General features: G+C 43.7%; 1 protein-coding gene across 1 annotated transcript; it reads right to left on the bottom strand.

Moving 5' to 3' along the window:
• Positions 1-7,001: 7,001 nt before the first annotated feature.
• Positions 7,002-43,094, bottom strand: LOC128446227 (ankyrin repeat domain-containing protein 50). The gene is made up of 4 exons (XM_053429224.1): positions 42,851-43,094; positions 40,390-41,545; positions 27,232-27,464; positions 7,002-12,587 (listed from the first exon to the last, which is right to left on the bottom strand). The coding sequence occupies exons 2-4, from the start codon at positions 40,905-40,907 to the stop codon at positions 9,055-9,057; spliced, it is 4,284 nt and encodes a 1,427-aa protein (XP_053285199.1). The 5' UTR covers positions 40,908-41,545; positions 42,851-43,094; the 3' UTR covers positions 7,002-9,054.
• Between the last annotated feature and the right edge of the window lie 28,995 nt (positions 43,095-72,089).

The raw sequence follows: 72,089 nt of genomic DNA on the forward strand, positions 1-72,089 counted from the left end.
GCTTTAATGTGCAAAACACCACTGAGCAGCGTCCATCGGTGATATCTCGTGGCATCCTTCTCCTCTCCACACTTTTCCCCCTTTAGTCTGCCTCAGTGAAACTCAGAGAATGTTTCTTCTTCACTGTTCTCCATCTGTCCCCGGGCCCCGTTACACCCAGGACTTAGATTCGGTCGACAAACGGTGAGTGTGCAGCAGCAGCAGCAGCAGCAGCAGAGTCGTGTCCTGAGATGAACTCTGCAGCAGCCGTGGTGAGGGGGGCGGCTCGCTGCTGACGGAGGAGAGGAACAGAGGGAGAAGGCAAAAAAGCACGGGAGGGCAAAAACAAAAAAGAGACAAAGAGGGAAACGCATCGGAGAAGACAGACGTGACAAAGAAGAGTGAGAGGGAAAAAGCTAAACGTAGAAAAAGAATTCCACGGTGGCAATAAAACACCAGTGAGGGAGGACGGAGCTATAAAAGAAACAGCTTCGGGAAAAACAAGGAGAGCGATGAGAAAAACAGGACAGTGAGTGAACATGTTACAAAAAGAGGATGAAAGCCACGAAAACAGGGGGACAGGAGAAAAGCAAGAAGCGAAAACAGACGGAGGATGAAGAATGAGAGAACGGAGAGAGCACGGAATAGGAAGGAAAAAAAAGCCAGGAGGAATGACAGAGCAGGAAAGGGAGATAAATCAAAATGAAGCGATGGAGGTGGGGAGATAAAAAAATAGAGTGAAAAAGTAAAACGATGGGAGGATAAGAGCGACTGAGAGCAGGTGAGGTGTAATGAACAGAAAGAAAAAGGAAAGAGACGAGAACCTTTGCCAAAACTGTAAAGTTTCCTCAACTCCCGGCGATAATAGCTCTGCATAATAATCCGATTTAGCAGCTCAGTACCAATAAAACACCCAGGTGGCGCTGAGCGTTCCCAGCCTGATGGGCAGAGGGAAATCTGCTTTTCATTAGCTTCTGTTTCTGCTGCAGCGTTCAGGTGGAGGAGAACCAAGGAAGGAAGAGGGAGGTCGTGGGTTCGGAGGGCGACACTGATCGTTGCTGTCCTTAGTCAAGATTCCTTTAATGGTCCCTTTCTATTGGTTCTTGCCCTGTTACACATCTAGAGCGTTCGATTCCCAGCTGCTTCGGACAGATTCCACCATCACACGTCTGTCATTCCTGTCGAGGTCGAACCATGAAACTCCAGAAGGGGCCGAGTGGATGATTACATGCTTCGTGGGTTGGGATAATTCTCTGACCTCTCGGGGCTCATGAACCCTTTCCCCTCTTCTCCAAGCTGGATCGTCTTCACCCTGTAAACAAAGATATATTTTTTTTATTTCCTCCATAGAGCTGACATTGTGTAGATACAAGATTTGCATGTGAGAGTGGCTGATGGAGAGAGAGAGAGAGCAGGGAGCCATGAAATACCGAACTCTCTGATTTACAGGCAGCTGCAGTTTTTTCCTTAAACCCGAATATCTGGGTCCGTGCAGCTACAGGCCTTTCATTGTATTAAGCCCTGGTCCATTTATTATCCTTGGCTTCAGCCGTAATGATTAATGATGCGTAGAATGACGGTGCACTATATGGTCAGCTCACCCACACTCACAGGACCGGTGGTGCTTCGGTGTCTTGTCTCCCCCAGAGACAGACGTCGTGGCTGCAGATTGTCGCCGGGAGTTTTAATTACCCCCGCTCGGCGTTTAGTGAAAGTGGAACACCTGTGTGCACGAGCTTCAAAGACGACAGGGCAGGTTTTCCACAGAGAGTCGATGAAAGCTTTTCATCCACGCTCCTTGATGAGAGACTGTAGGGATTATGTAAACAGGCTACAAAGAGGAGGACAGGACGTATAATCTCTCCTGCTCCGGCTTTGTTGGCCATGAGTCGCTGCATTGTTGTCGAGCATAAACTGCTTTGAAAGCCGTCTCCTTCTTCTTTCATAAGCACGAGGCTTTTCCACAAATTTTGATTCAACTTTTGATGTTGATGCTGCACAGGCAACAGATAGCAGGATCTAATTCTAAATATAAAAAATAAAAAAAATCGTCTTAATTCCTTCTTTTGTCGAATTTGCTTTCACCGAAGAGCTTTTGATGGATGTCGGAGCTCTGAGGGAAAACAGATGAGCACAAGCAGGTCTTCTGAGCCAGGTTTTAAACGCTTAGTTGCTCAGAGGCCAATGAATAAACTGCTTCCCCACCTGCTGCACCTCACTGACACAGACCTGGACAAGAATGGCCTTGTTCAGCTCCGGGTTTGAACAGTTGCCAGTGACGGGTATAAAACTTGCTTGTCACAACAACATCTGAAACCGTCTCTCTGCGTGTTGGCACAACGTGAATCCAGCGTTTTATAGGAGCCATAACTCAGATTGATTTTGTCCCAAAGCACAAAGTGATCATCATGCATCTGCAGGGGATTGATGGGGTTCGAGATCAATATCAGAGGCTGAATACTTCAGGGGAATCGGAGCGTTCTGGCTTTTAGGCTCACGCTCCGTTGTTGTCAATAAAACTCAAGTTTCAAAAGTATCCTCGGTTCTGTGAATAATGATCTGATGTCGATAATAAGATGAAGTGGAGGTAAACAAACTTGTAAAAATCTATCAGTTGAGATACTGAGGGTTATATGGATATCATCAGCCAGTCAATAGAAGATGTGTGAGATGTTAAACTCTATTCTAATCTCACATGGTTTATGTATGTGAAAAAAAGTTACTGATCGATTTCATCATCTTTATTCTGTCAAGGCTTTGATGAGATTCTCACAAAGAGAAACTAAACACTGTAAGAAGTGCAGAACAAAATCCTGGTTGCAGATTCGTTGAAATATCCGTTTTTTAAAACCCTGAAGGTCCCCTTGTGAACTACCTGTACTTTCATCTGTCCAGTAAAGGTGAAAATACCGACAACCGTAATGGCATAAGAGGATTTTCTAGTTCTTAAGAGGAAGTGGTGAATGGTTATTGGTCATAAAAATATAGTAAAAGAAAGTTTTAAAACTAAGTCCTTGGTCCGCCCTTAAATGTAATCTGTTCTTTCAAGGCCCAGGATGGTTTTGTAGTTTTTTTGAATTTTCAATCTGGCCTTTTCGTTATGAAAGTATTTCCTGACACTGATATTTCACTTCCTGGTATTTGTAGACCAACAGTAGGATTGTTGCCAGAATTGCATCTGTTAACGAACCGGTTTTTAACAAACCTCTGTTGTATGAGCTTCATTTTATCACTGAAGACTCAAAACAAAACTTATTATGAAGTAATATTGTTTTTCCTTTAAATACAACTGTGATCGTTGCACTAAGGTCAAAAAACAGGTTAGCAAACACTTTCAAATATTAATGAAACATCTGCATCTGTTGATTTATTTGAGACCCTCAGAAATCCTGTGTAACTTTAATAACAGCTGAGGCTCGATGCACAATTTCTCTACAAGGTCATTGGACGTTCAAATACATCATGTATTTCCATTCAATGATTAAATTGCAGTCATTTCCTTTTCTGAATTGTCGTGTAATTGCTCTGAGTTTGGAGACAAAAAGGAAACATTCACCTTTTTCCATTTCCCAGTTCGAACCTGGCTCCTTCACTGGCAGCTCTGGTCAAATCTAATTTGAAACCCGGTAGGATGAAGGGCTCTGCATGGCTGCACTTGTGTCATTATAAAAATGGATGGACAGATTTAAATACCCCTTTGTAGACTTTCTGCATGAGGCTGCCACTTGGCTGCCTCCTCACCGAATCACTGCTGGCACTGATCCGCAGAGGTTGACTATTTATGCTTGTGCGGATGCCAGATTTCCCGGAACAGCAATTAACATTTGAAGAATAAAAACGCTCTGACAAGATGTTCTCTTAAACAGTCTCACTCATGCACACTGGGGAGAGTGGGTCGATTTTGCAAATGTATATTCTAATATTTTTGTACAGGGATTTGTTTCAAAAGCAGATGGATGAGTTCATTCTCAAGAAAGAAACATGCATTAATTCTGTGGAGCTCTTTTTCAGAATATTAAGCCTTTGTGCAGTGTGCATTTTTTAAAGATTAATCAGCAAATAATAAAATAACAATCTAAAGCTTTCATTGATCAGAAAATCATTCCCCAACATTCTCAATTATAGAATAATTATTCATACAGAGTTTTAAATGTATTTTTCAAGGTATCCTGCATCCTATAAGGAAAGGATGTTATTATGAAGTCAGAAAATTACATTACATAGTGTAGTAATCCATTCAATTTGGCAACCAATAGGATTAGAGACACATTTGACAGCTTATTTTGATCAACCAATCATTCATCGTTATAAAATGTAATTATTACACCTTTAGAAAGTTGCCCTTCTGCTTCTCATGTACTTTGTGCTCATTCATTCTTCAAAGAGTCGTTTTTTGAGAACATTACGATCTGTAAGGTCTCACGCTGCAGTTGTGATAATCACAGGCCGATAAAAAATGTGTCTGTGTCTCGTGACACCAGCTGCACCGGGATCAGCTAAACACAGCGAGTGTGATCACAGGGACGGCTGGAAACAGGACACAGGGATGCATAGCTCTGCCAAACTGCAGAGAGATGTTTCCAGTGTTTGCATTCTTGTGAAGTGCTTCTTCCCAACTCAGGCTGGGAAAGTGTTCCACACGGGGACACGTTTTCTGATTTGATAATTACTCTGCTCCATCGCGGAGGCATGTGCAAACAGGTTTTCAGTACAATAGCTGATTTTAGTTCCTGCTCTCATGAAGGAAAGAAACAATCTGCTGCAGTGAACGTCTGGAGTTAAACCCCCGAACGCACAAAGGAACAGAAACGACCGAGTCCAACGTTTGGGTCCCAACCGTCGCTGTGTTGTGTTTGTTGCATGGGAGCTTGTTAGCACCGTATCCAAAACAAGGGGCCCGGCTGGAGAAGAACCAGATGTGGCCACTGGCAGCTGGTTCCCCCGAGCAGCTTCTCCAAAGCTTGGACAGTGCATAGGACATGACATCAGTACCAGATGGTCGAGCCATTAACACCCACCCTCTCAAAAACATGGAGACACGCTGAGGGTCCAAATGTCTGAATCCCACTTCAGCTGTTCTGAGGCACATTATTCACAAAACGCTGGGTGGTGACGATCGAGCTGAATTATTTACTGTAACAACATCATCCAATCCTCACTCTCGGGGCCAAGAGCGAATAATCGGATATATTTTGCACGGATATTTTCCTCTTCGTTTATAAAATGAATCTCCAACCACAAAGTCTTTATTTTACAAAATAACTCCGTCCAGACAAGAACACGAAAACAACTACAAACGATTAAATAAAGATACTTGGCCAGTAGGGGGCGATACAGTCTACATTGATGACCTGTGAAATACCAGAGAGGAAGGCTGTGGTCCATAGTAATGGCTGCGATGCCCAGTTTAGCTGTAAACTAAACTAACCAAATGTAGAAATCAGTATAAAGCTGCCATTGTTGTTGTTGTTTCTGTTTTATTTCTTTGGTTTGTGTCACAAATGCTCCTTTTTACATGTACTTACATAGAAATGGGATTTTGAAAAGCCTCACATCTTTGTTTTTAGTAAAACTCTGTTCCTGCGTAGACAAGAGGAACAAGCACAGGAGCCTCTTCTGCAAAATATTCTTATTAGTGTGGACATCTGAAGTTCCATAATGCTTTTCATGGATTCTGAACTGAAATTGGCTTTTGAGGACGTACGAGTCCGAGGAACGAGCTTCTAGTGCCATCCATCATGGCTGCTGTTTAATCCGGGATCGCAGGGGGCTGGAGCCGGTCCCAGCTGACTTTGACCGAGAACCTATTATTACGTTAAGTGTAATTTTGAAAGATTGCAAAAGCATTTGTATCAAACTTAATCAAACCCTCTCCGTGCTTGATCTCCTGCAGCTCCTGTTGAACTGTGATGAACTGAGTGAACTGGTGGGATGGAGGGGGTGGGGGGGAGGGACTGGCACGCTCGCCTGCTCCACTCCAGCCTGTGTTGTGATTCCTGCAGTGTCCTGGTTTGGCCGTCCACCATCGAATGGCCAGCAGGGAGATAGGTATTAATAACACAGCCTGCGGTTTTGTAGCCTCGATACAAAGAAAAACCATAATTACCACATCGCAGTTGTGTCCCTCTGCCAGCCAATCAGGGTGCACGTCACAACCACGTCTGTCCACACTCACATGATAAAGTCCATGTGGTGAAAACTGAAAGGATGTAATTAAAGACTAAGCTTTGCTCTTCCTGCTCTGCCGTATATTAATATCAAATGTAATATAGTGTGTTTTACACTTAATCCATAAAATAATGTGTGAATTTTCATTTTTATCCCTTAAAACATACATCAGTAATAAGTAATAAGAACACCCATAAAATGACAGAAACCATCTCTAAGAAGAATTATTTGAATTGTTGGCTACTTTGACGTTTTAGTTTGGTTCATCCTACTGACATCTGGGAACCCATCACCAGGGGGCGACCAAGAGAATGTGGCATCACGTTAGGGGAGCTTCCATGTTTCTATACAGTGTATAATCTATAGAGTCACTTGTTTCATGGTGGTCACTCTAAATTACCAACTCAGTGCCCCCCCAGCTGTTTAATATAGATTCTACCTCCCTTTCTAAGGAACAGCACGGCCCAGAGAAGAGTTAATGCAGAACAGTGAGGTTGCCCTTTAACTTTATGGACATTAAATGTCATTGTTTCATCATTTTATCCAATAAAGTTGTTTGAAATATTGTCAAACCTATTAAATTCTTGACGTATGGCCACAGGTCAGTGTGATATTGACCTTTGACCACAATTTTTTTATCAGCAATCAGTTTATATGAGCTTTGAGTTTATGAGGATGTGGTGATTTGACTAAGAAAAAACTAAAAGAGAAAAAACACCATCAGACTAACTGCAGATGTTTCAAAATGTTAATTTAAATATCTTGAACCTCATAAAACATTAAACGACTTCATTCCTCAGATCTTATGTATTTGTTTACATCCTGTTTAGGAATAAATCTGCAAAAAGATGCTGTTCAGCAGTAAAGCAAATATGTTTATTAAGCACTTTAATATACATCAGAAAATTCCACTTCATATAATACAGGAATTCTTTTAAACTGAAAGTCGAATGTACATGGGAAGCTATTTACAATCCAATCACTGACAGTCAAACCAAAGATGACAGACAAAACACAGTCAAGACAAACAAGGGAACTGCTGAATAAGACTGTACAGTTTGTTTTCCAACACTGGTTCTAGACTCACTCCTGCCTTCAATCCTTCTATTGACCCTTCATGGCAAAACGTTTGAGCTACTGTGGTGCTGAAGAGCTGAGAGCTTTCACTAGGGCTTATAAGTGTTTGTGCATGCGATGGGTTCCTACTCCCCCCTGATCCCAGATCTTGGCGAAAAATAGCTCGCTGTTAAACGGTATGAAAAGCCTGCAAAAGAATATGACACAGCCTGTAAACGCTAACGCAGCTCCACAGAGTTCATGAGAAACAGATGTTCGAGTTCCCTCGGTGCCACGGCCGAGCGCCTCCCCCCCCCCCGCCTGCTCCCGCGGGGTTGAGTCCCGCTGAACTGATTTTCAGCTCCTCGCAGGCAGCAGGAGGCGGGACAGAGAACGCTGCTTCAACTTTGGCTTTTATTTAGTTTTTTACAGTTTTGCCTTTCAAACTCGTGTTAATCCCCCTGAAATATCCACAAGGAAATCGCTGAAGATGGATCACATGACAGTAAGAAAACAAAGCCAGGATTCTGTTTCTTGCATTGCAGTAGGTTAAACATGTAACTCGGACAAATGCAGACAAATGCATTTTTTTTTGTGTAGTCACTGCTGCGTTTAGCACCAAAGCTCTGTTAACGGTACACAATGGGTTATTTAAATATGTTTTATGCACACAAAAAAACATAACACACAAACTTAAAAAAAAAAAATCCCATAGGGATAAAATGAACTTTTTTTATCCTCGACATTTTCCTTGAATCTCTCTCGTAGATATTTGTGATAATACAGAAAACGCACAAAGCCGACACAATCTGGAGTCCAAAACAACCGCAGGCAACTTCTGAACACAGCACCATGGTAGAGCTAATGCAACACAAGCTGCAGCAAAAGTGGCTTTTTTCCAAAAATAAATATGCTTGTATATACTCATGAAGAGAAACTGCCATAGCTATCAATACATTACACACAACATAGGTTTAGCACACTGATCAAGGTTAACACAGATTATTTGGGGTCTCTAGAAAGGCAGACTATAAATGCGCTTAAGTTCATACTGTGACATCAGTTACTGTTGTGTCCTCTGGTTTGTGACAATGTACTCAGTGTTACATTGCTGTCAGTTTGAAAAAAAAACAAAAACAACAAATTAAACAGACAGAACAAACATGATGTAAAATAATAAAAACAAAAAATAAAAAAAGCATTGGATGTTTGTATCAAACAATTACTTTAAAACATGGATCGGATACAAAGTAAATAGAACAAATGCATGTCTGTCATTTTAGTCTTTTAAAAGTGCATACACTGTTTATTAAATAGCATTACATTAAATTAAAATGATAGTTTGCATGACTAAATGAAGAAGGCTGTAACAGATGTAGGCACGTCGAAGTATCAGTTCACATGAGCCTCAGGCAGCAATCAACAATCTTCCCTAGGTTGTATTTTTAGGTCGCCCTCTTATGAACAAAAGAAAAGATATGTAATTGTTTAATGCAGATGAAAACAGTTGCTTTGGCACAATCCCTCCAATGGTCTGCGTGACGAATGGCACTCAAGACATCTGCAACAGTATAGGAATGACTCGGTCAGTGTTTGGTTTGGGAGGAAAGTCTTCTCATCCGGATTGCGGCGTTCTTCATGCAAGTCTGATTAAATCCAACCAATGACGGCTCTGTTGAGTGCGATCCAGTAACAAATGAGCGTCTGTCATCAGCCTCTATTTCAGCCACTCTGAATGAAGCGTTACCTATGTGCCGTCTCCCTGACCTTGATTTCAACTTCGAGACAAATGCTTGATGTGATTCAATAAGCACTTATTGGAGGGCCATTTTGAAAAGTGTCTCTCACCAGCTATAATGGAGTCTCCTTTTTGTAGTTAAACCCAGGGTCCGATCCTTCAATCTGCAGTTTCAGGGCTTGTTTAAGGCTGAGCTCGGTTTCCCCGATGGGATAGTTCTCCAGAACATCCTGGTGGCCTCTGGTCTGTCCGGCCCGAGGAACTGAAACCCTACCCAGGAAAACCTGATTACTGTGTAGATGATAGTTGGGGTTGGTCATGATGCCGTTTCTCTTCCTTTCAGCAGAGCTCTGCTGCTGGATAAAGAGTTGATCCTGGTCCTGTCCCCTATCCTGCTGAATCGAACCACCGATCATGATCTTGCAGTGGGGATCCTTCACTGAAATGTTAGCTACCGACTTGTTGAGAGCGATCCTCTTGTCAAACTGCGTCATCTCGTACTCCAACACCTGACTTTGTGTCGAGCCACTGTTCTTGATTTTCTTCTTGTCTCCTCCTTTACTATTTGATGTCCCATTGCCGGTCTTACTTCCCTTTGTTGACTTGAGACCAGGCTTCAACTGAGACCAGTCGAAGTCATTGGATGGAGATGATGGCTGTTGACCAATGGACTTGGTCGTGGAGGAAGGGGACACAATGGACTGCCTGCTCCGGGTGCGAGGCAACGAGTGCTGCTGGATTTGTTCTGTGAACGTCAGCCCATGAAAACTGTCGATGGGCACGGTCTGTGCTGTGGCTGTGGAGGATGTGGTTCTCAGGGAGGAGTTCTTTGAGCTCTTAAGGGAATTATTCGACAAAGAGGATTTCTGTCTGTCTACAGTGGAATCGGGAGATTCTGATGGCGAACTGAAAGCATGGACGTTGTTGGGTATGCCTCGTCCAGACAAATGCATATCTCCTGCCCCAGTGCTGCCAGAACTGCTTGATTTAATGGTGAGGGACTGCATTTTACCAGTCACAGTCAATGGTGTTTTTTCCTCCATGGTGTGTACTGGGGATGGATTGGAGCCATTTAAAGTTGAGGCCCCGTACTTTTCCAGAAGTTTTGTGATCATCGAGTGGCCTCCTTTTGCTGCCACTCTCATTGCTGTGCGTCCAAACTGGTCAGCGTGGTTGGGCTCGGCACCATTTTCAAGAAGTATTTGCACAACATCGATGTGACCCTCCTGTGCAGCGATGCCCAGCGCTGTTGCTCCCTGGTTGCATGTATGATCCACGTGCGTCCCACTTTCTATCAGAAACTGTACGACTTTGGTGTGTCCTTGCCATGCAGCAGACTGGAGGGCTGATCGCTTCTCATTGTCACAGGCGTTCACATCACCGTGATAGTTAATCAGCAGCCTCACCATTTCAACATGCCCTTGCCAGCAGGAGACGTGGAGGGCTGTTCTGCCTTCAGTGTCACTAGCTTCCACATTTGCTCCATTTTCAAGGAAATACTCTGTCATGGCCAGCTGATTTTCAAGTGCCAGTATGTAGAGTGTCGGGCGTCCGTCTGCGTCTTTGTAATCTATGTCAGAACCGTGGCTCAGCAGCAGTTCAACTATGTCCCTGTGGCCTTCCAGTGCAGCCACCCTGAGAGAATTCCTCCCATCATATCCCTTCTGGTCGATGCACGACTTGTTTTCCAGAAGAATTTGCACACAGTCATAATGTCCCTCTTGTGCAGCTAATATCAGCGGTATTCTACCATCATTATCTACCTCTATACAACGAGCGCCTTGCTCAATAAGGGCATCGCACACTTGACGGTGGCCCTCAAACGAAGCCATGTGCAGTGGGGTCCAGCCTGCATCATCCCTGTGATTCTCATCCAGACCTCTGTCCAGCAGAGTTCTGACCACCTCCACGTTACCCTGAGCAGAAGCAATGCTCAGCACAGTCCTTCCCTCGCTGTCGATGCTGTCGACAGCTGCACCCCAGAAGAGTAAGGTGTTGACAACTGAGGCGTGGCCCATTGATGCAGCAGCAAGAAGAGGGGTGCGGCCATTGTTGTCAGTGTGATCTACATCGGCTCCACCTTCCAAAAGCAGATCTACTACATCGACGTGTCCTTCATAGCCAGCCACAAGGAGGGGGGTCATGCAGTCTTTGTCACAGTGGTCGACCTCTGCTCCCCTTTCGATCAGAAGGCTCACAACAGAAGCATGGCCTTTACTTGCAGGAACACAGAGAGCAGCGACGGAGAGGGCAGTCCTCCCATCCACATCTTCATGATTAACCTCGGCCCCGTGGTCTAAGAGGTGCTCAACAATCTCTCTGTGCCCCATGTAAGCTGCAGCAATGAGAGCTGTTCTTCCTTCATTGTCTGCTTTGTTGACCTCAGCTCCATGCTGAAGAAGATTCAACACTATATCCTCGTGACCTCCCCAAGCTGCAGCTCTCAGAGCAGTTCTTCCGTCGGCATCAGCACAGTCCACCTTGGCACCAGCGTAGAGCAGAGCAGACACAACCTCTGAATGTCCCCCCCAGGCTGCTGAGCGGAGAGCCGTCCATCCATCATGATCTGTGTGGTTGATGTTGGCCTCGCAACCAATTAGGCAGTTGACCACTTTGGTATGGCCCTGCCTTGCAGCAAGAGTAAGTGCCGTTTGTCCGTGGTTGTCTTCCAGCTCCATGTTTGCCCCTCTAGATATTAGCAAGTTGACCACATCAAGGTTTCCACTGTATGCAGCGTTGGCCAGCAGAGTTCTTCCACTGGAGTCACACTGGTTCACGGATGCCCCGTTGTCAAGTAATGTCCTTATTGAGTCCTCTCTCTCCAGGGCCTGTTGTACAATACAGGAGGCGTGATCGTCCTCATTGTTAACGTGAGCTCCAGCTTTGACCAGAAGTTGCAGAACTTCCTGTTCTCTTGGTATGGAGGTGGTCAGGGAGTCACTAGCAGGAGTTCCATTCCAAACCATCCAAAGAGCCAGATTGAACGGCTCAATCTGAAGATTGGAATTGACCAGGTGTAGAGCGAACTCCTGCACCTCGAGGGGTTTCAGCTGCTTTGCCCGGCAGGTGTAACTCATTGCCAACATCCTATGTCCCTCTGCTGCATTGCACAAGTACTTCTGGGTGCAATGCTTAACATCCAGTAGCCACTCTGCAAAACTGTAGTGAAAAAGGATTTTAGTCGACCCGAGGCCATTGACCAACAACTTGGAGAGAATGTCCATCTTTTTCTGAAACTCCTCCATAGTTAGTGTCATGTTTTTGGTCCACACCGCATGGTACAGCTCTTTGACTGTGAGGGGCCTGCAAGTGGCCAGGATGACATTGAGGATGGGTTGGACTTTGGCAAACTGTTTTCTGACGAAGAGTCTCTGACAGAGCCACAGGTAGAGGCCGTTGAGCGTCCCAGGGATGTCACGTATCTCACGAAGCATGATGAAACTCTCCACAACGCCGTCCAGCACCCGCTCCAGGTAGAGGAAGCAGCCGCTGCTCTTGATGTGAAGTTGGTTGAGCATCTCGGCCGTCTCCTTGGTGAGGTGTTGCCTCAGGGCCTCCTCCTGGTCTAGTCTGTGGAGGATGTACTGTTGCACATCCTTGACGATGTAGGCCTTGCGCAGGTCGTCAAGGCTGATTTTACGGAAACCTGGAAGAGAAGAAAAAGGACATTAGACAAGTGGTATAACAGATATCAAGAGGATGAAAAGGGCAATGCAAAAATAACTTGGTAGGATGGTGTTTATATTCTATATATACACACACACACACACACACACACACACAAAAAAGGTGGGAACAGTTGAAGGAGTCTAAGTTAATGATTAGTGTTACTTTCCCCACAGTCCCCCTTGAGTTATAATCCCGAGTCTGACCTTGAGATCATACCCAGTATTTATCCACTGATCTTGTACCTTTGGATAATTAGGTTAGGCCGACCTTTAATTTCCTAAGGCACGGGATAATTAACAGTAAAGCTGTGGTGTTAAAGAAAAGCCTTTCAGAGGAATTGAGAGCACGACCCCTCTGGCTGCTGGAAGCCGACAGGATCAGCAGGAGTTCGCTATCAATTCAGACCATAAAGCACGAAACCAAAACAAAAATCATTCCAATTAGCATTCTTTAATGTGTCTGGTGCAGAAGCAATTTCAGCGGTAATCACTTCAAACGTACTAGTGTCAGTATAGACGTGGTTGATGTGATGCATGCATAACTTTAAATTATGCTTGTGCCGATTCAAAGAAGAAATAAGAAAGTCTTCCCACTGAAGCTTGACTGCTCATTCAACCCATCCATTGGCTTTAGAGGTTATTAGAGCTTAATCAGCAGGAGCAAATCTGCAATAAGGGCTGTAAATGTACAAGATTTGAATCGTGGGAGAGCAAAGGGGACATAATTCCCACCCTTGTAGCCCATCAATGATCTGTATAACGTCTCTCCAGTGCCTCACTTATTATTGTCCCAAATGCTCCCTGCTCAGACCTTTAGAAATCCTTCATAGGAAAAAGCCCTGAAATGATCACAGTGGGTCTTAATGAACGATCTTTAATAGGAAATTCCTCCCAGTGCCGAGAAAAAAATGGCCCCTTAATGGCCTCGGCTAATGGGCATTAAGTGAACTGTCCTGCATGTTAAAACAATCTGCTCGTGGTCTGTGCAGCCAGAGGGCGAGGAGAGCATTTCTGCATACTTGTATTTACAGTTCCCATGGTTCTCAGGAGGTTACTGGGATAAGGAAAGAAAACATTATTGACATACAGTACTGCACAATTTGCAATGACTTACGGTCTTTCTACCACAGCTAATGCGTCTGAGCCAGTTTAATCTCGCTCTGTGAAAAGATCCACTTTATCCGCCAGGCTGAGCACAGACTCATTACGATTAACTTAAAAAAATTAGGTGATTAGGGTTTCGATTTTTAGGCTTCTTCATATTGACCGAGCATTTTATGTTCTCCCCTGGAAAGTGCTCTTACAGATTTTAATGAAAAGAATCAATTCAGCAAAAAATCCTCACTTATACACTTTCATCCCCAGCAGTGAAAAGTGATTGCTTTGATTATATAACACCACTTTTTACCCTGTACAAAACCTGAGTGTCCCCGCGCCCGAGGCAGGGCTTTATTCCCCCAGGCTGTGAAATCTTCTTCCACACAGGCCCAGTGGTGAGCGCACCTGGACGCCAGATAACCCCGATGAGTTGAACAACAGTTCCCATCGACGGTTTGGACGACAGCTCCCGGTAAACATAGGAGCAATTGGCTTTTCCTTTATCGTCTGCTTCTGAGTTTGTTTTAGATAAGCTCCCAACCCACTGAACAGCAGCTCGCAGTAATCTCCTCTTACTTTGTCCTTGAGGCCTTCGTTTGTATTTCAAACTGCGATAAAACTGTTGAAATGCAAACATTCACGCCGGAGATAGTGATGAGATGTATTCTGGTATCATTTCAAAACATGGCAGGAGGAGGGAAGCAGAGAAATCTGTTTCTGGATTAACTTTAATAAAACACACACTCTCTCTGGTTGGAATTCATAATAAGTACCAATTGCCAAAATGTTTTACGACAGAGCTGCTAACCCCCGGAGAAGTGGGGTTGGTGGGGGGGTAAATACTTAGGATTAATGACTATTATAATAGGGATCATATGGACGGACACATGTCGTACTGCAGTTCTACAATCTAAACCAGAACAAGCCTTGGATACATAGAAAAACAATAACCTCTTGAAAACAAATCAATACTCTGTTTATTCTGAATATTCACGGCTGCAGATTAATGTTTAACCAAAAAAAGAGGGGGAGGGGGGGGAAGCTGCACAAGCAGTTTTGGATTAATAAAGCTATAAAGTATTTCTCTCCTGCATCGTACAATACAATTGCCCAATCACTCCAGCAACTCGATGACCCTAACCCACTTTCAGCCTGTCATTGTTTTCGGAGGCCGTGTGGAGTTTTCCAACCCTCCACGCTCTTCTCTCCGGCTGCCTGACCCCCTGCACCAGCTCACACATTCCTCCAGTCAGATCCATGGGAAGCCAGCGAAGTAACTACACCAAAAATACTTAGGCTCTTCTATCTTTAAACATTAAAGATGCTCAATATTTCAAACCTTTGCTTTACAAATACCAACTCATAAATCATGACAGTAGCCTGGGAAGAGCCGTAATGGGTTGTTATGATTCTGGGAAAGGTTAACGTGGGGTTTCAGATCTAAAAGATGAAGGAGCCCTTGAAGGCACCACATGGTTCCTGATGTGTGTACCTGTTCCCTCTGTGCACACTATCTCCTCTGGCTCCAACTTCAAGCATTAAAGATCAAGTTTCAGCCTCTCGTGAGATCATCAGAGGACTTCTCCGTCTTTATCTCCTCTTTATCTCCAACGTTTTATTTTAAAAGCCAAACTAGCTGGTGAACATGCTTCACAAGCCTCCTTCCACTTTCATCTGTGATTTGTGAACGTTGTATTTGCACAATCACGAATCATCAGTGTCTTTGTCAACAAAGCGAAATCATATGAATATTTTATCACGCTGTCATGTTTAAAGAAAGACGTCTGAGGCCTGCTGTGATCTGTGTGCCTGTGTGTGTGCCTGTGTGTCTGTGTGTTTTTGTGCCTGTGCCTGTGTGTGTGTGTGTCTGTGTGTGTGTGTGTGTGTGTGTGTGTGTTTGTGCCTGTGCCTGTGTGTGTGTGTCTGTGTGTGTGTGTGTTTGTGTGTGTATTTCTGCTACTCTGACGTCACTGCCATCGTTCTCATACTCCTTCTTGACCAAATCCTTCTTTGGACATTCTGGGTTTGTTCCAGCTGGGACAGGAAACCCGCTCGCTGAGAAAGCGGGGGAAGAGGCCATTAGGGGGGGAAACAGGGATTTCAGTGGACTAAGAGGAAAAAGAAAATATTTTGACTCTTTTTTTAAAAGTGTGACATTCCTTCATCTGATTCACTCCGTTTACTGCGGGACTGAGAAAAACATCGAGATTCGTTGTGAATATTTTCTCGGGGGAACAAAAGGAAAAATGCTTCTGTGCTGTAGTTTATGATAAACAGTGTTTCCTACATTCCACGGTCGCTGACGCACCAATTATGAAGATACAGTCTGAGCTGGAGGTGGGAGGAGGAGGAGGAGGAGGCTGAGATGTGACTGCAGCCACATGAAATAAAGCAGATGCCTGGATTTCTGTTAAAACACATTTCTGTGAAAGAGAGAAAAGAAAAGAAGAAGTGAAGCTCCACTCACACTACGTTCCGTCTGAAAATGGCGTTTTCAAACTGAAACAATTTCCGTCCACACAAGCGTTTTGGATCTGGATCAGTTTTACTCCCTGTCGATACTAGTTGGTGTAGACAGGAAGCATTTGGTTGTGTGTAAATGAGCTAGGCTACAAGCAATTGTGAATAAGCATGTTGTGCATTTATTATCTTGCAGCTGTTAGCAAAGTCAGAAATGCTTGTAATTGATTATCCTTGTTGAATTCTACACAAGTCTGATGCCAGTTGTTTGTCTTCCGGAAGGGGGGTCATGTGACAGGGGCCTGACGAATCAACGAAGGCTACATCGTGATTGAAAGAACCAATCAACAGGAAGTGGGGAGTGTCTACGTCATTGTTTCCGAACATCTGTGTCTGCCCATCCAGACTGAAAAGCTGCTCCTCAGTTTTCAGAATAAAACTTCTGTTTCTCTGCAGCTCTAAAACTGTGGAGTCTTTAAGTCTCCAGGTAGAACAAGCTGAAGAAGAGAAGAAGCTTTTCTGAACCAGCACTTGGAGGAGGATGACCGACAGTTTCCACTTCATCAGCACACATCACTTTATACTTTATAAGGCCTGGATGTCAACCCTAACGTCATGGCATTGATTTCTGCCCAACTCGTGCAGATCCAACACTCAAACCACCGCATGGGGGAAAAGTCATCCGACCTGTACTTCATGACTGTGGTGTAACAGGAACTACTATTAAGCACTCCAGAAAAATGAAAGAACTCACGTTGGCTATAAATGTCCAGATGCTCTCCAAGAACAATTTTATTTCCTCCCACAGTTATGACGGCCTAGATTTTTGCGTTATTAGACAGGGTGGGGGGTGGGGGGGGTGGGTGTAGCTGTGTACCGTGAGGACGGTTCAGGGTCTGAACAAAGGCGACTGCTAAACAAGCAACAAATGACACATTCATCCGGGTGAGGGACGCAGCTCCTGAGCCCAGGCCTCGCAGACAGCTGCTGCTCGTTACAGAGCTGGAACCCGTCCACAGGAGACAGAGCCTCGCCTACAAAGAGGGACTGTTTGCCTCCTAGATTAATTTTTCAGATGACAAACGAGGCGTGCGTGCGTGCACATCGAGGAGAGAGAGGGGTCCGAGCTCATCAACCTGGACCTCGGGAATGGCGAGGTCTGAGATCTGGCACGTTCTTTGCCAGAGACACCATCTTAAGTCATCGGATCCATAAAGCAAACAGAAACCCAAGCCCTCGCTGCCCTCTCCTCGGGCCCTCCAGTAAACCCGCGCTCGACAAACGTCTGCTCGACAGCTGCAGTGTTCCCCGCTCCAAAACACACCAGCGCCAACCTCCTAAACACAAGTATGTGGACGAGAGGCAGCTCCAACGGTCTGCAAACAACAGCCTCTTGAAAAGAGTGCTGCTATTTAAGCCTTGAGAAACGCTGCTGAGGACCTTGTTTGGTTACACACACACTCTGATTTCTGCTCTGACAGACAAATAAAGACACAACTTTCTACTTCATCTGGGATAAATGTGGTTTATTCACAAGTGAGAGGAGACAAAGCAAAGCACGGAGGAGCTTCGACTCCAACAAGCCCCTAATTCAGCCGAGCAGAAGGAAATCACGTTGGATTAGTGACTACACTTTAACTGCTCTGTATTTTCACTGCCACGCTACACGAGCATCGGTGCAGACACTGGAATTATTACAGTTTAACAATTAATTTGTGTAGCGCTGGAGGCAGAGCACGTGAAACCACTCCTGCCCCAACACGCCTCTTGCTGAATTTCAAACAGGACGTGAGAGGGGTTTCCAGTCAAACCTGTCGCGGTGCAGCTGAGCAGGGCAGACGAGGTGGGGGGTGGGGCAAACAGGAATATACTTAACACACAGCAGCACGGCTCACTGGGAGAGGTGGAGTCTGAGGCTGCATCCACACACTGTGGTGTTAAGACTACATCTCTGCTGCTATACGTTTACATGGACACCAATATTCTGATTTTAATGTTATTAGGTCAACAGTCAGGAGGAGACGCTGCCGTGTGAACAGCATTTTCTGAATAAGATCAATATCTGAATAAGGAATAATCAAATTAAGACATGTGGAGTCTTAACAGGATTATATAGACATGTTTACATCTTAAGTATATTTACCAAAATACTAATTAGATGGTGTTTTGCAGCATTGCATATTAAACTACTTCAGGGTTGAGGTTTTGAAACTGGTGGAATAACATTGGATGTAATAGTGTAGTGGACATAATGATGATGTGAGTCATGATAAGACTATGCTTAGTAAAAGGAATATTCAACTAGCAATTCATGGAAACATAGTCATCGGAAAAATGATTTATTCTGAATAATCAGTCGTTGGAAGAGTGGAGAGTTTTCAAGCATCTACAATGTTTAGAAAGCTGCTCATTTGAAAACTATGACGTCCTGAAATAATTTTGTGATTGATTATTATCGGTAAACACAGTTGCACCTCGTCATCAGTCCGATAATTCACCTCTACTGTTTCTCGTTTGTTGTGTTTTCTCTGTGTAGAGCAGTAAATCCAGTTCCCTGAATGGTGGCGTGTGGTTCCAGGTGCGCTCGTGTGGTTTTGGGATTATCTCTGATACAAAGCTGAGGCTGATGGAGCCATCAAACCACCTGCATGGAGAAAAAGACCATCCATCTTATGAACAGTTGTGTGGAACACTGCCTGCACTGAGACGCTGAGGTTTCTGTTCCACCAGCAGCTGAAGGAAAATCTGACCGTGCCTCTGAATGACAGGAGCTCATTAGGACGGTGACAAGAGGCTGAATCATAAGGCAGCGCACCTGGTCACTCACAAGCCGCCTCTCTCCGAATTCCACAGCAGATAACTGGGAGAGAGAGATGTCACCGTATATCACCGAGCGTCTTCCTGCAGCTGCACGACCGACTGGAAATATCATCCCCGAGAAATAACACAGAGTTCAGCCAAGAATACACAGATCAAACCAGAGCAACAGTACATAAATGGTAGTAACTTTATCCAGACTGTGTATTCACTGGATGCTGACCTATATATTGTTTGGCTGATAATATGAAACACTCACAAACATAGCTGGTTTAAGTGTTGCAGATATTAAAACTGTTATTTGACAGAATAAATGGAAAATAAGGCAAACTGTAAGTTTACATTTTACAAAAACTCTATACATTAGGTTGTATTTGTGTTGGCCTGTTATTGAAAGTTATTTATATTCAAATTCATGTTTAAACTCATAAGGATCTAATAACGTCATCTTACGAATCTTTCCCAATTGTTTTATTCAGTCTCTAAATCAGTATTTTATCCATAACGCTAACCCTTACCCTTTTTTATTATGTTACCTTTATTATAAATCTTTTAAAAGCTAAATAGGATCCATGAAAAGCCATGCAAATTAAAAAAATGATTTACCCTCCAGTCACTAAAATAACCTGTTTCCTCCTGGAGAACTTTTCAGGTGTCACTAAGCTCTTGTTGTGCAGGGAGTTCCCACTCACTCAAATTTCCTCGATACCTTCCTGTGTTTTTGTCCATCATTACACTGGCTGACCTCCAGGTGACCTCATTTCTCCCTGCCGCCACATGTTTCCAGTCACCTGCACCAGAGGCCACTCGCTCTTGCATGTCAGTCGTGTTTTATTAGCCATCAAGTCAAACAAGCCATTATCTGAACGCGGTGCCAGGAAAGTCTGGAACCATTTTGGTTAAAAGATTTCTCAGTGAAACAGATTCGACACCAGGAGAGAACTCTGTGGAATCCAGTTACTTGCAAAGTCATCCCTGGCATGCAGGTCACCAGGCAGCTAAACTGTATTTACTCTCGAGACCTTTACCCTGAAGCAAAAACAGCCAGAAAACCTGCCAAAAATTCAATTTCAACTCAAGTTAAACTAAGACTTAATTAAAAACACCCTTCAATTAAAGCAGAAAACGACAAGTGAGGCTCTGTGCTACACCCCTGATGAAATAAAAGAATCTCGAGTCTATAAAAAATGTGGCAGGGGCATGCCGCATACCAAAGGGCATCACCTCGAGAGGGAAGAGGCCCGCCCGGATCGTCAGCCATGTTCAGAATCATGTTACTGCAGCGCAGCACCCAAGGTGTTGGAGATACAGACACGGCAGACCTGTAATTTGCCCCGGCTGTCAGACTGCATGACGGTGAATTACAGTATTCAGCGAGGATTATGGTCTTCAGCTCATCCAAAGTGAGGCTCAACATGCAGCCTCACAGACGACTACTCATAAATGAATATGGACATAAATCAGCTTGTCTGTGTAAGCCAATTTCAAGAAGGGGGGGTGGGGGTGGGGGGGGGGTAAGCTAATTAAATCTGCCGTCCTCGTGTTTGCCCGGGACTCGAGGAACAGAGACGATCTGAAGTGAAAAGTAAGAGGAGAGAACACAGGAGGCTTTTATTGTGTTTTGGTTGCAGCAGGCATCTGTCAATGTTCTCTTTGGTTTGGTGCAGAGCGATTTGGGCGCCCTGGTGAAAGGCTGCTGCCCGGACAAGATGTGTTGGAATTGGCTTTAAAGTCCTTCAGACCATTAAATAAAAGCTTTTACACTTTTCTGCTTTAAAACTGCCTCGGAGCTCCCCCTCCACTCTCAGTCCGCAAAATTGTTCTTGGCGCGTAACCTCTCATAAAACTCGCAATTTTTTTTATTTCACAGTCAAAGTCTCAGATTCGTCCGATGGGCACGTCAATGCCGCCGCAGCGTTTACTGGGGCAGTCTGTGAGCAGAGCCATCTTTGTCTCTCCTCAGGGAGCATTCCACAGCCCAGAAGAAATAAACCGTCCTCGCTGCTTTACGACTGTGTTTGTGTTGTGTGTCGGCCAGAAGAACCCGCGGTCGCACAACTGAGGTCTCACAATTTAGACCAAAAAGGAAAGTAGACACACGAGAAAAGCACATCCAGGGAGATGTTAAGAGTTCGGTTGATGCTTTTTTTCTTTTTGCACCAGCACGGCCTTGCCTTGTGTCAGATCCCCCCCGCACGCCTCGGGACACAGGGCTGCTCAGAGCGGCGGAGGAGCAGGGCGCACACGTTTCAAACAGGGCTGCTCTTTTTCGTTTTGTGATCATTGGTGGTAAATCAGCTCCGTCTCTTGACAGGGCGTCCAAAGAAAGCTCCATTCACGGTGGTGAGAGCGGAGCTGGGAGATGTGGTTCAGGGTCACGATGGGGGGGGGACTGCCCCTCTCCCCCATGACACAGAAACACAGGAAACAAAAACACACAGGCCCACTTCAGGGTCGCATGAGCTGCTTCAGGACGGTGTGGACACTCTGAGCATTTTCCAGAAGGGATTACGCAAATGTGTGAGTCAGTTGCTCCAGACATTTTCAAGCCAGCACCCGATTAAAAATCCGGAAAATACATAGCAACGAAAAACTGTGCACAAAAATGTCAGGATAAAAAAAAAGAGGAGCCGTCTACGTAGATGACGCTGAGGAGGATGATGACAGGATTTGAAAGATTTTCGGGATATAAGCGCCAATTAAAATATTCCGTTATCAAAAGATTATGATTTCTACAATGGAATCCATACATCAAGTCCTGCCTCCTGCTTGTATTCTCCATTGTTGTGAATTCAAAATCTTCTGCAACACAAATTTTTTGGAGATAAAGTCCAAAAACGATATTTGAGCTTTCTCCAAACTACCAAATTCTCTGGACATTATCCACAGTTTCATAAAAGTGTGCATTTCTACAGCTGTAAAAAACCTCCTATAGAACCTACGTGCCTCAGACTATACAACATGACCCACAGTTTAAACGCGAGCTTGTGCAAATGTGTCACCCGAGGAAGGAAATGAGTAAACCCTCCATCAGAACGCCTCACAGGGTGAGCGTCCTCTTGAAGTGGCCGCACGCTCCTGTAACATTCCTCACACCGAGCCAGGGAGTATAACTGTCTTAATTACAGCTGTGATTCATAACTAAGAGGGGCTTTTATGTGTGTGTGTGTGTGTGTATGTGTGTGTGGCTGCTTCACAAGTTGTTGGCGGGCTTCTGCCCTCGACTCCTGCCAAGTGCCCCTCGCGACCAAGCAGAGGAACTAAGAGCAAGAATTGGGAAGAAATGGAAATAATACTGTATTTCATGACAGTGGAAATCAATCTAATAGAAGTCGCTGTAACACGGCGGCGCTGGAATGTGGTTGTTCAAGGGAGCGATTATCTTTCACGGCTCCAGCAGAACACACCGAAACTATATTATTATAACCACTGGCACTGCAGAGCTCAGATCCAGACCTCCTCCATCCTCCATCCTCCCTCATCCCTCGCTCATGTCGGCTAAGTACGGCTTGCACAGGGGTTTTTGTTTTGTGTTTCCTTTTTAAACTGGGTTGTATCACTGTCATCTTCCTCCTCCTGTACTGACGGATTAGTAACGAGAAGCTTCCATGCGGGAGGAGAGATTTGAGAGGCAGTGATTCTCGCTCTGTTATCTCAGATCTGAACATATTTCTTTCTTCCGACTCCATGTGGTCGTTCTTCTGAAAGACGGTTCTACATAGATCCAGGAGGAAAAGAGAATGGATTTGATTAGAGATAAAGATTCTTATCGTCTCACTACACGCACTCAATTTCTGTTCTTTGAAATTTTTAATTAAATCCGTTATTTTCTTTAAAAATATCCTTTCGGAGGAATCTGCTTATTTACTGCAGGGATTTAGATCACGAGATTATTATCTATATCGAGAAACTGAGCTGGAACAAGCAGCCTGATCAGTTTAGATTGTGACTGGAAACCTCCCGACTGGGTCCAAAGGTAACAGCTTCTTTAAAGATCATTAATTATCACGTTAAGTCTCATTAAGCATTATTTTTTTTTCTATCTTGATTTCCGGATAGAGGGATAGAGGGACGAAGTGGAGACACTCTATGCTAACAACATTAGCTTCTCCATTTTATCAAGGCAGACATTTTCCACTACATTCTGCCTATCAGCACATTAAGCACATGCACGTCTATGAACTCGGGAATATATAGAAACAAATGTAAACAATGAATGTGAAATGGATGTCTTTCCTGCTATTCTGGATCAGAGGCTAAATACAAACTAAACCTACTGAGGCTCCAGGAATAAACAGTTTTCTAAACTCTGTTATCAAATATTTATACATGAGCATCATAAGATATATACTCGAGGATTTCTAGACGTATGCTCGAGAGAGAGAGACACGTTTACTGCTTGTGAAACTTTGACAGCCCTGCACCACGAATAATACTGTGCAGATGGTAGCCATTACAGTTCAGTGATAAAAAGATCACACACTAGGCTGGATCGAAGTGTAGGAGGGGATTATCATTAGTCAAATGAGCCTGTTATTATTTTTAATGCAACCATAAAAAAAAATTAAAAAAAGGCAAATTCTAATAACCTTCCAATAGATTTCTGCACAGATCCAGGAGCTGTTTCTGATTCAGCACAATGTAAATTAGGAATCTGGAGGAATTGTCACCTCTGTGCCTGTGAGAACATTATGAGAGGTTGAGGTATGAGTTGTCTAAAAGTGTCTGAGGCTGTTTCTATGTTAATCCCTGGTTCAGTCTCCCACCTCCACCGCCCCCCCCCCCCCTCCCCTCACCACGGCTCTGCCCCGCTGCCGGAGGCCTTGTTAAATTGGCACAGATTCTACCCGGCTCCAAACCAAAATCGCTGCCTAAGTGTTTCCACTCCGCTACCCCCATCTTGGTCGTACAGTAGCAGAGCACACAGAGGGGGGGGGGGGGGGGGAGCTGTAGGTCTGCTGTCACATGGGAGGGAAAGAAGCTGCAAAGTACAGAGCGCGTTTCAGTTTTTAGTACAAGTCGGTGCCTATTTACATCTCAGGAGTCAAGTCAAAGTGAAGGCACGCAGACTGAAGTGATATTTATATAAATATATAAAGTGAGTCAGCCAGAGGGACACGCTGCACAACTCTGGAACCGCTCCTCTCCAACAGAACGGCCTTTGTTTGTGAGGCCTGAGCCGAGCGGATGCGAGCGAGGCATTCTGCAGCCAGAACCCAGAATGCCTCCTCCTTCCTGCTTCGGTCTCAGAGGTGTCGAAAACTTCCCCAAGCACATTCCACTGCGAGTCGGACACGAGGAACAACAGAGGAGTGAGGAGAGAGGAATCCAGAGCGCCGCCGCCGCCGCCGTCCTCTCCGAAATCTGAAAACACGTCACAGCAGATTTCTGGCCCCGGCTTCTCCTCTGCAGCGTGACCCCCATTACTCAAACTTTATCGACAATATATTCACACCGCCGCAACGTTCCCATCACCGCAGACCAGAGTATACTGGGAAACCCTCACAACCTCCGCCCCAGACAAAACAGGCCGCTCGTATAAAATAGGAGTTGGCTCTGCAGCGAGCGTGAAAGTGGAGTGTATTGGCAGGTCACGGCCATCTCCGACTTGTAAACAATATGGAGGAGTATTTTTAGGGTGACACTTGGCCTCAATTTTAATCCTCTGAAGTCCTTCTGGTCTATTTTAGGTCCAGTGCTGCATGAATAAGCAGCGTCCACACTGCTGGGTTCATAATAAGGCGCACAAGCTAATCGAGGACACGGCAAGTGGGCGTGTGTGTGTTTGTGTGCAGGTCTACATCCGTTTGTGTGTTAAGGGGGGGGGGGGGGGGGGGGGAGAGAGACAGGTCTTGCAGAAGAATTTCCAGTGTTGAACCCAAAGCGGAAGGCTGGACCTAGACAAAACAGAGACGCTGCTAAAAGCATCAGAGGAGAGGAAGGCCACAGCTCATTGTGGCTCGGGAGCATCTCAATGCACAAACTCAATGGGGAAGCGATGAAAAGCTTAAAATACAGGAGATTCCGATCTAGAACAGCGTGTTTGTCCAGTTAAAAAGAGAGAAACCACGTTTGTCCTTCACCCCCTTTTAAAGCGGTGGTCGTCACATCTGATGTGCGAGTGTGGTTCTGTTCCCTCGGTTCAAACGGAGGTTTTCGGCTTTGAACGCCAAATTGTCGGCCAATTGGAATAAGAGCCTGACAAAAGCTTGGCCGTCATCAAAGGGCCAGTGGAATAAGGAGAAAGCAGAAATGAGAGCCAGTGGAACAGAAAGAAAGAAATGACAGAAGATAAGTGCAGCTTATCTGATTGTTCCAAGATGAAAATCCCTTCAAATCATATCAGAAGCTAAAAAGAACAGACGGCTCTTCAGCCACAAACAGGCAGAAACTTCCTATTAGCATTTACATCTGCAGCTTGCACGGTTATATATTCCCCCTGTCGAGGTTAGATGCACTCCTGCTGATTTAAAACTGTGGCTCGGGCCAGACACAGCACGAAGTACACACACAGACATACACACAAACACACACTGAGGATAAACCAGCAAATACGATTAAATGCAAATTCCCGGCAGAAGAAAGAGACAAAAATTAAATATAAAACGTCTTTTCTGTCAGTGGGCTGGAGGTTTTTTGGGAGGATGCTTCACACTGCGACTCTGATACCTGATCCAGGATCTCCTCTCACACGGGCTCTCACGTAGGAGCTTTGATCCTGGAGGAAAAGTGTGGGTGGGCATGTCTTTGCAATTACAGAGTGGGCAGCTCGCATCACAGCCGGTTTGTTTCGCATGAGGAACACAAAAGACTCCCAGAGTTCAGTCTTTTAAACTCGGGGCTCCACCCTCTCACTTCTAACACCAATCAACACCTTTCAGAGTTCACTTCAACCATAACTCTCTCGTCCACTGTGCTTGAACATTGTTGAGTTGAGGCGTGAATCAATCCGACTGGACGGTGATGCCAAACTGCTCCATAAAACTTCAATCAATGCACAAGTTGACACCCATTGTAAAACATGGCTCAGGTCTAAGAGAGCATCACATGGCTCATTAAACCCAAACACACCCACGTGCTCATCAATCAGGGAGGCAATTACCTCCATGATTAATTGTTTTGTCCATAAAATGGCCAAAAAAAAATTAAGAATCTTCGTGGCAAATTCCCAACTTTCTTTAAATCCCAGTCCGAAAATATTTACCTCAAAATAATACAAAATTTTAAAAGAAAGTCTCATAGAGCTCATGCCTCCTCTAAGGTTCAATGGTCGCCTTAAATTCAATTAAACAAACACTCATAGATATCAAGCTACTAACTAGCTCCATGAATTTTGACTGATATGTCGTATACATTTTATTTGAATCCCCAAAAGCAGTATCACCCCCAAAAATAAACATAATGGTTGAGCTTGAATACCAACCTGACAATCAAGTAACATGGGGAAGAAGGAATTTAAATCAAGATTAGATTTTAAACTCAGCACTTAAAGATTAGCACCTCATTTTATTGTCAAAATAATAGTAATACGATTATTTTGACTACTCTTATACGGCTGTAGAAGTGTTATTTAGTCAGTATACAAAAGGAAAAGTGGCTCTTTCAGCCTGAAACCTGACGGAGGAGAGACTGCTGGGATATTACGTAATGATTGAAGGGTTGAGCCGAGGGCAGGAGAAGCTCCCACGTTCAGCGGCTCAGCGGAGGTAGAGGAGGAAACACGCAGCAGAGCGAGCCGGCGGCGCAGACTTCCTCCCACACAGTCAGGTCCTCGCTGAACGTGGAGCCAGCTCATCAGCACCGAGTGGGCTGCCGGCCTGACAAGGAGATAATAGCAGCCGGGTGGGAGCGGTGTCATCGGACATGAAGGAGGAGGTCTGCAGCCGTGACCATGATCTCACCGGGCAGGTCCAGGTGCTGGAAAAACCTTCTGCATCCGGACTCCACAAGCAGCTGCGACCAAAACCCGAGCCACACCGCACCACACTGTGTTTGTAGCCTTAGTGATGCATCATGTTTTTTATATATCAGAGTGTTTCTTTAAACCAGCTCAGCTCATTTGGGATTATGCACAGAGCCTCCTGTTCTGGAAGCGAACAGATATGGACAAAACAAAAGGAAATGGAGCAGAACCACCGGAAATCATTGGAGGCATTGAAGCCAATAGATGACAACAGCCCTGAGGAAGACATATCAACAATGGCGGCACTCAAGCTTTGACCTCAATTCATCAGCCGGAGCGTTTACCTGTGAAGAGTTTGGTGATGGCCTTGTTCTGCCGGCGTGCGGAGCAGATGAGCAGCAGCCAGGGAGGCAGGAACTCGTGGTGGCTGGCCAGGAGCTCGGCGATGGTCCTGGGGGAGCCGGGGGGGGACCTCTGCTCCCCCTCGCCCAGCTGACAGCCCTCGTCGATAGAGTCCACGAGCAGGATGAGGGACTGCTGAGGAGGCTTCACACCCAGGAGAGGCAGCAGGACGCACCTACGGGAAGGAGAGAAACTTTATTAAGTCTTCATCTTACCGATTGAACCCGACACACCGAGCAAATTACGTCTTTTCTTTTTTACGTGGGGGCTGCCACGGCGTTTTCCTTATCAATTAATTTGTCTGTTATCTGTATTTTCTTTAAATTAGCCGATGAATCATTTACGCCGTTTCAGAACAGAGAGAAAAATGACTTCACAGAAAAAACAGGTTATTTAAAGCTGCCACCTTGGGCAGCAGAAAACCAGGAGAGTACATTTGAAAAACCAATATATGAATTTAAAAACATTGCCTGAATAAGATCATGTGAGATTATATTCAAATATTAAAACCATTTGTTAATTTTCCATCAATTAATTAACGGTGGATTTCAGCAGTGCTCGTTAGACAACATCACTAACTACAGTAACAATGGAGCATGGGAACATCGCTTGAGCTAACAAGCTAGGTTTATGTCATATTTCCCTTTCCTCCTCCGTGTTATTAGTTGGGACCAATGCAAAATGTTGGAATGGGATATATTTGAAAGCAGAACTGAAACTGTTATTCAGTGTTGACTTATTGTGGGAGGGTTTGATTTTATCCATCTGAAAAAGCACAATATGTTATTTTTCAGCTTCCAATTTGCCGCAGCAATAACAAAAATAATTTTGTCAAATTGAATTTGTTCTTTCTTCTAAAGAAAAACGTATACATTAGCACCTTTGTCAGAAAAAAATGAAACGATACCAAAACCTAATGTTCACGTGTTAATTGCTCCAGTAAGTTTGGTTGTATTTAGCTATTCGAACCCGAAATTGCAAAATACAGTAAAAACTATTATGTTTCTGTCTCATACACAACTCTAATATCATAATGCAAAGGAAGTAAAATCTCCAGTGTGTTTGGTAGAAAATAATCATAACGCCTCCATTGTTCTCCTCCCTCTGAGCGACACAAGCTTCTCTCTCGCAGCAGTTTGTCTGGTGTGATGCAACAAAATCAAATCATCAATCAAATTAACACCCACAGGAGCTAAATATATTTTTATATTCTCATATCTTTGGTTCTGTGACATCACGTCTGTGCTGGCAGGACTGTAACTGCCACCGACCTCCATTCGGGGGAAACTGTAATTTCCCAGGATTCATAAACGTACTTCCAGCTCAACCAGCGGGGATAAAGGATCTGAGGACTTTATACTAGTGACATTTTAATCTGGGTGTGGGTTAATTAAACATTTAAAAAAGGAGATTGAACAAATCAATTAAACAACACGAAAGCTTGACTCGGGAGCGGAGACGGCTTCAGGGCACGTGAGGATCTTCACGGTTTAGATATCGTGCAGATGACGATCGGTCACCTTCCGGATGACAGGACGCTCTCTTTAACTACCACTCTTCTTTAATGGAGCTGACATGGCTTGTAAGCGTTGTCATAAAACACTAAAATACAGTTTTTAATGAGACGTCCTCTGGAAGCTCTGCAGCATGTCACTAACCCCCGTGGCTCCGGAGCTCATCGGCTGTTTTAAGCATCCGACCACTTTGGGCTCACTTTTCAAACCAGGTTCATTATCCTGAAGCTTGAGGAAGCAGAGGTGGTGGAGGCCTGTGTGCGTTCAGTGCACAGACACACAAGAGGACGACACCTCTACAACAACGTCCACTTTATTTTAATACCTAAGAGAAGTGCTTCACTAAATATATGGGCGTACGTTTGTAGTTTGAGGCAACAACGTACAAAATGTTTCAGTTTTGCAGGAAAACTCTGGATTGGAAACGGTTTTGCTGATGAGCTACAATTTCTTAGAAGTCAGAATAATGGTCGACTTATTTCCTGTGAATATAAAATATGTGCATAATAATATATCAACACAGGAGCTCAGTCGATGTGAGTTATGATCTACGTTTATGTTTGCAGATATAAAACCTTTTATTATTTACAGAATATTCAATGCATACTAGATTTGTATTCTTTATTTACATTTAAGTTTTTTAAAGATCTATATAGCTGGTCTTATTTGTCTTCTCTTTTTATTTATTACCCTCAATAACATTTCTTTGTCATAAGAGTTTTATCTTAGACTGCATTACATGATATTTAATTCGTTAGTCATCATTCTGAGATGAAATTAGAGCTGCAACCATATACAGTTTTTATTTATTAAGCTGCTAATTCTTTGTTTTTTATTAATTGAATGATTTCAGTGTAAACAAAAAGATAAATTGTTGAAATGTGTTAACACAGGTATCAGGTGCCTGAAGCAACTTCTGCCAATCAACATTTTTGTTTTGACAAACAGCCTGAAACTCTGAAGAAATTAACTTTGTGATGAGGAAAAGCAGCAGATGTTCTCTTTTCAGAATGACTGAATTAAAAGGTTTTTGTTGTTCTCCATTAACTTTTCAGCACTGGACACAATCCAGCGCAGGTTAACCTGGTTTGGCAAAGCCTCAACAATCTTCAGCTCATATTCCTAACTCTCTCTCTGCAGCCTGATCTCTCAGAGGGAAATGAAAGCCCTCCACGCTCCTCCGTCATGATGCTGCTCAGCCTTTCAGAAACACGCTCAATCACTGCTTCTGATGTCCGCAGCCCCACAGAGAACCTGCGGTGCCATCTGGGAGCCTCGCCAGAAGGAATGTCCATCCACTGGGGGGGGGGACGGGGAGCGAGTGTGTGCGTGTCTGAGGCCACGCTGCCCACTGAGACAATCAAATCCACAGTGACAGCAAGTGGGCACAACAAAGGGCCTTTCTTCTCCAACAATTCAGCTACTTTCAGGCCTGTCAAAGAGTCAAAAGACCAGAGCCGCAGACAAAGACAACTCCCTGGGACGCGGGGGACGGACAGAGAGGATCAACTCAGGGAAAAGCAGATTTTTTAGTTAGCAACACAAACCTGCAGCACCTGAGCCGGAGAATTAAAAAGGGGAATCAGCGACACACAACTTTGGTTCTCACTCAGATCCTCGGCATGTTGCTCAAGTTAACCCCGGATTGCTATTTAAGACAAGGAAGGGTGGAGAGGGGCGTGTGTGTGTGTGTGTGTGTGTGTGTGTCTGTGTGTGTCAGATGCATCCGATGCACTCGCCATCTGTCATTCAGAGCCGCTCCACAATGTGCAAAGTGAAGGTTTCAGTGTGACGTTCAGTGAAGATGTCTGGGCCGCGCCGGGCACCGAGCCAGAGTCTTACAAATCTACACAGCTCACTCTATAGAGCGGGCGCGGGGCCTGAGATCCACGCCACACAACCAAACATCACCGCAAACACACACACACAGACACACACACACTCTAGTAAACACCGACCGGGACGCGGCACAAGGGGTGAAATACACAACCCAGTGTGTGGTCCCGACACGGCTCTGCTGAATGGAAAAAGCAGGCGAGCAGGTGATCCTGACAAAGCTTTTCCGCGGCGGCCGATCGAAACCCAGATGTCTTTTCATTAGCGGAACGTCCAGCTCTTCATTTAGCACCGGGTCAATGTGGAGGAGGCCGGCTCAGCGTCTTTGTGAAGTCGGAGGAGCTTAGTGCCGCAGCGCCGGACGGCAGCAGCTGACTCAGGCTCCGGCAAAAGTGGAGGAGATGAGAATCTGGCGGCTTCTTACTTATTATGATTCCTACATTATGCATAAAAAGGTGTCGCATTCACAGTCCTGTTGAAAGTAATCAAACCGACACCGGGAACAACCGATGGCTGTTTGCTCCGGCTTCCTTCTCCCTCTGGTTTCATCTCGCTCCAGTTTCCGTTTAATCTGCGGAACTAAAGCTTCATGGCAGTTTGTGGCATCGACCAAAAGCTTCTTATTCAACGTGTGTGTATTTACAAATCAATGGTTTTTTAGTTTCACAGGAGCCCAGCTGCACTCACACGACATATATACATGAATTTGTGCTGAGAGATAAACCTCTGAGGACAGAAGGCACAGAAACAGCCTTTATTGTAATTTGTTCATAACCACTGGGAAAAAAAAAGAATCTGATTTATGCTTAAACAATTACATCACGTCTAGACGCAAATGGGCTTAAACCCACGGCGACATTATTCCAACAATGCAAAGATGCAACAACTTCTCCTGGCTTCGGTATTTCTTACATGAACAGCTTTAATTTGGAAGATTATAATCTCTGGCCCGGTTCAAATCCTGAGAGATTCGATCCCACAGTGAACAGCCTCCCAGTCCGTCTGTGCAGCTGGTGTTGAGATGCATCATGGATGTGTCTTCTATGAGCACGTGTGATTGGATATGACTCTACTGCTCCATATGCAAATCATCACTGACGTCAGCCGTGTTTTGCGAGGACCAGATTGTGTTGTTTTACCCAGTTTGAGTTTGCAGATGTGTCACTGTTTGTGTGTGTGTGTGTGTTTGTGTCAGAGAACCAGATAGAGGAGAAGAGAGCGAGAAAACTCAGGACGAGCTAAATTAATGAATATGTGCAGCTATGAAAACAGATTTTTCTAATTTGAGGAAAGCATTAATCATTGTGGTGATCAGTGTTGATATTAAGGTTGTGGCCTCTAACAAATCAATGTATGGAAACAGAGGAGAGTCAAAATATATGAAAACAGAGAGATGCCAAATCTAAACCAACGTATCCAGCCCTACTGTTTGAAAAGCTGAAACTCCTCAGCATGTTGTACGTGACATCACAGCGGGCGTTCCCCCCCCATGCGCCACCAACATGCAGATCACCTCAAACACCGACATCTCACACCAGCACAGAAACCGATCACTTGTGAACGCGGCTCTAAGTATTTAAAAAGTGCTTCTTTCTGCCGTTCTTTAAACGCTGGACAATGCAAGAACTTGATCTTGGCTTAATGGATTTGCACGATCAATCCCGAGCTCTGACTCCAGATCAGCCGAGTGCCTCCAGCTGTCCCAGAGACTGGAGACGGTCGGGGGGGGGAGCAAAAACTAAAACAAGCCCAAAGTGCTTCCTCATAATCGACTCTTCATAATGCCCCTAAACTGATAACTGGTGATCGTGGAGATAAAGATTAAGTCTTATGATGTTTTGGATTCTCATCATCATCATGGGACTGGACACACACAGAGATCACATTGTTTTTTAGGAATTCTGGGAGAAATGACCATCTGAACTCGTTGCCCCTCCCTTTCACTGTGCCACCAAAAATGCTATTAAATTGTGATTAACTGGAAGAAGACGCAGAAGAGGACTTTGACATGTAGAATGAAATGTATACGTCTTGTCCTGTCTGCTCTGCCAAGGCCAGGCCCCACTTTTCTGGAGCTCACGTCGGAAACCAGCTTTATTTACAGAATTTGAATTAAAGCGTTCAAATTCAAACACTTGTTTACTTCCCTAACTCGGGCCATTAACGATTTGCACAAGTGTAAACAGGCGGGCGTCTTTTTAGAGCCAGCACACACATGCCTCAGATCACTATTCCAAATCCCCGAAGCTCTTCCCAACCCAGACGAGGTGTGCATTCCTGGCCAGCCATCCAACACTGTCAAAGGAATCTGAAATTTCATCCTTCTCACCCTCCCTCCCTCCTCCCTCCCTCCCTAGTCTCCCTTCCCTCGCTCTCTCGCCGGGGGTTTGCCTCCAAAACGTCTCTCCGTCTCAACGCGTAAACACACACACTCACACACAGACACACACACACACACCTCGCCAGGTTTTCTACACGTGTAAAACCCTGCAGGACGTCCAGAGCCGGCCGAGGCAGGATTCTGAAAATACACTGGAGGCTTCGTCTCAACTGAAAAGGCTTCTGGAAACAAAGGGCAGCTGTGTGAGCACTCTGGCAAACGAAAGATCAACAATCTGCTGCTGAGGAAACCGATCATCATCTCACGATAATCTTAATATTTGATTAAAGGAAATGAAAACATGTTTTGTTTCCAAAAAAGCTCACAATTTTTTTGGGCCAAGAATAGAGCGGGTTTCTATTTTTACCTTTGCCAAAGAGGTTTTGTTTTCATTGCCGTTCCATCTTTCTTCCAACTTGGTGGAAAGGTGAACTATGAGCCAGGGAAGCACCCATTCACTTTTAGATTTGCTTAAATACTCCCACACAGGTGAAATGCATTGTGGGAAATGTAGTTTGTTTGTTTTTTCTCTTTCTTTAACATTGCTTTATGTGTAGAGTGCTAATATCTGGATTTTGTGCAGTAACAAATATTTCTTTCAACTATATAAACCTGTGTTTAATATGAGCAGGCTATATTGTTAAAGTATAAATACACAAACTCAATATATGTACGTGAAATATGGCGATTTCAAACCGGCAGACACAGTTGGAAAATGGTGACGCTGCATATTTAGATCCACCAATCAGAATTCAGGACGATTCGGATTCAGAAGTGTCGGGGGTGGTGAAGTTTATTTACTTTCGGATCTGATGAAACCACAGCTTCACCGCGCTGGTGACGCAGATCAGCTGCTTGTTTGTTGATGAACATTTAATATTGATGAGGCGGTTGTCGGGGGGGCTTTAACCATAGAAGGAAATCACTGAAGCAAACATTCACAGTTCAAAGCTTCCACAACATTTTGGATTTGCTGCTTTTGTCTGTTTTATTTCTGTGTGAATCAAGTATCTTCGGGTTATGACTTGACCTTTGACCCCAGGAACATATAATGCACATTTTTAGATGCTCCACGTTTAAAAGACTCAACGTTTGATTGGAAATAAAGATGCAACTGTTCTTTTATCCTCGTGACTGAATCTTGAGTTTAATTCTTTCTTTATGAGCCGATATATACGAGCGTGAGCATCACAGTTTACGAGTTAATTTATTGAGTGCGATAGAAATAATATGAATGAGTAATATATGCCCACACCGGCACGTCGGCACATCCACACAAACACACACATACACACACAGGAGCCGCCAGTGGTGTGGAGACAGAGGCTGACCTCAGATTGCTGAGTCATCGTTGCAGTCGCACCAGCGCCGCTGTTTCAACTGGAGTCGATGCGTCACGCTGAGTCTTTTTTTTTTTTTTTTTGTGCTTTTCGGTGAAATGTGGCTTTAATCTGCTGCAGGTTTATTCCACAGCCGTGCGCCACATGAAAAGACACCGGGGCCACTTTCATTTAGCGTCTCTTAACCCCAAGAAGAAGAGCCGCCCAACATGCAACAGTTAAAAAGTCAACACAATGAGATGGGGGGGGGGGGGGGGGGCTACAGAGCTCCGCCATCATCATATAAAACAAAGTCGTGGTTGGTTTCACTTCAGACTGAAATGAGTCCAAACGAGAGCAACAGGCACGTTGGTGAAAGAACAGTTTTCACTTACGTCACATTATTATAGGGTTTCTCTCACTTAGGTCAACATGAGATCACATCATGGCTGTAAACATCTTCGTTATATTTATATCTCCACACCTCACAGTTTCCTACATTACAAGAGGGAAAGAGAATGTAGCTCCAACCAAAAAACCCCAACTGTATCATTAAATCTAATCAAGCTGCACCAAATGGCACAAGCTCAGATATCAGTCACATAAATGTCCCTTTTTTCATCAAGATGCAAAAATGATTCCCCTGGAAATTCATGTTGAAGAAAGTGATTTGAAAAACGAATGCATTCACTCTGGGCCTCTGTTCCAAATCTTCCACTGAGTTCTAAAAAAAAAAAGATTTTGAGCCGGTAACAACTTAAAAGAAGAAGATATTTATGTTCACAGATGTGTCATTTACTTTTAACTGTTTGGAGTTTAAACAAAGGCGCTACAGACAAAATTATTGTACTTTTGCTTTGATTATGTGTCTGAATTAGTTTGGAACAAAGTGACGAACAAACTTTAAGAAACGTTTGATGTAGCTGCAGGAAAAGTCGCATTTTTAATAATCTATTTCTCCCTCGTGTTCACTGAGGGAATAAAACCACTGCAGAAAAAACTTTTCAAACTCAAGCCATGGTCATTCATCACATGTGAAGCCTGTGCCCTTTACAGAGGAAATAGAAACTTGTCTCGTGCTGCTCGGTGGCGAACAGCCCGACAGCAGATCCACAAAAAGTCACACCTCCACTAAAAAGGCAGCTTTGTCCCATCAGCAAAAAAAAAAAACCCTGTAGCCTTTGGTTTGACCCACACGACTGAGTTAACTCCACCTATTTGAAGCTCGCTCTTTTGTCCTGAAGGGAGAAAGTGGAGCACGCTGGACGACAGGCGGCTGACTGCTCGTTTTAAAAACTCACAAATTCATTCTGGGTCCAGTCACAACACGGCCGTGGCCTTTGATAAGGCTAACGACACGGAGGAATGTGCTTTGTCTGGAAATGAAATCCTTGACGGTGCCCTCCAAGTACCAACGCTGTGAGATAGCAGCGATGAGTCTGACCCGTGTGAGCAGGCGAGGAGACGCAGCCACTCATCGTTTGAACAAGACGTCAGTTCCTGCCTCGCCGCGGCCGAGCAAAGTTAAACTGAAAAGTGAAACGGGCTTTTATCTGCAGAACCGGGGCTCCTGACCTTTACTGGCGGGAATCTGTCCCGACTAATGCATCACGTGACTTTCAGTGGTAGATGAAACGGAGAGGCAGTCCGGTGAAGGCTCGGTGATAAATGACAGATATCAATATCAGGATAAGTACAGTTTCAGATGTTGACTCATTCCATAAAAACGATAAAAGAAATGTGTTGCGTGGAGATTTATTGCAGAACGTCAAATTCTGCACGTGCAGAGAAATTCCTCTTTTGAAGAATAACATTTTATTCCTGAAAATATGATTCTGCTGAAAACCAATAAATGATTATATTTCACAGCTCAGCCCAACAACCAGAAATCCAAATATAAAGTTCTGCTCTCAACACGAATGTGGATTTCATGAGTTGAACTTTACATATTTTACACTTATATAAAGTAGCATGTGACAATAAAGAGGATTTAAAAGAAGTTCAGAGACAGTGTTACTATATTATACTACATTATGTCATTGATGTACTACAAGTAGTTTAGTTACATAATATATGATAAACGGGACCATATACACTATTTACAGTTACTACATTACAACTACAGATACTAGTGCTACTACTGACACTACTATATAACTTTTTGACGTTTACAAATTCAGATTGTGCAGATAAAATGTGATAAGCTGTAAAATATTATGCATTTTTACCACACAAACTATAAAATAATTAAATTAAGTAACTTACTCAAGCTACTAAACTACAGCACTGAGTACTTCTGTCTTTTAATAAGTACTTTTACTAAAATGTACACTTGTGCTGATGACTTCTTTTGTTAGATTTCATATAGTTTTTATCTACAATGCTCCACGGTGATAAAAACACACAACTGAGGTAAAACAAATGCAGCAATGAAACGTACAAACAAGATTTAAAGTGTAGACAGTGTGTTTATCTCTGGCTGCAGACGTACACACCAGGATCGGGTTGCACAGTGTGGACGTTAAACCCGTGTCTGAACCAGTTTCAATGCATTAACACACGACTGATTACTATCAACAAACAGAGCTGTTTGTCTTTGACCAGGCTAAAGAATTTGGCAGGGCCTCATGCATTCAGCCACCAGCCAACCTTTCAAATCACAGCTGGAAGAGGGCTGGGTTCTCTCGGGGGTGGGGGGGGATTAAAACATCTGTGTCAGAGAGACTTTAAAATAGCATGTGAGTACAGTCGGTGAGTTAAAAAGTCTTGGAAGTCATGAAGAACCTGTGTTTATCTGAATAATTGTGAACAAGGTTTTGTGTGTTTGCTGCAGCGGCAGCTCTTCTGGTTCAGGAAGCCGGGGATCATGGGTAATATCCACAGCCAGAGCTCCTCCACACACAATTATGGGCTGTGTCCACAGTGAGTTGGCCATTTTGCAGTGCTGTATGAATGTTGGATTTAATTTTGTGTGCCATATAAAGCACACATTGTTTCCCACAATGCATCGTGAAAAGCACAACCGATGGTCACTAAGCGAGCAGCATTTCCCATCATGCATTGTGCTCGCGGCAGAGAGACGAGAGGAGAGAGAGTGACAGAGACAGGCCGACCTGTCTTATAAATGTAAATACAAGGAGAGCAGATCATCACAACACAAACTAGAGATAAACAAGTTTGTTTCTAGATTCAAACACATTCAACTTGTTTGAAAACTTGAGAAAATGCACCGAGACGTGTCTGAAGGCGTTTTGTTCTTTAGCCGATGAGCTCACTTTATAGTCCTCTACATAGAAGACCCTGGTTAGTAAAGTGGGGGTTAGTGAATGGATGATTTCGAACACAGCCCTGGACTTAAACTTAAACTTAAATTGCTCGGACAAGGTGTGAATCAATCACAACGTGTGACAGCAGAGGGCGCTGCACAAAGTTGCGTAGTGTTGCTTTAAGTAAATGCAACTTTTTTGGACTATCACTGAGTCAAGTACAGACCTCAATCTGTCCAATCAAAATACAGCATGCAGCCCTCTTCCAATCTTTATCCTTGATTTAAATTAGAGTTAGAACAACAGCGAACCTCGACATGCATCCATCTCTTTTCATTTTCCTCAAGTCGCTGCCAGATAGAGTCGACAATCTCGACTTCCTGAAACCAGATAGCATCTGGAACGGCAGCTGAGCCGTTAAGATTATCCGTGTACCACAGTTCCTGGGATGCTTTTACACCTGAGATGGCGATAAGGCATTTGCACAACTGCTTTTTGTGCCTCGCAAACAAAACAGGCCGGCGGTGATAAGCACGCCGTCTTTGTTGACGACAGATTCGTGGACCTGGGACTCAAATGCTTCTTGGCAGCGTCGAGCTCAGGCGACCGTCTCAGGCGGACGGCCCCTCGACGTGCAGTGAGACGCAGAGCAGAGCTGAAGTGAGACGTCCGTCCCCTCTGAGGCCTGCTCGGTGTTAACGTCCCCACGATAACCTGCCTTCTATCTGAGAGGGTCAAACTGAAGTCAGAGTCGTGTGATTACGAGCAGATGACAAGAGGAGCGCTCGCTTCCTCGAGAACAAGAGTGTCTCAGAGAAAAGAGGAGCGCAGGTTGAGCTGTTGACTCTGGTGAGCATTTAAAAAAAATGATTTACCTTGCTGAACGTTTGACCTACTTCTCCTCCTCCTCCTCCTCCTCCTCCTCCTCCTCTCTGCCCGGTGTGTGATGTGAAGATGGTGCAATAAGCGTCACCAGATGGCCAGACAAGAAACGTGAGTGTGTGTGTGAGTGTGTGTGTGTTCAGGGCTGCATTCCAGCCTGTGTCTGCCTGACCTAAACTGTGAAGACAAGTCGTGCAACTAACCCACACACACACACACACACACCAGCTCACGTGCAGCTCCCCTTTAAGCCTGCGTCTACAATAACAGTCTCGATCACGTTACATGCCCGGGCACGGCGCTGGAAGTCCGCCGGCCGACTGTACTTCAGCTTCACCTCCTCTCTCAGGGTCAACCGGCGACTGGAGTCAACCGGCGAGTCGGCCGAGGTTCAACGCTCCTCGCTCACGACTCCTCCGCCACCTGAGCTCGGCACTGACTTAAAAAATATCTGACCTTTGGTGAATCAGGAACCCAGGGAGGGACAGTCCCACCCAGCATGTCCCACCAGGGGGGAAAACCAACAAAACCATGACATCAGCTGAGTGGAGAGGCTGCTGAGGCGGAGCTATGTACTGAGTGTGAGCGGCAGTAAAATAAAAAGGGGGGGGGGGGGGGTGCATCAGGGTCAGGAGGTGGAGAGGGAAGAGAGAGAGGGGGGGAGGGGCTGGCTTTTGCATTTTACATTTCAGGCCAAAGCAAATTCTTGGATTTCTAACAATACCTGGAGCTGACAGAGTGGATCACTGCCTGCCTGAGAGGAGCTGCAACGTTTCATTCTTTAAAACCAGCTTGTGTTGCACAGAGCAAGAGAATAAACTGAGTTTCTTCCAATATATGAACAAACTGGATGATTCCATGACCTGCTGCAAATGGCAATTGTTGCTATTAACCATAAATCTGATGATTTTTGCAAGTTTATCACTATGAAATGTTAGACCTAAGACATAAGATCTGCTGAGTTGCCCTTCTCATAGAGAAAAGTGTTGCACGTAGATGCAGTGTATGACTATTTGTGAATGTAAAGCTGTTCTTTAAAGAGCTTTGAGTTTAATCAACACTAGAAAAGATCTATATAAATACAGAGCATTTAGCATTTAGCTAATCCAGACAGGTAGGGAGCAGGAAACTGCACACGAACACATTTTGTTGATTGATAACTGATCATTGACGAATCCCTTTCCTGTCAATCAACTAATTGTCAGCAATAACTTCAGAGTCGACTTCTTCCTCCTCTGTCACAATGAAGAAGAAGAAGGTGAAGAGGAAGACAAAAGAGGAGGAGGTGGATGAAGAGGAAGAGGAATGTAAAGCGTACATGAAAGGTCAAGAGGGAGAGGAAGGTAGAGTGGAAGAGGAGGATAAAGAGAATGAGGAGGGTTAATAGGAAGAGGAGGGTAAATAGGAAGAGGAGGGTTAAGAAGAAGGTAGAGAGCCAGAGAAAGAGGAGGGTAAACAGGAAGTGGAGGGTAAATAGGAAGAGGAAGGTTAAGAAGAAGGTAGAGAGGAATGGGAAAGAGGAAGGTAAACAGGAAGAGGAGGGTAAACAGGAAGAGGAAGGTTAAGAAGAAGGTAGAGAGGAATGGGAAAGAGGAAGGTAAACAGGAAGAGGAGGGTAAATAGGAAGAGGAGGGTTAAGAAGAAGGTAGAGAGCCAGAGAAAGAGGAGGGTAAACAGGAAGAGGAGGGTAAATAGGAAGAGGAAGGTTAAGAAGAAGGTAGAGAGGAATGGGAAAGAGGAAGGTAAACAGGAAGAGGAGGGTAAATAGGAAGAGGAAGGTTAAGAAGAAGGTAGAGAGGAATGGGAAAGAGGAAGGTAAACAGGAAGAGGAGGGTAAACAGGAGGAGGAGGATAAATAGGAAGAGGACGGTGAAGAGGAAGAGCAGAGTGATGGTGTCCTCACCTCTTGAAAGCCTCGGTGGGGTTCCTCTCACACTCTCCCGGCTGCAGGCAGCTCTGCACCGCCGGGTCACGCACCTTCTCCTCGTACCCCTGCAGCTGCCCGCTGCGGCAGATCTGACCCACCAGGCCGCGGATGAAGCCGCCGACGCACAGCGTGTCCGAGTCGTCCGCCCGGCAGAAGTGGAACGCCAGGCTCTGCTGGTGCATGCCGCGGTGGTTCCCCTGTGTAGACGAGGGCCACAGCAGCTCCGTGCACAGCGCCGTCTTCCCGCTGCCCGGCCCCCCCACCAGCAACACCCCCCAGGAGCTACCTGACTTTGCAGACCCCGCTGTGAGGCTACCGGGAGTGGACGCACCCCCGCTGGGCGCCGCCGGCTGCTGCTGCTGCTGCTGCTTGCTGGGAGTGCTGGTCACTCCAGTGAGGCTGTTGGTTTTCTCCTGGAGGCAATGCTGGATCTTGTGGAAGACCCACTCCCGGCAGTAAAAGCGCTTCCCCTGCAGCAAACTGGTTTGGGCCATTGTGATCTTGTGCTGCTGTTCCAGCTATTCCTCCACTTCATAGGGGTCCCTTCATTCCGCCCCTCACATGCTCAACTCCAACGAGGGCCAGCTGTAAATTCGGAAATCCATTTTGCAGGGCTGAAAACGTCCCCCTCTCAGAAAGCAGGTTGCACTTCACCGTCCTTTGGATTCAAGGCGAAGGAGCCGGAGTGAACGCAACTCGAGGGAGAGAAGAGGAAAAGGAGGCGAGCTGCAGCAGATGGCGGTGAAAGCAGCGGAGGAATATCTAGGTCAAATTAAAAAAAATAAAAATAAAAAGGAGGAAATCAAAATCGAGGCTCAAAACCATAGATTTTCCACCAACTTTTTCCACAGCTTTCCCACTGGCTGAACCGAGTGCTCCTTGTTATTATGAGCGTGTTGCCTTAGCATGGCGCTGGGCATGGCAGGGCACCCGGCTCTTGAGTGCATCCGCTGGCAAACTCCAGCCACCGCCGCTTGATACAATTAGCCATGGGAGTTGCTGATATATTTCCGCTGATGCATTTCAGATGCTAGCGAGGGCGACCGGAGCGTGTTTCCATTACACGAGCACGGAAGGCGACTGCCAGTGCAGAGTCATTTTCTCCAATAACATGCTCGGCCTGGCTCTTCCCCTGGAAAACAGAGACACAGAAACAAAAGGCTCACAATGGGGACAGAACTCAAATGCACGTTTTTAGGGCTTAATGCTAATGCGCCAGCCGCAGCTTTAATTAGTCCACGGGATGTTTGTTAATGCATGATTGACGTTGTCTGAACTGGAAAACTCTAAAACAACCACATGAGGACACATTAGTAAACCTTTTAAAAAACAAATCCCCGTGTAAGCTGCAGCCGGCCGGCGTGATTTATTGTGATGCACAAACTGCAGAGAGGAGTGAACGCTTCTCCTGCAGCGACCCCGAGGTGGGCGAGAGGATTTTTTACTGCAACTAAACTCTTTGGCAAAGGGTTCGTTCCAGTTTCTCTTCCCCCCCCTCCCTTCCTTCCTATGTGGCTTTAAATCCCAAACGGTGCACATCCGTACTGAACTCCAGCAGGGAAACGAGAAAAAAGAAAGTCCAAGTGAGAGGAAGAGAGAGAGAGAGAGACAGAGAGAGAGAGAGAGAGAAGGGGTCCCTCTTTTCCTGCACTCACAGGGGTCGCTCGCTCACATGGGAGGAAGTGGAAGTGGAAGGTGACCCCACCTCTGAAACTGTTTTTTTTTTACACAAACCCTTTAACAAGGTGGCAGGAGTTTACCAGAGGGAGACACGTGATGGTCGGTGATCAGGACTGGGGATCTTTACTGGGACTCACATGCAGCCTCCTTCAAATCTGATTTACGGCTCTTCTATGAAAAAAAAAAAAATGCAGTTTTCATTGTGGCCCCTTCATCACTGTCTCCTGCTGCTTGTGGAGCAAAATGCAAATATGCCACAGCCCAGACTAACACACACAAACACACACACACAAACACACACGCACGCACACATTCATCAGTCTTATTGGGTAGTTTGTAATGCTGCCACATAACACGAGCTTCTATAGATCTGCACCCACCTGTCTACACAACAAACTCTGCAGAATAGAACGTGCATAGATGTAAATATACAGTGTGTGTGTGTGTGTGTGTGTGTCTGTCTGTCTGTGGGTGCGTGTGTGTGTCTCCAGTTGACTGTGAAGGCAGCACAAGTCTTTTGTATGAGCGGACTAACCTCACCCATTTCACATGGGAGGCAATTCGCACCTATGGGGGAGCTTTAAAAAACCGAACCGTGTTCACGAGCAGTGTTTCCGGGGGAGAAGCCGCCGGAGATCAAACGGAACCGAGCCGCGTCGCTACATTGTAACACAACTGCTCCGTAAACTTCAATCGCACCGCCCGCTCCAGTGTTGTCGCCCCAGTTTGAAGCGTCTCTGTCGGGTTCTCCTCTCACCTCCTCGCGGCTCCGCTCGCTGGCTCGGGCTTCCTGCAGGTCTGTGCCGCCGCCGCCGGTCGCTGGTGCAGTGTCGGTGGTTCGAGTCCACGTTGAGTGCATAAAGAGAGCCCCGCAGATGAACCGGTTGATTCCTCCGCTGCGATTCAAGGCTCCGAACCCAGCGAGAGAGCGACGTCTTCCCTTTGAATCACTGGTTTGTGTCGGCGGCTCCTCCTGCTGCACACACACACTCTCTCACACACACACAATCACAAACACACTCCGCCTCCAACACACTCTGCATTTCTCTCCACGCACACACACAGCATTCAGCCGCGCAACGCCTTATGGGAGTTGAAGTTCCAAGTCCTTGTGGCCATTAGTTTTAGGTTATACCGTATATATAAGATAAGATGTTTTTAAAAAACTGTATAAAGTTGTATTTACAAACTGTTGAGGTATATACAATATGAGATAGGATATACAAAATATGATATATGATGTATGAGACGTTAAGATAAATGATATAGTATAAGATACATGTTATATGATGTATACTATATGATATAATATATATATATTACATATAAGATATGATATATTATATAATATACATTATATTTGATATGAAAATACTATATCTGATGCATAAATATGACAATTGATTTAATTCATTATACAAAATTATATGAGATATATGTTGAGATAAAATGAACACCTGTGACTGAGACTATATTTTCCAATTGAATCTTGTTATACAAAACAGAGAGGAAGGTCCAAAGTTCAATTCTTTAATCTTTAGTTGTGTTTATACCAAAAAACAATATGTGACAGATAGTTTTATTTTCCCCAGACAAAACTTGGAGTATAAATATATCAACAAACTTTAATGTTAGTTTTTAAACATTCTGCAAGTGCCCAGACTCCCCAGAGAGCCGCCTTGATACCAACTGGATTATTCTGGTGAAATAAAATATAATGTGTTGAAAGAAATATGGTATAAGTCTCAAAACTCGAATTCTTGACTCTTTTTTTTCCTCTGTCTTTGTCCCTCCACACTCTCAATGACTATTAATAATCAAATAAATGGTTAAACGCAGCATCACACAAAGCCTGGAGACTCCAACACATTAATATTTATACAAATACACAATCTATACTCGGTTATTTGTGTTTATTTATGGATCCACTGGAAAATAACCGCACGCCGTATTAATCCGAGATGAAAACATCACCTCGCTGTTGCTGCCGAGGTCCAGCTGTTATCTGAGATGTGTTTTTCAACCTCACAGCTGTCACGCGCCAGATGTTGTCGATGTCAGTGAGCAGCAGGCAGGTGTGTGTGTGTTTTCTGGAATTAGGTTTTACTTTCCGCTCTAATTTGAGGGGGTGTTTTTTTTATTTGCCAATCTCTGAGTAAAGTCCACGGCGCGGATTTATTTTGACAGAGGAAATATAATCAGGATAAATAAATAAACAGATAGAAACCTGCTTGTTGCTGGCCCTGTCAGGACCGTTTTTATTGCTCTGATTATTCTGCAGCGATAACACTCGTCCCTGCAGCTAAACAACATTTGTGCTTCAGCTACAGTGGCAGAAAAAACATATTTTCTTACATTTTGAATTAAAATACTGCAATTTGATTTTAAAACAGTGATTTGGGGAATGTTCCTGTTCCTGTCCCCCCCCCCCCCTTCCCTCCAGCAGGGATCCACATGGGGCTGTCACGTCTATGATGGTTTAACTGGAGGGTGCTGATGCTGGAACGTATTTAACGGCCCCTGGGGGACTCCTTCAGGGACCTGGTCTTTGAGGGCTCGCTGCAGTGCGATGCAGCAGCTGATGGTTTGTTATCAGCTGATGCTGCCTCCGCTCGCATGAAAACAACCAGTGACGACTGCATGACTGGTTTTGTTTACGTGTGTGTGTGTGTGTGTGTGCGTGTGTGTGTGTGTGTGTTTCATCCTTTGACTGTAAATAAAGATGGACGGCATCTCATCTATATTCCCAAATTTAAGTCGAACTATCCTGGATGTCGGTGCCACCGCTCCTGCTCTTTCTGCATCATTTGGAGTCAGAGTCTGAGCAGTGACTGAGGTATTGAGGCTCCACCCACTCACATGCGTGACCAATCGCTAGTCAGCCTCATCTGTCAATCATGATGTTTCATAACGATTTCAATCCAAATTGAACAGAAACACTTGAATCTACATTAAAGGGGCAAGAACGATGTGTAATGACAGAAGCCATCTTTAACGTTTACTGTGACTTCATGTCCCAGAGGTTAACATGGAGGAGGTTTTGGTTTTATAACAGATTAAGTCAATACGATAACGTCCTAATGTGAAAGACTCAATCATGTGACTTGTAGTTTAGATCATAACGCGAGAGTCAAACCAGAGATTAGTAAGTATTTATGTAATACTGTTGATATGGGTATAAGTACTTACGTGACATCACGCTTACCTACTCATGGATACCATGTGATTGACAGCTGGTGCCGTCCAATGGGTGCAGGTCTCAGATACTTCTCCTGGGACAGAGGGTTGATACACTTGCAAAGTACAAGATAAACTTTACTAAACTCTTAGAGACAGAAAGACAGAGAGAAAGCATCAGAGCATGCAAAACTCTTTAAAACCTCAATCTAGAATCCTGACAGGCGGATAAACCAACAAACTGCGGCTCGACTCCGTGAGCGAGAACATTTTCTGACTGAGAACCGAGCGGACAGTGATCGACGAGGCGGCTGAGGAAGTGACTCGGTGAGAAGTGGGACTGCGACTGGGAGGGGGGGGGTCGGGAGGAGGCTGACGTCCACGGCTCCGGGACCGTTTCACTCTCGGTGGAGCGATGGGAGAATCCAGACTCAAACCCAGGAACAGTTATTTGTTATGACCCGAAGCTGAGATGGCAACTTGGAAAAGCAAAAAAGTTTACAAAGTTTGCAACATGAAAGAGTTAGTATATTTTACTCTGGCTTGTTTTAAAGTCTAACTTTAGGAGCTTGTTTGATTCGTTATCAGCTCACATGGTGAGTTTTTCTATGGAAGGGGGACAACGTTCCTCACAGGGCTAAAGGACAAATCTGCTGAACAGTTCCCTGCAGCTTCATCCTCAGACAGGCGCCTCAGTGTTGCTGTGGTGAGAACTGTCCTTCCAGCATGAAGGCTGACGTCTCCTGGTCTTAGTCTGTGGCGTTTGCATGTTCTCCTTGTTTCTGTGTGGGTGTTCTCCAGGTCTGAATGGTTGTTTGTCTCTTTATGTTGGAACTGCAATATGCTGGCGTCCTGTCCAGGATAGACTCCGCCTCTTGGACAGGTCGACCAATCTCAGCTCCCCCTGCAAACCCTCAAAGTTTAAGCGGTATATATATAAAATGGATGGATCATCTTCATACTCTCACTTGATCCCTAAAATTCACAGTTCCCTTGTTGTGGAGATGTTGATACAACACCTACACAACCATATTGTGTTTTAAAAGCTTCGACATCACAGAGAAACTTTAAACCCAAACAGTAACATAATGAGAAGTAAAAAAATACATTTTCAAAGTCCCATAAACACAAACAGACACTAGTGAGTCCCTCGTTGGAATATTTGTTGTTAGATTTTATCAAACAGCAAAACTAAGCAGTCGGATCCTCAGTGTGTTGCAAAAAAGAAACTATTATAACAGTAGGACGTCTGCAAATTGGGGGAAAAACCAAACAGATCCCTTCATAAATAATTAGCAGCTGTCGTCTGTCAATCCTGAAATGATCGATTCCCCACTGAGCTTTTAAAACAACAAACATCACGCCAGGGACTCGTGCTATTGAGCTTTTGTGTGTTTTCTGGTTCCTGGAAAACATGCAGACGTTGGTGTTTGTTTTCGTTTGTGTTGTGACTGAAGCGTGTGTTGGTGTTACCATGCAGAGCCGGGGGGCGGGGGGGGGGGGGGGGGGGGGGGGCGGAGGTGCCCCCTGTGGATGCAGCCAAAGAGATAAACAAATCCATTTATTGATCCGCTCTCCAAACTAATCACAAGCACTGACTGAGCTTACATGATTCTCACTTCATCTGCAAATACCTGCTCCTCGGCAAATAAGCAAGAGGAAGGCAGGGGGGGGGGGGGGGTGAAGTGACCAGGGGCCGGTAGTTCACCTCTAGTCCAGGTAATTAACTTGTGCTTAATTAAAGTATTTGATGAATTAAAAGTAACAGCTAATAAATGTACACACTTTACTACAGTCAGTGTTTTTCCAGCCGCCTCCTTTCAGGAATAAAAACTGCAGAATCGGAGCAGAAACAGTAATTAGCTGCACCAGCCTGCCTGTCAATCAAGTACAGATTTACTACAGAGACTCATTATTAAAAACTTCTTATGACATGAGTGTTGGTGACAGGGACAAAACTTTACATCACCACATATTCACGTTAATGATCAAGTACAGAAAATATATATTTAGACTCATCAATTTGCGATGGGCCTCTGAGATTTAGAAAACTACACAAAACTTTAGAGAAATCAATAAAGAAAACGTTTAAATATAAACACACATATAAATTAAAAGGTGCACACAACATAATTAGCGACTGTTAGCATGCTAATATGCTAAAACCATATGGTGATTGCAGTAAACTTTCCATGCTGAACTTTAGCATGTTAAAATTACTTAAGCTCACTCTTCCCCATAAACAAACACATGTTGTTGTTTACTCCTCGGTTTGATGTGTTTATCCACTCGCCACAAATTCACATAATTGCAGCAATTTCTCTTGACGCTGCGCCGACTAAACACCGACCGGTTCAAGTCGTATTCCTCAGGAGGATGAACCAGCGGGAGTCCACATGATTATTCCCTCGAATATTCATAAATATTCTCCACCTTGTTTCGAGGAATGCGCTGACGCACGGCTGCCGATTCGGGTTTTGGCCGGAGAACAGTAGCTTTGCTTTTGGTAGATGGAGTTGGACGGGTTCACGTCTTCGGTTCTTTTGTTTCTCTTCTGCCGTTTGGAGTTTGGCTGCCGGCTCCACAGCCGAGTAACGAGTCCGGACGGCAGTAAATGTGGTTGTTCTGCATGTTTGACTGAGACTGAGCCTGAGACTGAAGGGGGCTTTAATTAATTGGTTGACATTTAGCAGTTTTATAGTGTATTCAAGGCACTGTGGCGGTTCTATTTGTGTGTTTGTGCTCTGTGGTTGTTGTTTTTGAAATGTTTGAGGTGGAATCTTAGTAACGTTCACTGAGAGTTTGGGGAAAGTTTTCCGTTATTTAGTTTTTTTTATATTTTTTCAAAGCAGTTTCTAAACAACGTGCCTGAGATGATAGAGACAAAAAGAAAGAAGACTTAGAGAAGACAAGGACACTAAAATTAAAGTAGACGCTGTTCTATCATTAATACAGTTTGATAGTTGAATACCCTTTTCCCCTAAAGTCTCTTTTTTCATCCAACAAGAGGAGAACATGTTTTTATGTTGTCGAAGCAGAAGCAGCCATCTGAGAACATTTCATAAATAAAATAAACGTGGTCTAAAACTGTCAACATTGTAATTCAGGTCATAATTAAATAATTAAAGATAACAAGTACCTCATATAAATCACAAAAAGTATTAAAATAACAATGTACTAGTATCAGATTATTAAGAAATCTAAAGTACCCGCTTCAGGATGGAGTTTATTTTGACCAAATACATAATAAAAATCTTTCAAGAGATATTTTGACATTTATTTAACCTTGGTCCTGTTGGATCAGACAAATGGGATGAAGTCATAAATAATGTTTTTTATCTTTGCTGTGCTTTTTCCTGCTCTGATCTGTTCTGTTCAACAAATAAAAATCCAAATAACAAACCATATACGGGGTCACATAAGGACGAGTAAATATGTGTGTGTGTGTGTGTGTGTGTGTGTGTGTGTGTGCATACATAAGAGAGATGGGTGTACGTGTCCTGTCGTGACTTTTCTTTTGATGCAGCACACTGACAATGAGTTGGGGGAGGCTGGGGGGGGCTTTTCTTTAAATTCAGCCGCCGCCTCTCAAAATGTCCGCTCACGTCCCTGCAGAACAAACACAACGTCACATTCATGAGAACGACTTCAACACAACGAGTCGATATCTCACCTCCCTGAATGATAAAGCAGGAGCCATAATGAACGATGAGGATTCGGACGGTGGTCACCGGAGCAGCCGCAGCACTTCTCTCGGCCGAGGAACAGGAGCTGAGAGAAACATAATTGGCAATCAAGGAACCCCGAGGCTCCGGGCCCGTGAGCGCTAATTTACAATCACAGGACGGGGGCCACGCCGGCACTCCAGCTGCTTCTCATTGTGTGTCCCTCGTGTGTGGAAGACGAGGACGTATGTGCGACTGCTGCCGCGTCACAAAGGAGTGCAGAGTCATTCAGATGCATGATCAGGTTCTGCTGCTTTGGGTGAAGCTGAAAACCCAAAAACTGGTTAAATCTGCAGCTCGGTGGCAGTCAGAGCTGATTCCTGCATCCATCAGTTTGTTTATGAAAGTCATATTTCATTCAAGTGATTCGTGGCGGCACAGAATTCATTCCTGAGTGTTCACCTCACTTCAGTTATTTTGAATTTCAAAATCTGATTTCTGTGTAACCAGGTTATTCTAATATTATTTTAAAGTACAGAAATCTATCATTGCTAGTGTTTGACCTTATTTCTCCCTGACTCTTACTTTGTCTTTGTCCTGTTCTGCTCTCGACGGTGGAGCCTGATCGCCGTCTTTGGGTTTTATTGTAATTCACTGTCTAAAGTAAATGTGTTTGTTTGCACTTTAATCAAAAGATCACAAACTATGTGAACATTGAAATACAAAAGTTATTTCAGTAATTCAGTGCATTATGAAGCGGTAGCGTTCAAACGAAGGTGTTTCCCCTCGTTCAGTTTCACAGATGACGGCTCGATCACAAAATCAATCAATCAATCAACTTTTATTTGTATAGCCCATATTCACAAATCACAATTCGTCTCATAGGGCTACATACATCCGCTCTTGTTTTCTATTCCCCAGCTCACGTTGGTTCTTATAAAATATTGTCTGTCTATGACGACGGCTGGAGCCCGGAGCCTTTTGAAGTAAATACAGATTTTTCCTCTCCCCCCCCCCCCTGTCAGATTCATCAAGTCATCCCTGCTCACTTTCCTCAGGCTCACACACCAATAGTTGACGGGCAAACTGAGTGATGCAGATGAGTGACCAGTCGGAAAATGAGGGAGCTCACTTGGCCGTTCCGAGGCGCAGCTTCACTCAGATCAGAGGGATGTGGTGATAAATACGTCAGGAAGTTTGGGAAATTATCTTAGTGGTGAAACATGACGTGTCTGCTAAACGGATAAGAAATTACATTGTTGTGTTTATTTTCACAATGATAGTTTGAATCCTTTCCAATCAGTGTACGATCATTTGTTGAGAAAATGACAGATTTCTCTGCAGAAACATTCATCTCACGTTCATCAATCCTAAATATGTGTTATGCATGGGTCCACTGCAGTTAAATTAGTGTGTGTGTTATTTCTAATTGTGCACGTCAACGCTCGACTCCTTTGAAATGAGTTCTGAGACAAATTAGACTTCACTCACTTTCAACACGGTGGCAGATCTGATTCTCTTTGAGCCTGAATTACTTGGCAAGATGTGCAGGGGTTGAAATGTGGATTATCTTTCTTAGATGATTCTCTACCGAAGCTGTTTCGAATTGAAATACTACACAAGGGCAGAGACTAATTGATTTGATGGAAGTCAAAGGTCAAAGGGAAACAAATCTGAGGTTAATGGATGCTTGGATCTTTTCTTTGATAATAGTGATGGAAGTTTGGGTCACAAAAGCTGTAAACAGAAATATACACTTTGCTGTTTTTCAGATGTGTTGTTCAATTCCGACTCACGCTGCACAAATAACTGATGTTTTCCCTAATAACAGTCACATAAAGATAAAATATCAAGTAGATGGTCCGGTCATCATGACCAAACCCAACATGAACCCACATATCTTTTAAAAAATGTTGTCCAGACCTTGGCTGACCCGATGGACTCAGGTCAGGTATCCCAAAAAGTTTTTTATGTTATATAATGCTCACAAGAGAGAGAGATTCGCTGCTTTGAAGATATACATGTCCGACTGTCTCATATACAGTGCCTTGCATAAGTATTCACCCCCCTTGGACTTTTTCCCATTATGTACTGTTACTAACTGGAATTCAAATAGACTTAAATAAACTTTTTCCCGTTTGATCAACAAAACATGCATAGTACTTTGGAGGTGCAAAATAAATTTTATTGTGACACAAACAATAATGAGAACAAAAAAGTTGACATCTGTTGGGTGCATAAGTATTCACCCCCCTGTGTCAATACTTGGTAGAACCCCCTTTCGCTGCAATTACAGCTGCAAGTCTTTTGGGGTATGTCTCTACCAGCTTTGCACATCTAGAGATGGAAAGGTTTGTCCATTCTTCTTGGCAAAAAAGATGAAGCTCAGTCAGATTGGATGGAGACCGTCTGTGAACCGCAATCTTCAAGTCTTGCCATAGATTCTCTATTGGATTGAGGTCTGGGCTTTGACTGGGCCATTTTAAGACATTAACATTCTTTAATCCAAACCATTCCTTTGTAGCTCTGGCTGTATGTTTAGGGTCATTGTCCTGCTGGAAGATGAACCTCCGCCCCAGTCTCAAGTCTTTTGCAGACTGCATCAGATTTTCTTCAAGGATTTCCCTGTATTTGGCTCCATCCATCTTTCCCTCTATTCTGACCAGTTTCCCTGTACCTGCTGAAGAGAAGCATCCCCACAGCATGATGCTACCACCACCATGTTTCACTGTTGGGATGGTGTGCTCAGGGTGATGGGCAGTGTTGGTTTTTCGCCACACATAGCGTTTTGCATTGAGGCCAAAAAGTTCAATTTTGGTCTCATCTGACCAGAGCACCTTCTTCCACATGTTTGCTGTGTCTCCCACATGGCTTCTGGCAAACTCCAAACGGGATTTTTTATGGATCCCTTTCAATAATGGCTTTCTTCTTGCCACTCTTCCATAAAGGCCAGATTTGTGGAGTAGACGACTAATAGTTGTCCTGTGGACAGATTCTCCCACCTCAGCTGTGGATCTCTGCAACTCCTCCAGAGTAACCATGGGCCTCCTGGTTGCTTCTCTGATTAATTTTCTCCTTGTCCGACTCTTCAGTTTGGGTGGACGGCCTCCTCTTGGTAGGTTTGCGGTTGTGCCATATTCTTTCCATTTTCTTATGATGGATTTTATGGTGCTCAGAGAGATGTTCAAAGCTCTGGATATTTTTTTATAACCTAACCCTGCTTCATATTTCTCCACAACTTTCTCCCTGACCTGTTTGGTGAGCTCCTTGGTCTTCATGATGCTGTTTGTTCAGTAATGATCTCCAACAAACTCTGAGTCCGTCACAGAACAGGTGTATTTATACTGAGATTAAATTGCAGACAGGTGGACCCTATTTACTAATTATGTGACTTGCAAATGTGACTTGTGAATGCAATTGGTCGCACCAGATCTTTGTTAGGGGTTTCACAGTAAAGGGGGTGAATACATATGCACTCAACACTTTTCAGATTTTTATTTGTAAATAATTGTGAAATCCATGTAATATTTCCCCCCACTTCCAAATGATGCACTATTTTGTGTTGGTCCATTACATAAACTCACGATGAAATAAATTTTAATCTGTGGTTATACCATGACAAAATGTAGAAAAGTCCAAAGGGGGTGAATACTTATGCAAGGCACTGTATACGTCTCATTGGTCCTTGATATACAAAAGACATAAAAACTAAAGACTGAACTCAATTCCTAAGAATATTATTACTACATTATCATTATAATCAAATAGCCGAGAGAAACTCAAGAGTTGAGCGACACCTTTATACTGAATTTTCAACTTTTAAATATAAAGTTAAAACGATAACACAGAAGTTGTTTCAACAAACAATCCAGTTTGTTGTTTTCTTATAACATCGTTTACAAAATAAATACAATTGCATTGGGAGAAGAGAAGTCCCAGGATCCAGATGTGTTAGAGATAATCTCTGACTCATCTCATCTCAGCGCACTGGTGAACCTCCACGTTTTAAGATTTGAACAATCAAGACTAAATGGGAATGTTTTTGTTGTTCTAACAGAGACCGGATCAAACAGTTCCTATAATCATTTCTCAGATGTTTTGGAAACAGATCAATGGAGACGTTCGCACTCAGCATCTGGCGTCTTCATGAGACTAATTGATTTGACGAGAGCCAGAGGTCAAACCGGAGCAGATCTGAGTCGATCCAGTGTCGGAGCCGAAGAGAGAGGAAAAGAAAAAGTATCAAAGAAATCTGCGCCTGTTAACTTTATATTAATGTTTCCTCATTAAAGCCCGGGCTCTTCCTGGAGACGCTGCACACAACAGACTCATTCAGCCACGTTGGACGGGTCGTGAACTCCTGTCCCTCCTCTCTACAAGCGGCTGCTTTGCTCCTTTTGCTTTGGGCTCGTCCAGCTCAGCAGACTGGAACTAACAACAACTCTCTGAAATATTTATGTCCCTGGAGAGAGTCTGTGTGTGTGTGTGTGTGTGTGTGTGTGTGTGTGTGTGTCTGTGCGCACACAGCATAACACCCAAGCTAATGTGTGCAGTGCATTAAAGCAAAGGTTCTCCCTCGTCTTCCTCCATCACTGACATCCTTTAACTACCTGTTTCCCTGCAGGTGTCATCGTCCATCATGTCGCTGCTCATCAGGCTTCACGGCTGTAACAGACACAGTTGTTGTTGTTTCCGAGGTTAAAAAGGATATTTCCTCAAAGGAGAGTGAAAATGTGGGTTCTCATTTTGCACTTTTTGTACAATTTCTCTGTTATTAGATAACCTGGGAACATGATGACGTCACATGGACAAAGTGTGAGAGAATCAGGGAGATTCCCAGTGAGCGAGCAGAAGGCACAGACCAAGAAATCACGAGGTTCAAGAGCTTCTGGTGATAAAAGACGAAGCTGGAGTCGGTGTGATGCAAATACAAACATCTCCACAGCAGAATATATATGATACAGACAGATTTCATATCTGACAACAGCTTGTAACCAAATATGTGTGTTAATAAAGAGTGTTAATAGGTTTTTCTATTTATTTTATGAACTGCTTAATTTCAAATATTCTAATGGCTGAACTGTAAAGTCACAAATGGGTTCAAGCTGCTAAACACTAAAGTCACCTTTTACGAATCTGTAAATTTTAATGAAATACTTTGTCTTCATCCATGTGTTTCACCAAAACCAAATTATTCCAGGCAGCTCGTGTACTGATTCCATTCTCCAATCCAACACCAGGTTTTCATTGTGAATTCATGACCCCTGTGAATTATTCATTCTAAACCAACAGACGCACGGTTACTTGTCATCTCCGGAAAAAAAAAATCTGGGACGCACAAAATCCAACCGTCAACACTGTAAAACCAGTTAATAGAGCCGCTGCATCATTAATGAGAGATCGTCTGCAGGAGACGACGGAGGTGAACGGCGCTTTATTCCCCAGGAACAAGATCGAGTTTAAAAATATCATCCTGTTGTGTTTCAGTTGTGTAACCAGCAGCAAACACACGCATCAACCGTTTCCTCTTCTTCTCTCGGTTCCTCGCTGAAATGTCAGGAGCTGGTTGTTTATTACAAACGCTTTTTTTGCCGGAGGTTCGAGCCGTTAAACCGTGTGAAATGGAAATGGCAGCTTTTCGGTTCTTTCATGAACACAGGTCATCATGTTTCCTTCAGGCCTCACAGGGGCAGAGGACTCCAGACACGAGGAGGCACACATGTGTCTGAACCTGGGTTGATTCTGACCTGAGGAAAATGAATACGTCCATGAGCAATATCGTAATCAGTGGTTCCGTGCATCTTTTTTGCTAGCGAGGCTGTTAAACAACTCATCCACTAGGGGGCAGTGCAGCGTCGAGGGTTTCTGACGACAACGAACATGGCGTTGACGGAGGTTGTGATTCTGTGTCTCCTTCTTTCTCGTGTTCTTTAATCGACTCGTTTGAACAACAGGCTACACTGCCCCCTCCAGGTTTTCCAGTGGTACTGCATCTACGTTTAATCCGTAAACTCTCAGAAGATGAGTACAAATACCGACGGAATTAACGCAGAGCTCGGAGGGAAGACTCCATTTTATTAATATCTAACATCATGCATAACGTTTAGGTTTATTAGACTCATATCGTGAACTTAATAGTCATATTTGCGATAAGGGACAATTCTTGCGAAAATGTTATTTTTTTACAAATATGGAATAGATTTGCAATGTCAGGGTAGTTTATAGAAACCATAAAATATATGATAAAAAAAGAATAAATACAAATGAAATAAACATTGCTAAGTTTTTTCCCCTGTTTTATTTTCCATCTAAATGAACAGAATCCGTGACCTGGTTGTTTTATGTGTAATTACAAACAGATACAGACTTTCCTATAAAAGCCAGATTTCTGCTCGACAACACAAACCTCAAAGACGCAATCTGGCTGCTCATGATGCTCTGTGGATAAAAAAGAAAATCCTTCCATCGTTAAATGTGATTCTGTGAAATGAAAGGAAAGATTTTCCTTTTTGTTTGTTGCCTGTTTCTGGTGTTTGTCGACCAGCACTCAGCGTTTCCTCCCGTGTGTTTGGAGAGGAGCTCGGCTCTGCACTCTTTACGACCACGATGCTGGTTGTGTAAAGGACACACACTCAGCTCCAGCTGCAATTTGTGTTTGCGGCGGCCATAAAGTCAATTAGAGCAAAGTTTCACTTCCTCTTCAGACAAGGAGGGTCTGGCCGAGCGAAAGCACAAAGGACTGGTCAAGAAACATCTGAATCACAGGAGATCAGAACGTTTTTAACCAGATTTTAACTCAGTGGGAAAATGAAACATCTCAGTTTTACTTTTCAAGTGTCATTTAACCAACTGAGCTGATTAATGTGTGTTTTATTTTGTCTCTTTGTTGGAAGGATCATGCAAAACTGCTAAACTGGTTTCAACCACACTGGGTGGAGCGGTGGGAGCAGGGTTTTAGAAGAACTATGTTTTATGACAAATATGTAATTTACGTAAGATACCTAAATGAGCCCATTTCTTGTATGAACCAGACAATTGTGTAAGATTGTACCTTGTCGGGCTGTTGAAAGAAAGAAGATGCCGTGATATTATGAGTAAAGCTGCTTTCTGACATTTTCCTGTAATTTCCCTGAAACGCTGTACATGTTAGAATCTAGTTTCTAACATGCTGAGTCAGACTTAAAAATGAAAGAACAGAAATATCTTAAAGAGGAGCCATGCAAGTAGAAGACACTGACGTCAACTTAGATAAACAAGAGTTTAGTTATTGATCAGGGCTGTAAACAAAAACACTTGTACGTCTTCCTCCCTCCTGTGCTCTACCCAGATTCCACCACTTGCCTGAATGGTTTGGACATGTTCCTGTTGTTGTGTGTGGACTTAGGACAATGTGAGTAAATAAAACGCAGGATTAATTTAATAAACACCAGCACAAAACAAGCTATTTAACCCACAGGTATAAATGAATAAACGTCATATGCACCACAGCTCTGCATCACTGACAGAGATGTAGAAACCACCACAGCAGGTCTCCTGAATAGAACCTGACTCTCTTGCTCTGGTCAAGGCTGCTGATAAGGTTTTTTTATTTATTCTTCTGCGGTGGAGGGTTCGCTCTGCACTGACCTTGCAACAAATGGCTCAATTATCCCGAGGTACCAGCGGACTTCATGCATTCTTTGGTTAACCCCCTCGCTGTCACACGGAGTCACACCAACACTCACTCATGTGTTCACTGGGGGTCAGAGGTCGCCGCACTCTTTACCTTTCTTCTCCCTCTCTCTCTCTCTCTTCCACTTGGACTCATTTGTTGACTTAATGACCGCCGCTCTGCAGGAGGAGGTGACTTGTAGAGTTAAAGGAAAAGCGGTTGAAATCCTCTGTGGTGAAACGTCTCATACAGTAAAGTAACATAAGATTGGATAAGGGGGGGGGACAATGAAAACATAATCTGTTTAATTCATCTTCTTTTCTTGTGATTTCTTTAGTTTTCTTTGGATCCACTCCTCAGAAACACAACAATAAAGATTTTAACAGAATATCTAGCTATGAATAAAGTCTTCAGATCTTTTCAAAACAGATTTTAAATTGTTCTCTACGTTATATAACGGCTCTAGCACTTAGTCTCTAATAAAGTCCCACTCCCTCTAAAATGAGTGTGAGAGATGAAACGTGAAATGAAATCCTTTTTTCCAGCACTTCTCTTCCACATGAGATCATTCTGCATCTTTTAAAAAACCCTGTGCGTTGTAATATGAAATATAGCAGAGATAACTGCAGAGTTTCACAGATCGTTTACTGTAATCGTGGTAGAGACGATGCTGCTGTTATGCACCCGTTGTAAATAACACGGGAGTATCAGCTCAATGCTCCAACCGCTAATGTACAGACGTGACCATTAGGGGTAAGAGGGAGAGACCTAAACCATTATGTTCCAGTTACATGATGAAGTAAACATGCAACATGTAGACACAGCTGGAGAAGTGAGATTGATCTTTATGTTCCTCACAGGAATGTAAAGCTGACTTGAGGAGGAGTCAGAGTCTGTGTGGGGCTCCAACAGATTCTAAAAGGTTTTTCAGGAGGTCGTGAATATTAAAAAAAATTAAATAATGAACAAACATCTGTCTTCTCTGAAACTCCCTTCTGCTCCCAAACTTAAATTCTGCTTTCAAAGGTCCTGGAGTCATCTGATGTTTGTGATAAAGTAAGAAACAGATGATAAGGCAGTTAGATTACAGGCAGTGGTAATAACATCCAGCTGCTACATCATCTATGTACATTTACTTTAAATAAACTGTTGTCTAATAGATACTTGATATCCAGCAGAGAGGAAAAGTGATATCAGTGTCTGTCAGGGTGGTTCACTCTGTATCGTCTGAAGTGTCCTCGTGCTCATTTGAATTTTACCATCTGGGTTTTAAACAAGGCCGTCTCTTTGTGCTCGGCTCTGACACAACAATGCTGTGTGGAGAGAAACAGGGAAAATCTGCCGCTTGTGTATTTGCTCCGGGGCCGCGGCTCTCGCCACCGACACGCCGGGCGGCGGACACACAGCGGCACAGAGACACGACTTATATAAAGACGGCCTCCGGTGGAATTGTAGAAAAAGCTAGAATCTGTGTTTAGAGGACAGAAGAGCTGGAGCTGAACTGAACGAGCGCTCGCAGATGGTCGAGCTGGTGCTAATGTTGAGAAGTGGAAGAAGTGAGGAAGAGAAAGAAATGCCAAGAGAGCTATGAATTTGAATGATAGAGGCTTTTGGCCATGAGTTAAATCAGAATAAGGACATTTCAGGCTTTTATATGGTCTCTTTGAAATCTGGCTGCTACAGAGCTTCGTAGATTAAGTTCATAAAAGGCTTGTATAGACATATATGTCGTTATTTTCTTTAAATTGAGTCCACTTTACAAATTACACTAATTCAATGCACACTATGGAGTGTGTGTGTGTGTGTGCGTGTGTGTTTGTGTGTGTATCTGTGTGTCTGTGTGTGTGTGTGTGCACAGGCCAGTGATAAAGTTTGAGTATTAAACTACTCAACCCTTTGCCCATTCAAGGTAAAATCCATTCATTGACAACATTTCAAACTGCCTCTCTCCTCAAGTGTGGTTTAAATTCAGATTTTCTCTCGCTCTTTGGTTTCTTAGAAGATACGAACACACTTGCAAACTGCTGAGGAACTACATTAAACCCAGAGTTTCTCTGGAGAGCCTGAATCCACTTGGATGTGCTGCGATGGAAAAGCTGGAAGAGAGAAGCCTGCAGGAGACTCAGCGAGCTGGCTCCCGAGTCCAACTCCCCCATGTCCCTCACACCATCTGCTGATGTATTCTGGAGACCTGTGGGTGATATGTTTGAGATGTGTGTCTGTGTGTGTGTCTGTGTGTGTGTGTGTGTGTGAGCGTGAATGTCATTACCATGTGTGTGAGTGTGTGTTGAGGATGTCATGTGTGAGTTTATGTGGTTGTGCAGGAAGCGAAATCAGGACATATGGCCTGTGAACCTTATATCAGAATAGAGGGAGCAGGAGGGGGAGGGGGGGGGGGGGGGGGGGGGGGATTGTGACTCTGTTGAACTCATCGGTGAAAATCTTCTGAATCAACAAATTATTTCATCTCAACCTCAGGTTCTGTGCTGACAAATCACATCTGCCTACCAATTATGGTTTTTTATACTTTTACAAACTAACACAAATCAATAGATAACAAAATATGAGGATAAACGGTGGAGAGCCTTAGTAAGATGTTATTTCATCAGCTCTCATTTCAAACAGGTCAGTTTGATGTGTCAGCAGAATGACTGAGTCGTTGGTTTGACACAGAATCCATCGTGACCCAGAGGAGCCATAAAAACACAGGCAATAAATATTTGAGCCAAAATAATTCGTCCAATTCATCCGTTAATCCTCAGAAATGTATCAACAGTAGCTTTAAAAAGATTTTTGCAAGACTTTCATAAAAGATCTTCACACTCGCTTACATTTTATGATATTCAAACAATTGTATTATTCTTAGATTTAAGTCAAAGTGATTTTTAATGGGAAGTTTCTTAATCACAGTTGTTGAATTTGGCTGAATGACCTTTTTAAATATAAAGGAACTTCTGTTTAATTAAAGCGGAACTGGAAAAAGTGAAGACAAACAATTCTATCATTCTTACAATATTTGTTAATTTAACCATGTTTGAAAAAGAGAATTGTCTTTAGGTTTAGTTCCTTTCTCATATTTGGCAGAAAACCAATGAATAAAACGATAAAATAATCAACACACGCATTATTTGCAGTTCTATTTGAACCATTAACTAAACTACACTCCTTCAACGAGCTCTAATAGACTGTGAACGTTCAGCAGTGAGACGTCACTGCACACATGTTAGACACATTATGAACACACACAGCTCCTTCCTTCACACACTGTACATGCACATGATGAGCAAACCAGAGTCTGAGAGAGAACAGAAAAATCTGAAAGTGTCTGAATGAAGCTGCTTTTGGCAGAAACAAAGAAACAAGGTCGTGTTCTCACACTGAACCTTTTACAGTTAAAGATCTCCCTGACTGATGAATGTATGTGTAATGTATGAGAGTGGAACTGAGCCTCCTGGAAACAAGCTGCCTCGGCGGCCCCGGACTTTACAGAGGAGCTGACGTTTTGTGTAAAATATGGATCAAATGGATCAAATCCTATTTTAGAGGATTTCTGAAAGACGTGAATTCATGGTGTCACTGTTCTAACGTAACTTTCTGAGTTTCATGAGAAAGCAGCAAGGGGTCATCTGACTGTGGGAGGCGTCCATCACAACACTGATGCACAACAGCGGCATGTGGAGAATGTGTGACGGCTCATAAGAGCGTCTATTGTGCGACTCTTTGTCAGCTCGTGGGGGGGGGGGGGGGGGGGGGTCAGTGCTACAGTACGAGTGGTCACCGATCACAGCAACCCAAATGGGCTCTGATGTGAGAGAGATGTTTACAGTAGAAGAAGAAGAAGAATCACAAAAAGGTTGATATCATCGCTGCCACTGGCAAACTGAGCTGAATTGTTGTGGCACAGATTTGGCTCACTTCCGGTCCACGTCCATGAGCAGATGAGTCAGCTCCTGTTTGCCAATTCCAGGCCACAAGTGAGTCCTCGTGGCAAATCAATGTCCCAATTAGTTTTGTTCTATTTGGGACATAATTATAATTTACCACATCCAGATTCCAACTCGCCTGGAGCACTGTGTTGTTGTTCAAAGATTAGTTTTGGGGAATATTTGAGCCACATTTGCCTTTTTATAAGTGAGCAACATCTGGCTCACGTCCATTTTGTCCGGGTCACAAGATGAACAGCAGCCGCCTCATTGCCAGAAGTGGCCCACAGCCGTTTTCTATCTGGGGTGGAACAAACCAGTCCACAAACCAGTGAACCTTTTCACTGGTTTGAGGAGCTGCTTCTTCTTTAGAGAACTGCATTGTGGGGTTTGGAGTTCTAGGTTCTAGTTTAAAGTCAATAGTAGTTTGGATATTTGGATTGTACATTAATTTAAAAACAAAAATTGCAATTCAGTATATTCTCTATTTCTTATTCTGTAAAGAAAACTTTTTTAAATCAGCAACTAAAGACAAAAACCCACACTGTTACCAATTTGTCTGTTAAGGGCTCATATCGGCCAATATCTCTGTAATTATTATTTCTGATTGAATAATATATTTTATTATTTTATAATAAACAATGAAAGATAATAAAGCCATGTCCCAGAGCGCCCCAGTTGTAGAGGCAGTAGCAGTATTTCTTTATCATCATCTGTAGTGCTGAATATTTAATACAATCTACATAACTCTGTGTGTGTGTGTGTGTGTGTGTGTGTGTGTGTGTGTGTGTGTGTGTGTGTGTGTGTGTGTGTGTGTGTGTTTGTTTGTGTGTGATTGTGTGTGTTTGTGTGTGTGTTTCCTGTTCAGGTGAGAGAAGTGCAGGGCTGAATATCTTGAGTCAGGGATGCGTTCAATCACTGTAGCTCCATCACATTTGGTTTGGTGCATTGCAGAACTAGTTTCCAACTTTAAAATATCAATGTACTCTCATGTAAAATGCACTGCAGACTTCAGATATTGATTTACTGGGTAGAGCAAGTTTACTTTATGACCATATCAAGTTATTTATCCAGTGTGTGGATTGGACATTTGTGTTGGAGCAAAAAAACACAGAATGTAGTATTTATTTATTTTCAGGCACAAACAAAAAGCCTAAAATGTCACTATGTTCAGACGGCCATCATATTTCATACGCCAGAGATAGAGTGTGTGTTTGTGTGTGTGTGTGTGTGTGTGTGTGTGTGTGTGTGTGTGTGTGTGTGTGTGTGTGTGAAACAACATTAATCAGTCTGTCCTCCAGCAGCAGAAGCAGGAGGGAGGGTAGTCTGAGAATGTGAAGCACGTTGGTGGGAGAACAGAATGATTGACAGATAGAAATGCAGCTCTGACCACATGGAGGCTTTTCAAGTGACAAATGGTGGAAGAGGAATACATGAAATACATGAAATACATGAATGTCTCTTGTGTTTTATTACTCAAACCCACCTTCTGTGGACTCACACACACTGAGACGTGGTGACACAGACACACACACAGGTCTGCACTGTCACAAGGAGCCGAGTGCCGGCTGACATGTGGAGGCCGGACGCTTCTTTGAGATCAGCTGTCGTCGTGTAAAAACAGATTGTTTGTACAGTCGGGTCATTTCCAGAGTTGGAGATCAGGTCAGAGACGCACTGTGAAGATGACCTCTGACCTCAGATCACATGTGATATGTGGGGAACTTGTTATCAACACTGGTTACTGCAGTTTTATAAAAGTCTTTCACTACAGAAATATTGTTTTTATGCAAATACCTTTGAGTGCAGTTGCACAGGATGATTGCACGAGAAAGTAAAATTGTGTATTTGTACATAAAGATACGAAGATAAACATGATATATATATATAAAGAGTATAAAATGCTGTGGGTATGTAGGTATACATTTATAATAGTGGGCTATACAATATCCTATGAATATAGTAAGGTATGCAGGTATATAGAGATATAAAAAAAGATTGACAGAAGGATAGATAGATAGATACATAGATAGATAGATAGATAGATGGATAGATTGACAGACAGATAGATAGATAGATAGATAGATAGATAGATAGATAGACACAGACAGATAGATAGATAGATAGATAGATAGATAGATCGATAGATAGATAGATAGATAGATAGATGGATAGATAGATAGATAGATAGATAGATAGATAGATAGATAGATAGATAGATAGAAAGATAGATAGATAGATAGATAGACAGATATATAGATCGATAGATCGATAGATAGATAGATAGATAGATAGATAGATAGGTAGATAGATAGATAGATAGATGGATAGACAGACAGATAGATAGATAGATAGATAGATAGATAGATAGATAGATAGATAGATAGGTAGGTAGATAGATAGATAGATAGATAGATAGATAGATAGATAGATAGATAGATAGACAGAAAGAAAGATAGATAGATAGATAGATAGATAGATAGATAGATAGATAGATAGATAGATAGATAGATAGATAGATAGATAGATAGATAGATAGATAGATAGATAGATAGACAGAAAGAAAGATAGATAGATAGATAGATAGATAGATAGATAGATAGATAGATAGATAGATAGATAGATAGATAGATAGATAGGTAGATAGATAGATAGATAGATGGATAGACAGACAGATAGATAGATAGATAGATAGATAGATAGATAGATAGATAGATAGATAGATGGATAGATAGATAGATAGATAGATGGATAGACAGATAGACAGATAGACAGACAGACAGATAGACAGATGGATGGATGGATTCCTCTTTGGTGTATACAGTATGTCTGGTGAAGAGCTTCCTCTCCGGCCCCTCTCTCTCCTGCAGACATCAAGTCGACCGTGTCATTAGTCTGCTAATGGGCGGGATCCCGCACGGCTGTATAACAAGAGCAGGGGAAGCTGTCAGCGGTCCTCTTGACAGGTGCAGCTTTCCCAGAATGCCTTGCAGCCGTGCCGCAGAGCGTCGCCGAAGCCCCTAAATCTCCGAGCTGCTCTCTGCTGACGAGCCAAACGCATCCATCTCCCACGGACACAAGTAATGAGGTTCTTTTAGCCGAGGCCTCACACAGCAGAGAGAGTGCACTCTGCCGCTGCCACCTCGGCCTCGCTCTCGCTCGCCTCCACGCTTCCTCCATCTCCCCTCCGATCCAAACCACCTGCTGGTTTCCACCACGGAGAGAGCTGCACGTCTGCTCGCGACACACGAGGAGAGAGAAAGGCACCGAGAGCCCAGAGAGAGGATTAATGACAACGATGCACAAAACCTCCCACAGCTAATATTGAATCACCTGCGATAACTGCCAAAACATCTCAGCTGGCACACGAGCGTGGGAGTGGAGCCCTTGTCACAAACACATCATCACACATTTACATAACACACTTATATAATATAATATATCAGGTCTGTGCTCGGTGTCAAAACACTTGTCACGTTCATGTCGAAGCTTCCTCAGGAGGAACCAGATTACATCCTGGTGAGGTTTCCTGTTTCCTGCCTGTTCCGGTGGATGAGGCTCCAGGTCGAGATGTTTATATTCTCACGTTCATCTTTAAACGCTCGATAGAGAAACTAACCAACGTCTGTGTTCTGCTGCTTTCTGCTTCTTAAGGCCATTTGACACCAGTATAGTAACCGGTTGGGACACAGTATTCTCTCTCTAGGGGATGTTTGGAACACACAGGCCACAAGTTGTGTTGTTGCGAGATGTGAAGCGATGCATCTCGCCGCCGCCGCCGTGTGTGTGTTTTCTGGGCCAGAACCGTTCGCCAGATTCACAGCGAGTGACAGTGGGAACAAATTTATCTTGGCACTCACAGTGTGGATACAGCAGAACGAGTCGTCGCCGCGTCCTCGAGCTGTCGACTCGATTCCGCTCCACGACGGGGGGGGAAAGGGATTTTATCTATAGTGGAGTTGCAGTCTGTTTTGTGGTTTGTGTGTGTGGTTGTGTGTTTGTGTATTTGTGAGGAAGAAGTTCAAAATAAATTGTCAGCTGGCTGTGGTGGAACTCTGCTCTCACTCTGATATCGAAACCGTCTTGAAAAGTTTGCGCTCGCTCGCTCCGTGTGAGGATCGACTTCCTGAGAGCTGACGAGTCGAATGTCGATGTCCAGGCAAAAGTTTACGAAAGTGAAGTTTTCAGGGAAGGAAAAAAAAAAACATCTTGTTTATCTCGACATGGTTACAAGTTAGATTCATCGGGGTTTCGGAGAAGTTGTCTCGGGTCCAAACACGATAAAACTTTCAGAGAAATGTGCCGTGAGAATCGACAAGATTAGAGTTAAACAGGTTCAGCAGAAATAAAAGTTTATTAAGATGAAACTCTCAATGACTCTCAGCAGTTTACACGTGTTAATTTAGACCCATTAACTTCACGTGTTGATTTAAAAACAACCAATATCGTCCATTATTTGTTGTTAAAGTTGAATTTCTTTATATTTTCACACATCTCACGATTCTAGTATTTCCACAAACTAAATGAAGATGGACGACGTCTCAGCTGTCGCATCAATTAACAAATTAAAACATGAACCCTTGAGCAAATATCAATATGAAAAGAATTACCTCAAAAATTCATCTAAACCATCTCAAGGAAAATGTTTATGTACTTTACCATGTCCCATCCACTGACATGGAGGAGGATGAACCTATGACCTCTACTTACCAAACCAAAACATCACACTATAAATATTGCTAACATTTTTGTTGAAGATGTTAAGTTTCTGTGATCGTAAGATAATAAAACATAAAATAAAACAGAATAGAAATTCAGTTCGAGCTCCACTTGAACAAACGTTAACCGACTGAATGTTTATTCTGAAACTGACACTGAGAAAGTTCAGTAAGTGCTCAGTAAATTTAAAAACATCTGACCCTCAGCAAAGCAAAAAACGCTTCATAAACAATTCTAAACTTTCACATTCTACAGATTCATTAATCACCACAATGAGCCTGTCCTCCTGGAATCCCATCTCGGTGGAGACATCAGGGATTTTTACTGCAGCAGTAATAATGTGCAGTGGACGGGGGGGGTGCTGACAAGAGGCCAGATCTGCCATCTGACAGCCTCCATTAGAGAGAGACTGGGCAGCACGCTGGGGTTAACTGGTGCAGATCCATCTGATACGGCACAGCAGCAGATGCTCTCTCTCTCTCCTCCACCGCCGGCTCGGTGCAGCTCCGTCCAAACCTCCGTCTTTACTGTTAGCATGAATATGAGCCTGAAAAAAAAGAATTCTGTAAAACTCTCAACTCACTAATATGCTTGTGTTTTCCAAGTAAAGATACAAGAAAGACAAAAAAACCTACCTGAAATTTCCTCTAAAGAATTCTTAAAATCAAAGCTGCACTCAGACTCTTTGTTATGCTCGGCTGTGAGTTTCTGTTTGTGGTGACACTTCATCTTTTCATCCATGTTCATACAACAACATGTCAACTCATCCTTCTGTTCACTCCCCACAAACCATGTTTCATCCTGAAGCTTTTCATGCAGATTACAGTCACTTCCATTCATTTCTGTCATCTTCATTTCAAGGCCTGAGACAGAATAATTGCAGACTCTGCTATTTCTAATTTAAAGGCCTCCTCAGACTGTGAAGGCCCCAAAGATCCAGTAGTTTAAAACCGTGTTGGAAGAACAGAAATCTCAGAAAAATTGAATCTGTTCATTTCCCTCAGAGGCTGCTTCCTTGTCCGTCAACAGCCGATGGGCTCAGAGATTGGAGACAACGATTGAAACCAAATTTAGAAAATACAATTTGTGGCACATTCTCTGATGTCGCGGTGAAATCGTCCCATCGTTGTGAAAGGTGGACTTCCCTGATGGCTGTGAAGGGCGGGGTCTTTCCTACTATTTATTAGTAGGTGTGGTGATCAACTTGTAGCCCAGTTATGCACTAAATTAAGTTTTATCAGAATCGGACTCTGAAGGTCTTTTTAAATTCAGCTCTGTGTCAAAATGAAACTGTACAAACCTCTGACATCCACAGGGAACACGAGCTGCATCATATCCACAGATCTCCACATGCCACCGGGGAAAATAACCTTTACATTAATAAAACCACTCAATCAAAAGATAACAGGACCTGCTGTAACCTGAGGCCACCGGCGCGGCAGCCATCTTCTCCTGCAGCCGGTCGGGGGGGCCGGCAGGACGGGAGCAGACGTGTGGAGAACCAGCGGCGATAAACATCTCTGTTCCCTCCCTGGTTCCACGGCGGGTTCCTGCTCCTGTCGGGTGTTTGTTGTGACTACAGCGGATCAGATGGAATCTGAGAGGAGACACGACTCTCTCTCCACATCTGCTCACCTCAGGAGAAAGTCTGGAGCCGCCTCTGAAACCAGAGACGCAGGAGAAGCCGTGTTGGACAAACATCGACAGTTTGCTTCACCGGTTTCTGCTCAAAACAACCGAGACCACTTCAGTTTAACAGCTGCAAGTTCCTCCAAAACTGTGAAGACTGGAGTGATAAGCTGAGAGAAAAGGTGATTTCTCAGTAGCACTTAAAGTTACTAAGTTGTTTCCATTGCTTTTTGTTTGTTTGTTAGCAAGATTACGATAAAACTACACAACGGATTCCTATGTAACTCGGATCAGGAGGCAATAATCTATAGATCTCTATGAGTGTGTGACTTCATGGAGATCTCTGTGTTGTCATATTCCCTGTGAGGTCCTGAAGCCCCCTCTTGATCCATCTCATCAGTAAAACCAGTAAACAAGTGAAACCAGAGAACAGGAGCTGCCAATGAAAACAGTTGTTACCTCAACTGAACTGAACTGAACTGACCTGACCTGAAGTCAGTTACATGCAAATGAGCCTCGCTGTGTTTTTAGGAGCTCAGACGTGTTTGCTAAGTTGTCAGTCGGAGGGAAACTGACATTCAAATACTGGTTCAACTGGCGCCCTGTGTGTTGTCCTCTGTGGTCGACCACACCCCGTCCATCAGGGAGATTAAAACAAACAGAAGAAGAATCTGTGAGTGGATTTCAGTCACTGCAACAAGTCGTTCATGAAGAAATAATGAGCTGATCCAACAGATGTATTTCTATATAAACCTTATTTCTCTATATTATTGTATAATAACACATAAGAAACACTTTTCAATATAACACAGCTCCACCAGGCCTCAGAAAATGACCACAGAGAGGAATCAATGCTGAAGAGCAACAAAGATTGATTACAAGCCAGTTTATATAAGTATATATAATACGGCTCCAGCTCCATATTTTAACACACACACACACACATACGAGAGTGTAACATGAACATGCTTCATATAATTCAAAAGGAAAATAAACCATTCTGAAACTGTTGAACTGGTTCTTTAAATGGGTCTTGAGCTTTGTAGCAGATCTCTTTCTGTGGATTTAGTGTTAAACGCTAAATTTAGTGTTAAACTCTAAATTTGCTCATTTAAATCGTCCCTAAGATTATTCTGAGTGGTCAACGTGAGTCCACCAGTTACCAGACTTTGTCTCCAGAGGACAGACCAGTTCTGCTTCTGTGGTAATTGTCTCCTCGCTCCCTGACGGTCGGGGGACACGTCTCTAAGCGAATCCAAATCCACCGCTGACAGGAAGTGGTCTCTGTGGATCAGTCCACTGAATCCTGCTCGTCGCTCCCTGATGGAGTCCGACAGATTTAATTGAGTGGCTCAGTGTCTCTCAAACTGGTAATTTAATCATGGTGCTGGTGTCAAGGGCTGGGCTGGGCTGGGCGGGGGGGGGAGGGGCAGGGACGGGAAAGGACGATTTTTCACTCACACCTTCAGGAAACTGCGAAGCTCAGCTGAGCGTTAATCATAAGTGATCATCATTCATAGGCTGGTGGATCCCTGGAGGCCGGGGGGGTTATTGAATCTGTGTTTCAAAAGGAAGTGGACTTTAAATCAACACCAGGAGTGAAAGAAACGTTAAAATGAAAATAAAACAAAATTTCACTCTAAGACCTTAATGGAAAACTAAAGTAGTAAAGGTCAAACCTCCAGGGACTGGTTGCGATAGATTTTATATAAAATAAGACGTCGACTCTGAGTCCGAAAAGTATCTGAGACCTGTATTCTCTCGAATGACCAGCAGAGGACGACTCCACTGGTTTTTAACTGGAAGTCGGTGAGACAATGACTCTTCTTCTAATTCTCACTTTATTTATAACATTTTCCTGAGGAGTTAATGTAAACAAGTGTTTTTTATCCATCATTACCTTCGCTCTTAAAATATATAAGTTAAAAACTACTAAAGTTAAATAATATTAAAGTGGTAGCAGTAGGAGAACAATCAAAAAACAATTATTCACAAGAACTTTTCTTTACCAGATTGAAAACATAATTGAAACAGATTAATTTTGTCGATAAGTTGATGTAGCAACCAACATGATCTGAAGCTGAGGAACATTTGAAAAATGGCCTTTGAATAGCAACTTAATCTATGTATTTATACTTCTGTGTAATTTAAGTAGTATCTGATCAAAATATCTGATATGTGTTCGGAATCATATTTACATTTAATGATATGTTATATTGTTTTTGTATCTGAGCTCATATTTCTTTTAATGTCACGATAATAAAACAAATAGAAATTAAAAACGAGAGCCTGTGATTTGATCGTAATCTTATCAAAACCCACGTTCATGTGATTTTCTCTCTCTCTCACCTCGGAGACACCTAATTGGCCGGGTGTCAGCCTCGCTCGCCCTCCTCCACCTCGCTCGCCCGCTGGCCACACATCAGCTCTGGATTAACGGCAGGCGGAGGTCAGCACATAATCACCTCTGATGAATATGGAGGAGGGCCTTTGGGTTGACATGGGAGTGCTGCCAAAATATGATAACGACCCCTCCTCTCCTCCGCGGCGCCTCCTCGGGGAGTCGTCCACGCTCTCATCTCAAGGTTGTCAGCAAAGCGCAGGCAGAGCATTGTGGGGGAGGGCGGCGGCGCAGCTCCTCTCAAATCAGGAGATAATGTGAGATATAGAAATAAAGCTCTGGGTAGAAATGTGATCTGTGCAAAATCAACCTCACGTCAAATTATGACACTTTCACTCAAGCGTTTCAGCTTTGATTCATAATGTTCAACAAACATTTGTCCCAAACTCTTCTTCAAACCTTCGTCACATCAACATAACCTTGATGGTCCCGTATATCTAGATGAATGATCATATGAGCTGCATTCTTCAGAGGACACTGTCAACCAGGCCCCTAAAGACCTCCTCCTTAACCCCTTACTGCCTGAATTCATTTCCAATTATATAACAAAAATATTATTGGGGTTTTTGGCCTGTCATACAGATGCTAAATTAAGTGGAGATCGGTAATTTCATTATAGCATATACAATTGATATAAATTTAGGTATGAGGCAAATTAGCGACATTAGGCATAATGTGGCATAACCTTAATTTAACAAATCTTGGTGTGTAGATTATTATATTGATGCTGCTTTTACTTGAAATTGAATAACAACATACCTTTGCTGTACAATCATTGCTGTTCCATCATAACAGTATTTCAAATACAGCTTAATACCTCTGCTGCACAGTCCCAAGGAGCTAGTATGTATTTTCCACTCCGACCACTAGATGGCGGCAGAGTGCTTCCAATACCTTCCTTGGTATGTGTAGTATTTGCACCATCAGGCACAATCGTGGCGGCATTAAGACCGGAATGGGGTTTGAGGCAAATTTGCAACATTCGTCTACAAGGGGTTAATAGACCTCGAAAGGCTGAACCAAGGTCTGGTCTGTTTCCCGTGATCGGCGTCACCCGGCTCTTCCAGCACCAGCAACAGATCTGAAGTCAGACACACGTCTAGAAGGTTTTACTGCACTTTGGGTTTTTTAATACGTGCTCTGTAAACTGTTCAGGTGCAGTTACAGAGTGAGACTCAGGCCTTTGTGGGCTCGGTGCTTGCCGGCGCCGTGAAAACTGTTCCTCGTCTAAGTGCAATCAATCCTGGGACCGGTTGGGCTGTGAAGGATCCGCCCACTGGAGTCTTTGTTGCTCTGGGATGTGGAGACGCACTCGGTCTTCATACGCAGCCTCGGAATCGAGACGCAGCTTAGACCTCGTTGAGATGTCACAGGTGTTTCCACGTGTTTTATTAAAAACACGCTTAAAGAATACGAATCAGCGTCACGTTGGCATGTTCTGTTTGTGACCTCGAAAAATCTGCTGCAAGGAAACATCCTGTTGTCATCAAATTCAAAACCAGGGCTGAGTTTTTAAACCAGATATTTCTCCGGGGCACACATGGGACCAGGAGGAGATTTGGCAAAAGGCCTGTTTGAGTAAAATCACTGACTCCACCTTTGAGCAGCACATACTCCTGTTTCTGACTCTCTGGTTGTGTTACACATTAACCAAGCAGAGGACAGAACAATCAGTTATTACCTGAGGGTCCGTATCAACATCATTGTGTTGTGATCGTGCTCCGGGGCAGATAAGCTCCGGTGCCACGTCACCTCCATTCCCTCGATTCCCCCCCGAAGTGGCTGTTTGAGATGAGGTCATGAGTTACTGAGGCTAATTAATATGGGCAGTTCATAAATATGAATATTATCATGATTATGAGGCTCGAACATAGATTATTTATAGATGGACAATGTCTCTTCACTGCTAAAATATCCAGGATACAGTTTCCAGTTTTTATTCAATCAAATGACTAATAAAACCAAACTTATCAGAGACATGAACACTTGGACATAAACCAGGATTATAAGAAAGACCGAAAATGACAGGAAACATCTTTGAGACAGAAAATATTTACAGGGTTTCTTCTTTTTCTTTCACAGACGACTTAATCGGGCAATCGGCACATGAAGAGCATTTCCACAAATAAGACAAAAACGTGTTTCAAATTACCAACCCTCCATTAAACGCCACACTAATTACAAACTGCTTCATCCATGATGTCGTCTATTGCGTCACTTGGTGTTTGCTTGACAGCCGAGTATAAGTCTTTAGTCTTGATTGCATTTATACAAAATAAAACACTCAGTCTAATTCGCCTTCATCTGGATTTTTATCCAATAACTTATATTAATATTGATAATGTCTGTTAAGCACCAAATCAACACAGACATTATCTCAAGGCACTTTACACAGCAAGGTCACGACCTCTCGATATCACAGAGCTGCCGTTCCCACAATGAGCAAAACCCTCGGCGGCTGTGGGGAGAAAAACTCCCTCGTGCTGGGAAAGAGAAAGTCGCCTTGTGTTAAATGTTCCTGGGCTGTAAAATATGATGTTCTCTCTTTAGCAACACGCCACAGGAGTTAACAGCAGCTCTCCTTGTAAGGCCCGACCTCAGACGTCCATCCAGCGCCTCCATGGGAAAGTCAAAAACAGAAAAACTGGATAATACCTGCAGCTGCATCAGCTTCCAGCTCCTTTAAAAAGTGTTTCATCTCTCTCCTGAGTTACTGTAACTCTGTCATCGAAGCACGTCAGGTCACCGGGCTAATGCACAACCTTTCAACCGTGTTTAACCCCCCCCCCCCTCTTCTTTTCCAGCTCTGTGAGTCTAACCAGACCAACATG

This window comes from Pleuronectes platessa, chromosome 8 (assembly GCF_947347685.1).
Source record: "Pleuronectes platessa chromosome 8, fPlePla1.1, whole genome shotgun sequence".
Classification (NCBI taxonomy): Eukaryota; Metazoa; Chordata; class Actinopteri; order Pleuronectiformes; family Pleuronectidae; genus Pleuronectes; species Pleuronectes platessa.

Excerpts from the sequence above, each read along its gene's own strand:
- LOC128446227 (XM_053429224.1), bottom strand. The coding sequence starts at position 40,907 with ATGGCCCAAACCAGTTTGCTGCAGGGGAAGCGCTTTTACTGCCGGGAG. Across the intron at positions 27,465-40,389 it reads CCCACCGAGGCTTTCAAGAG|GTGCGTCCTGCTGCCTCTCC; the intron begins GTGAGGACACCA and ends TCCTTCCCGTAG. Across the intron at positions 12,588-27,231 it reads CATCACCAAACTCTTCACAG|GTTTCCGTAAAATCAGCCTT; the intron begins GTAAACGCTCCG and ends CTTCTCTTCCAG.